This window comes from Varanus komodoensis, unplaced genomic scaffold (genome assembly GCF_004798865.1).
Source record: "Varanus komodoensis strain SLA01 unplaced genomic scaffold, ASM479886v1 scaffold74, whole genome shotgun sequence".
NCBI classification, from domain to species: domain Eukaryota; kingdom Metazoa; phylum Chordata; class Lepidosauria; order Squamata; family Varanidae; genus Varanus; species Varanus komodoensis.
In genome coordinates, this window is record NW_025336401.1 from 1761480 (window position 1) to 1831226 (window position 69747).

The 69747-nt window shown below is 55.8% G+C and overlaps 1 protein-coding gene across 1 annotated transcript; it reads left to right on the top strand.

Annotated features, from left to right (window-relative positions):
- Nucleotides 1-7121: 7121 nt before the first annotated feature.
- On the top strand, nt 7122-25483 carry SLC6A14 (solute carrier family 6 member 14). The gene is made up of 15 exons (XM_044452717.1): nt 7122-7169; nt 9222-9384; nt 11451-11582; nt 12156-12320; nt 12930-12935; nt 14256-14391; nt 16488-16620; nt 17823-17963; nt 18660-18888; nt 19626-19751; nt 20221-20339; nt 20796-20895; nt 22173-22282; nt 24713-24880; nt 25334-25483. Exons 1-15 carry the CDS (start codon nt 7122-7124, stop codon nt 25481-25483), a joined length of 1926 nt encoding a protein of 641 aa, XP_044308652.1.
- Nucleotides 25484-69747: the final 44264 nt, after the last annotated feature.

Here is a 69747-nt window from a genome sequence, read left to right on the forward strand (position 1 = left end):
CCAATGGGCATCTCTTGAGGTTCCACACGCCAGCCGGGACTCACAGACAACCCCTCTGGATTTGCTCCTTCTCCAGCTGGAGGGAGGCAACTGGTGGCTGCCGCAGGGTTCGGTCCTGGGCCCAGGGCTCCTCAGCTTCCTTATTAATGGTTTGGATGAGGAAGTGCAAGAAAGATCATCAGATCTGCAGACGATACAAAACTGGGTGGAATAGCGGACACCCTGGAGGACAGAATGAACATCCAGGGCCATCTTGACAAGCTTGGATGCTGGGCTGAAAGCACCAGAATGAGATTCGGGAGGGACAAGTGCCACGTCCTCCACCGAGGAAAGAGAACCCAAACGCATCGATACACGACGGGGAACCCGTGGCTCAACGGAACCAAAAGGCCCGTGGAGTGATTGTGACCCACAGGCTGAATTCAAGGTGAAGCTGGGCAACCGTCTGAGTGGGATGGGGTGACACGGTGCCCTGCGACAGCCGGCTTGGCCCCTCCCATCTCGGCTCTTCTGTGGTTCGGATTCTCTCTCTTCTCCAGCGCTGCAAACCCTGCATTCGTCTGCCTCTCACTCGGCCCTGAGAGCAGCAGTGAGAGAAGGGGCAGAGGCTGATGCCGCAGCCTTCTTGCCGGGGCAATCCAGGTGAAGGGGCAGACCTGCTGAGGGAGGGTGCCCACGGCCGGCACCTTGCCCAGGGCACCCCAGACACCACGGTAACCGTTCCCCCCAAATCTGGCGGAACAGACAGCCCTTCTGTAAGCAAACTACTGTGTGTTCGAGGGCTTTGTGTAGAATGATGGACCCACCAGTGCGGAGCTTGACCAGCAAAGGTCCATCATCCACGGCTGGGTTCATTTACCCCAAGAGGGAGCTGGAGGCCCCACTGCCATTTGATCGAATGACAAATGTGTAGGTTAAGGCTGTCAACCCTACAAGAAAGCCATCACGACACCCCAAAACCCCTGGGTGGGGTATCCATGGAGGGGTGGGGCAAGCGGAGAGCACCAGGGCTGTGGGGACAACCCTTGCTGGCCTGCTGCAGTCCCAGGTCTGGCCCCACGAGGGCTGGGAAACCCCCCCCCCCCGAGACCCCCAAGAGCCAGCAGGCGGCACTGAACACGTGGAATGTGAGGGACCAGGGCTCCCTCCTCGCACGGCTTGCCCCACACTCTTCAAGGGGTCCCTCTCAAACCCAAAGCCCCCCAAGAGAGGGCGAGTGCACATCACGAGGCAGCAGCCAGCGCAGGGAGGAACGAGGGAAGGCTGCCCGTCCTTCCCTCGGGGACGGCGAATATCTCCCCCTGCACCCCGGCCCCTCCAGTGCTCGCCTCTTCCCTCAAACTGCGCTCCTCGGAAGCCTCTTGGCCTCGCTCAGCTCGCCCCTTTGCTTCCCGTCGCCTTGAGCCTGCACATCAGAACAGGCCAAACGGCCAGCCGCAGCCCGGCAGCTTCCAAGCATCGCAGCGCCTACTTAAGGCCCAACAGGCAGGGAGGAGCATGGCCTCAGAGGCTGCGCTTGGCGTTGCGCCACGTTGCCAAGTAAACGCTAATTATCTAAGAGGTTAGGCCCAGGGTGACGCTCCCTCCTGCCCAACTCCACACTGCTGCTCTAGCCGAGCCGGGGCGGCTTGCTCCCCATGGGGGGTGCCCGCCACTGCTGCCAAGCTGCATCCAAAACCAGCTGGGACCTGGTCCTCACCTGGGCAAAGGGCTCCTGTGACTATCGGCAAATTACGGCTTTGGGCATCTCTGCGTGGATGCGCGTGTCTGTCACCCAGCGCCTAGGGGGAATGAAGGACGCAGGGCAGAGACATGGTCCTTCCTCTTGCTGCAGCAGCAAGTGTTTCTCTCCCCAGGAAAACCCACCTGACTCCTTCACTGTGTCACTCTTGCCACCTGTTGCATGAGTCAGCGTGGGCCCCAGTTTCCGGGGGGTCCGTTGGGCAAGCCCCCTCACTGGGCCCCTCCACTCCTGTCACCAGCTCCTCCTCCTTCTCCTCTTCAGGGCTGCCTCTTGCTGGACCAAGAGGCAGAAAGCTGGGGGACAAGGGGGTGCCTTTTCTGCTCCTCCTCCTCACCATCCCTGTTCCCTGAGCCAGAGAGAGAGGCAGGGGGAGAAGCTGCAGAAGGAGGGCACATGCCTGTGCCCCACTGGGATCTGGTCCCTCGCCAGGGGGGCCCGTCCAAGCTGACCCTTTTGTAGGCTCCTTTCCCAATGCCCATTTCACGAGACTTTGTTTTCTTTCTTGGTGTTAAAAAACCGTCCTTTTGATCTTTGCTATTGCCGCAGTTTCAGTGGCTGCTCTGCTTTCCAGTAAGCCTCTAAACTGTGAAAAACGATGCTTTGCTTTGGATGGGGAGATAAAGCCTCCAAAGTCCAAAGCAGTGAACCCCTGAACCCCAGGGGGCCCAGACGATGGGGGCAAGGCACAGGGGGGCCCTGTGGCCTCCTTGGGGCTGTTAGATTTGCCACCCTGGGGAACAGGACTCAGAAAGAGGCGGACTTTGGGTCAGGTCTCTGTGGCTTTTCTTGCAAGGTAGCCGAGCCATTCTGCTGCCGCAAAATCAACAAAGGAACTTGCGGGGCTAAAAGGCTAAACTTTTTATTGTGGCAGATACGCATTTTGCCACAAAGGCGCTTTTGTGTGCTCTCAACTTGCCAAGAGGTTTTATTTACTCTTTGCTTCTTTATTTATCACATTCCGGTAAGCAACTGTAAGTGGTAAGCGATTCCATGGAAAGGGTAGAAGTCATCTAAACACAGGTGAACGTATGCATGGACGTGGGGCAGCGGGGGCATGAGTGAGAGTAATCCCAGACCAATTTAGGCAAAGAAAAGACTACAACTTCCCGCAAGGTGCCGCCGGCTCTGGGAGCTGTGCACCCCCTTTTCTCTGTCAAAATACGCATAAGATTGGACCATTTCTGGCAGAGTTGAGGGTGCCCCAAATGTCTTTTTCCAGTGTTAAACTAGGCCAGCTTTCTCCAATTCCGCACCCTCCAAATGGATCAGAGTACCATGACCATCATCCCCTGACCGTGCTCGATTCCTGCATTTGCTGCTTTCGAACGGGCGTGACTGAGTAAGGTGATCTGGCAAAGATGGTGCTTCCGGCTGTGGTGCGGCTGCACGCCTGCAGAGAGTGCCAGGCTGGGGAAGGCTGACTGCCTGGGCCCCCTTTAAAGGCCCTGCGGCCTGGGGCCAGAATGACACAACACGCGGCAGCCGATGCCTCCCCTGGCCACGCAGAGCCCGGGAGCGGCGCTCGGGCCAGCAATTACCTTGCGTCACCCAGACTTACACTGACTTGGGCAGCACAAGGGCGTGGGCCTGAGGCCACTAATAGCCTCTGTCTCCTTTCCCCACACTGCGCGTGATTTCATTTAAAACCCGAAACACCTGCGCTTCTCCCCCAGGAAGCTTCCCACCCCAGTCGCAGAGAATGGCCAGCGGGGTTGCTGGCTCCCTCGGCAGGACTGCACCGCCCTCGGGTTCGAAGGGTGCTTTGGGGGGCGTTGTGAGGACTAGCTGCTTCTGCAGCCATTTTTAGGAACCATCCCCAACAGTCAAGTCGAAAAGGTGTGGCTCGTCCACGTGGCCCTGGAAGCGGACTTGGCGCGCTGAGAAATCCTCGGCCGTGGCCTTCTTGCCCTTTGGCCCTGTCTTCTGGCTGCAGAGCACCCCCGATGCCAAGGAGCGGCGGCCGGGAAGGGCGGCTACTCAGCCACCTGGGGACAGTCCCCAAAGCTCTCTGCGTGGGTCTCAGGGCAGGTTGCTGGTTCAGACATGCACTGCAATCCTGTGGCTACTGGGAAGGAACCGACGTGTTGCAACAACCATTCGTTTGGGTAGCCCGTCTCACCTTATTTCCGCCCCCTTTCTGGACCCATTCGATCCTGTCTGAATTTGCGGGAGCAGAGCTCTGCACAAGACCCCCCTCCAGGCGCTGTGCAAAGCCGGGGGGAAGCTGTGCTGACCGTGCACAGCACAATGCCGTTGCCATTGCCGTTGCGGGTGTTAACGTCATTGCTACGCCGCCTGCGGCCGAAGCACTCTGGGCAGTTCACATCATCTACGTCACCCTTCCAGGCTTTCACCAGGCTCCACTCGGCTTCCACGATCAGGCACTTCGGAGCGACCACACTCGAAACGCGGCATGAGGCTGTGGCCACCACATTTCAGAAGGAGCGCCGGACACTGGGAGAGGTGGCAGAGAAAGACCGGCAGGGTGGCCAAGGGCTGGCACAATTCCCCAAAGAGGACGGTCGCTATTCTCTGGGCTCTTTAGTTTATAAAACAGGTGAGCAAAGGGAAGAACATTCATACGGCTTGTTCAGAACAGGTTGCGTGGACCAGGGCCCTCCTTGCTACAGCCGTCCTGTTCACAGGCTGTGCTGGCTGCTGCAGACGGGTCTGAAACGGGTCTGAAGGATGGAGGGTCTGAAGGATGGAGAAGTTTCACTGCTCTTGTTATGCCAGAACCCAGAGGGGCCTTTCCATGAAGCTGAATGGGGCAAGAGTTGGGGCAGGCAGAAGAAGAGAGACACTGGGTCCCTCAGGGGCAGTGGTGAGCTGCACCTTGAGGGATCTTTGGATGGCCTCACAAGGGGACTGGAGAACTGTAGGTGGAAGCAGGCTCCTGGTGTCCACGAGGATCCTCCGCTGCAGAGGACACCGGTGTCTGAAGATCACATGCCAGGAAACATGAGTAGGAGGGAGCTGCTGTGCCCTGGCCCAGCTGGTGGGTTGGCCCTGGGTTCCTCGGGGAAGAGCTGGGCTTGGATGCTTCACACCAAGGCCTTCAGTCCCACCTGTGCCAGGTCAGGTCTGGCCGTGCTGGTGCTGGTCCCCTCTGAGAGCTGCACTGCAGAGGCTGGACTGGGGACCAGAAGGCAGAATGAAGATCCCGGGCAACCTCGGTAACTTGCATCCTGGGCTGAAAGCACCAGAATGAGATTTGGTAGGGACAAGTGCCAAGTCCTCCAGCGAGGAAAGAGAAAATTTATTATGTGCCATTGTATTTCATCGTATTTTATCGTGTTGTAAGCCACCCCGAGGTTTCGGCAAGGGGCGACATAGAAATGTTAATAATAATAATAATAATAATAATAATAATAATAATAATAATTGGTGCACGATGGGAAATGCGTGGCTCAGCAGAAATGAAAAAGAAAAAGACCTTGGCATGATTGTGGACGGACTAAATATGAGCCAATAATGGTATTACTTCCAAAGCACAAGAAGTAGTAGTTCCCCTATACTCCTCACTAGTCGGTCCTCACCTGGAATATTGTGTCCAGTTCTGGGCACCAAGATTGAAGAAAGATGCAGGTAAATTAGAAAGGGTCCAGAGGAGGGCAACAAAAATGATCCAGGGTTGGAAACTCTGCCCTGTGAGGGGAGACTGAGGGAACTGGCCATGTTCAGCCTTGGAAATCGAAGACTGAGGGGGGACATGGTCTCCCCCTATGAGTCCCTAAAGGCTGCCACAAAGAGGAAGGTCAAGATCGCATCTTGCTACTGCCAGAGTGTAGGACACAGAATAATCTGCTCAAGTTGTGACAGTCCAGATTCAGGCTTGAGATCAGGAAAGGTTCCCTCTCCGTCAGAGCAATCTGACCATGAGACCAGCTTGCTGGAGAAGTCATGGGTTCTCTCACTCAGGAGACGTTCAGGGCAAAACTGGATGTCATCTGAGTGGGAGGGTACCCGTCACTTGGAGTCCTGCAACAGGAGGGGGATGGACCCGATGGCCTTAACGGCCCTTCCAGCTCTACTCTTCTGTGATTCTATGATTCCTAAGCCCCATTTGCCTTTCCAGTGATGACGAATTGCTGTGAGGTGTCTTCTGTGAGAGGCAGTTTCTTGGGAGGAGTGACTCTCCAGATTGCGGAGCGAGAGCAGTGGGGCAATGCCGGGCTTTCCTTTCGAGGGCTCTTTGTGTTCCTTAGCAAATGCGTCAGCTGACTGTGAAACCAGCTGCTGGGCATGTCTGGGAAGGGCATGGCGGGTTTTTCTTAATAAGCACCACTGCCATTCACCCCCCCCCCACCTCCCCACAGCACCCGCATTTCCAAAAGCCTCTGTTAAACCAAGGCAAAACATCTTAGTTTCTGGAGGGATCGCAAGCATCTTATTAAAGCAATGCCATCAAATGCTGTTCAGTTTTTGCTCTAAAGGATTTTTGAACCAAGATCCCCCTTGGAACAGGGTGGGCTGTTCTAGAAGTTAAGGAAGCAGGCGTTCGCCTTTTAACAAATACAAATGAACTGGAGCTAAACTGTGCACTTTGCAAAACAGAAATATGTTATTGCCCACCCACTGCAATTAATGTGTGAATTCATCCAGGGAGGGGCTCTGAACCTCGTACAAGCACTTCTGATGCACACACACCTGGCCGATGCACGTTCAGGAGATACGGGCAGAAATAGTCAGGATGGCCCTTTGCGGATGGAAAGGTCCAGCAGGAGACAGGTGTGCAGAGACCAGGACGGTGCTTGGATGGGCGACCCAGCAGCATCCTTTGCTGGTCCTCTCAGCGAATCCCGTTTTCAGATGCTCCCGTTCTGACGTTTGATGGAGGAACGGTGTTCGCGCACAGACCTGTGAAGGGGCACTGTGGCTCCCAGCACTGAGCGTTACGTTTTAGACTGGGCACCACGAAGGGCAGCGATGCGTCCGCCTGCAGAGCCAGACGGGACAGCGGCAGGGCTCGCCTGCAGGGAGCCTGCCGTCGCGGGTGCGGGGCAGAGAGGGGCGCCAGCTGCCCGGGGGGGAGAAGGACTGCGGGGCCGGGGAGGCCCGGCCGGCGGGAGGGGCCCGGGCGGGCCGCGGGCGGAAGCGTGTTCGCCCACGATCTGGCCGGCCGGCCGGCCGGCGAGGGGGCTGCGCACGAGCGAGGTGGGCAGCGTGGGGGCGCGCGGCGGGGCAGCGGCTCCGGCGCGCCTCCTGCCCCCGCGGCTGCCCCTTCCGCTGCCCCGCCGGGCGCCGCCGGGGGAGGAGGCGGGGAGGCGCAGCCGGGCGGGGCGGGGCGGGGCGGGGGATTGGCCCGGCGCGCCCCATAAAGGCTGCCCGATGGCCGGGAGCCGGCAGTTGCGAGAGGCGAGTCGCGGCGGAGAGCATGGGCTGGCTGCGCCTGCCAGCCTTCCTGCAGTGCGGGGACAAGCAGGTGAGGCGGCCCGGGGGGCGGCGGGCGCCGCAGGAGCTCAGCCCGTCCCCTGCGCCTGGCCGGGGATGTGGGTGCTCGCACCGGAGGCGCAGTGTTTGCGCCCCCGGGCGACGATGGGCCAGGCGGTGCCCGAAAGGGCCCCTCCCAGGAAAGGGGGTCCCCCAGGTGGAAACCTCAGGGGCCCCCTCTTCTTGCCGCTGCCTGCTACGCGGACGCAGAAGGCAACTGGCCTGCGGTTGCGAGCTCCTGGCGACGGAGGCCTGCGTCGCCTCTGCCGGTTTCCTTCTCCACGGATCTTTGCTGCTCCTTGCCCAGTGCAGGCCCCTGCCCCAAGTAGCTTACACGTGGCACAGGGGAGGTAGCCAGGAAAGAGGTGCGAGCTGCAGCAAGTGGGCGTCCTTTCTCCCTGCTCTTGTAGGAAGGGAAAGGTGGCAGAGCCTCATCAACCTACTGGCCTCCAGATGTTTCGGACTCCAATCCCATCAGTCCCAACCTGTAGGCAGGAATGCTGGGAGCTGTAGTCCACAACATCTGGAAGAAACCACGTTGGAGAAAGCTGGGTGATGAGGCCCACAGACCCCTGAGCCAGGAGCCCCAGCTAATGAGGCAAAAGCAGGGGGCTTCCGCGAGGCCTGCCCGCACTGCCCCGTCCGAGGAATGCCACCCCTGGAAAGGTTCGCCCGGCACGTTTGGCACCAGAGAGGGGCTGTTCCTTCGCAGTGCAGTTTAAAAATGGCCTCTGGGCTTTTGGGACCGCACTCTCACCCTGGTCTTTGCGTGGGAGTCCAGCCTGGTAATGGGGCTGCTCTTTTCTGCCCACATTCCCTTGGTTTTACTCTGCCCTGTTTTTATTTCGTTTTAAAGTGTGTCTTTATGTTTGTAATGTATTGTACATCACCAAGAGAACATTGGGCATCGAGTGATTGAAAAACACGGCGAATACAATGAAAGTAGGAAATAACTTGCGAGTTTAGCCGAGGTACTCATAGGAAGGGCTGGCTGTGTTTGTGTTACTCAGGAGCCGGAGTTACGTACTCTGGGTAGTAATAATCCCAACACATGTGATGGAAACAAACATTGTACGGCTTCCCTCAGACAGTCCTCCAATAATTACTGTTGTGTTCGTCAAACCAGCCCTAACCTGGGAGGAGGTGAAACTTTGTACTCCCTTAATTAGGTTCCTGCTCCAGATCGGCAGATGATCTCCTTTGGTTGCTGCAGATTCCTTTCTGGTGACTAAGGGTGCCGCTCTGTGCATGTCGCTGGGCTCCTCTTATGTTTTGTGGGATGCCATTGCCACGGGGGGCTTTTGAGCAGCTCCTGACTCTCTGCCTCACCCACCTCGCAGGGCTCTTGGGAGGATAGAAGGCAGAGAAGGTACATGAGATGCACCTTGTGCACCTTGCAGAAGTAGGGAAAAGGTGAGGCAGAAATGATGGCGCAAAGGACTGAAAATAGGGCATGGACTTTATTCAGCCAGCCACGAGATGGACACCAAGCATGCAGGCTGTCCCGATCTGCAGACCTCTTGCTCAGGAAAGGTGTCATTAAAAGCAGGTTGGGTGGGAAGAAGGCGCTGAGGGGGAATGAGCAGACCATGCGGCTCCTCCATCCGGTGTTTTCCCCTCCGGAGTCCTCCTGGCTGAGAGCTCTGGAGCCCTCAGAAGGTGGCCTGGGCGCCGGCGGATGAGCCTGTTGCGCCAATGTGACTACGAGATTGTGCAAGGAGGGTGCACTCCTTCTCGGGCACACAAGTTTGGGAAGAAAAAAGGCCTGTCACTCCCAGCATGGCCCACTTCTTCTTCCGCCTAAGCGTGCACAGAATGGTACTGTAACGCGGCCAGCGATGCGCCGGGCGAAGAGCGTGTGACTGGCCCAAAGTCGGCACATGGACTACAGGGCTGAGCGAGGACAGAACCCACAAGTCCCGAGTCCTGGCCCAAGTCGCTGAGCGCGTCGCCACTTTGGGTCGCTACCGAATGTCCTTAGCCTTTGCTCGCTCAGCGGCACGGTGGACGGGCAAGTCACTCTCCGTCCTTTTCCTTCTCGAAGGAATTCACATTGTCTACTGAGAAAATAGCGGAGAGCGATGATGAGAACACCGAGCGGGGAAACTGGTCGAGCAAAACGGATTACCTGCTCTCGATGGTCGGCTATGCGGTCGGCCTGGGCAACGTGTGGCGATTCCCCTACCTGACCTATCAGAACGGCGGAGGTAGGAGCTCTCCTTTCGCTTGGCTTCCAGTTTCAGCAGCAAGGGGCTCTTCCCAGGAGAAGGGGGAGAACTTAGTGTGCAGCAGTGCAGTGTTAAACTTGCCAGTGTCATCACAGATGTGAGCAAAGGGCCGCTCATCTGGTCACCTGGGGCGAGTCGAAACTCCCTTTAGGTGACCCTCCAGTGAAGAGGTACAAAGGGTGTTTCTTCCCCTGCCTCACCTGTCCCTTATGACACCAAGGGTTAATCCAAGCAGGCTGCTATTAATCTGAGAGAGATCTGAACTTCTTGAGTTTCTTGGCATGCATTTGCCTTTTTGTTCTGTATGATTTCTTTTCTGTTTGATGGGAGGAAGCCGAAGAGAACTGCCTCCCTCTTTCAGCATCCATCTTGCTGGTCATCTGCAGCCCCAAGGCCGTTGCCTGCACGAGAGGGGAGCACGTTGCGGGACGTGGCACAGCAGTTCCCAGGATACCCCACGTCAGATTTCCTCCCATTGGGGTGCTTCTGAATGAGGCGTTCATCTTGCTGTCGCCTGCTCACTTGCAGAGTTTTGTGGCTCTGGGCTCCCACCGCAGATTCCCACAGGTTCTTCTGTCCTTTTCCCCAGCACAGGGAAGCAACTTAGAAGAAAGGAGTAACCGCGGCTCTTTGAGGGCTGGTGCCGAGAGCCTCTGCCCGGACACACAGCCCTCCTTGGGCCATTCCCTTTCCCCTCTGACGCCTTCCTTGCCCGTGAATCGCAGGGAGCGGCCTGCTGAGCAGAGCAATCCCCCCCCACCGCTGGGCCCTCCAGGGCCTTTGGCCCTGAGCTCCCAGCTTTCCTGTCCATTGGCCTGCTGGAAGTTGCCCCAAAGGACCCACTCGATCGGGTCGCAGGAGGACGGGGACGGTGCCGAGCACAAGATCGCGACAGGCTGCGCTGCTTCGCCCCCCTGGGCGAGACGAGGGCCACGCACGGTTGCACCCGGCTTGGGGGCCGAGGGCACTGGGGTTGCCCGGCGGACGTTTGCTCTGATGCAGTAGGGCAGGTCTGGCACCCCACGGGGACTTTTCGGCAGTGGCACCCTCTGCTTCCTTCAGGAGGGGTGTGCCCCTTCCTTGCTGCTCCATGGGGCCAGCCCTACCAGTAGGCAAAGTGATGCTGCTGACTTGGGCAGCAGTTGCGGGAAGCAGCAGGGGGCAGAGATCTGTGCACCTCAAACTCTGCCCTGCAGCCTGGGGCAACCCCAGTTGTGGTGCAAGGTGCTGCTGCTGCTTCTTATCGAGGAAAGATTAAGTTAGATTTGGTTGCTGGTCCAGTTCTGTGTTGCAGATGGGATCTTAATTATCACCCCAGGCAGGGCAATTTGTGGCTTGCGCTGCTGCTGGAGTTCGGGCCGTCATGAGTTCCCTCCCCGAGTCCCAGGGAACACACATTTCCGCTTTGCCACGTCAGAATCCTCCCTTTCTGGCTCTGCCTTGCTGCGGTCTCTTCTTTTACGCAGTATGTCGGTATGCAGTTTGCAGTGTGCTTTGGCCACCATTGTCCGCCCAGAGGACCGCGCCTGTGTGTGCGAAACGCTGCGCAGCAGAGGTGGGCCGGGTGGCCCAGCGTCCTCAGCCCCTTTTCCCACAGCAGAGCTGGCCATTAGTGGCCGTTGCATGATGCCTCTGGTAGTGCAGAAGGGCTGCAGGGGGGAAGCCTGGCGGGCCCGTCCCTCGGCGGCACCCTGCTCTCCACCGCTGGAACTGGCACTCGCCTGCAGCCCCATTCTGGGTCTGGGTTCACCTCCCCACCGGAGAACCACCTCTAAACCTGGAGCAACCAGGCACCAGCTAAAAGTAGGCCGCGCCTTCCGCTGTGCAGAACTGAAGTGCAGGGAAATGTCCAGAAGGCAGCCACGATCCAGGCGCCCCCTTCCCGGTTCGCGCCTGTGCTTTGGATGCTTTCCCGTGTGCCCCGGCGGCCACCGATCCCCCTGTTTTGTTTGCGCCGAGTGGACGGCCAACAGCCCCGCGGCCCGAGCTCCCGGCTTGGGAAGGGGCAGGAGCAGCTGCTCACGTCGGCTCTGCTCTCTTGGCAGGGGCCTTCCTGATACCGTACGCCATTATGCTCGCTCTGGCCGGACTGCCACTCTTCTTTCTGGAATGCTCCCTCGGGCAGTTTGCCAGCTTGGGACCCGTTTCCGTTTGGCGGATCCTGCCCCTTTTACAAGGTGAGCCTTGTTAGCCGCCCTCTTCTGGTTACACCTGGGGGTGGGTGAGCGTGCGCTGGAAAAACGAGCTTCCTGGGAAAGCGTGTCTCTGCCGCGCTCCCAAGGCCTCGGGAACCTGAGCCGAGCCTCTGGCGAGGTGGGCAGGGGCGCTGGAGAGGCCCCTGCACTGACCTCTGCCCAGCACCCTTGCTGGCGCCCATCCTGACATGCCGGCCAGGAAGGCCAGCCGCTGGGGGCTGGAGAAGGGGTGGGTCCGAGGCTTGGCCACCTGGGGAGCCCTGGAGGGCTGCAGTGGGGCCGCAGGGGGTTCACTGCGACCCCTGGGCCTTAGGGGTCCGATCAGGTAGCCGCCTTGTTCTAGAAGCTTGGCGCATCAACGGTTTGGGAGGAGTCTGGGGAAACCGTGTGGGCTACTGAGAGCAGGAAAGCACACGGGGTTTAAACAGGATGGGACCCCACTCCCCCCCACGCACCGTGCCCCGGGGGACTGGCCGGGTCTCAGGAAGCGGGCGCAGCGCCAGAAGGCACCTTCTGCTCCTCTGAGCGCCACCTTCTCTGCTTCCTTCCTCCCAGGTGTGGGAATCACCATGGTGATCATCTCGACGTTCGTGACCATTTATTACAACGTCATCATTGGCTACAGCCTCTACTACCTGTTCGCCTCCTTCCAAAGCGTCCTGCCCTGGTCCTGGTGCGACCCCGCCTGGGCCGACAGCAAGTGCAGCCAGGGGCCAATGGGTAAGGTGACCGCGCGCGGCACAGTCCCTCTGGCCCGGCCAGGGACCCTGCGCAGCGCTTCGTTTCGCCACAGGTGCCCGGAGCCTGGCCGCTCGACGGTGGCCTCGCTGCAGCCGCAGAAAGCGGGCGGGTGGATGGACGAGCGCACGGGGGAATGCGCACCCCAGGAACGGGGCAAAGCTCTTTCCTGCTGCAAAGATCCACATTGCAACGAGCTCTGGTCACACTCCAGGGGGACCCAGCGGCCGAGCCGGGGCGGGGCCTGCAAAGGAAGGGGGTGGAGCTGCGCGGGCAGAAGTGGGCTTGGCTACCCGTGACAGGCAGGGCGCAAACGGGTGTAGCCCATTGCCTGCTTCTCCCGCAGGGAAACGTGTGGCTTGCCTCCGTTCGTCTGCATCTTCCTCCGCCCTGGCAAGCCGGTGCAAATTGCACGTGGCTAAAGGAGCCGTCCTGGGGGACCGTGCGTGGGATTCCGCCAAGATCCTTTTGTGCACTGTTCGACCATTCAGCCGATGCGTCCGCGCATCGTGCGGAAACACCACACAAAAGGGAACTGGGCGCATGGCTACATCCTGTGCTCTTTGAAACCAGTGTTCTGTCGAGCCACAGCCACAGGTGTACATTGCTAAGACGCCACGCCGGAAGCAGCTTCGCAGCCTCGGGCACGATCACGCTGAGGTGGCTGCGTCAAAAAAGGGCCTTTTTCCTCAGTGCCCACATGAATACCAGTAATGTCGAAAATGGTGGGCACAGCAGGGCAGGGAAGGAGCTCGACCTGAAGGAAAGTGTGCTCCTTGACACAAACATTGGAAATAATGCCAGCGAAAGAACAGGAGAATCACAGGATCCTAGAAGAGTAGAGTTGGAAGGGGCCAGGAAGGCCATGGGGCCCCACCCCTGCTCTTGCAGGACACCACGTCACACCATCCCACTCAGAGGGCTGCCCGGTTTCACCTTGACTGTCCCCAGTGTGGGGGAGCCCCCCACCTCTCCAGGCAGCTGGTCTCACTCTCCCATTGCTCTGACCATGAGGAAGCTTTTCCTGATGTCCAGCCTGGATCTGGGTTGTTGCAACTTGACTTGATTGTTCCATGTCCTGCACTCTGCCATCAGCAAGAAGAGATCTTGACCCTCCTCTTTGTGACAGCCTTTGAGGTGCTTATAGAGGGATCTCATGTGTCCCCCCCTCCCCCCAGTCTTCTCTTCTCGAGGCCGAACATGTCCTGTTCTCCCAGTCTCTCCTCACAGGGCAGAGTTTCCAAACCTGGATCCTTTTTGTTGCCCTCCGCTGGATCCTTCTATTTTTCTGTGTCTTTCCTCAGTCTTGGTGCCCAGGACTGGACACGGGATTCCAGATGGAGTCTGACCAGTGCTGAGCAGAGGGAGCTGCCACTCTCGCGATTTGGAAGTGATGCTTCTGTTAATGCACCCCAAAATAGCATTTGCCTTTTTTGTGACTGCATCACGTTGTGGGCTCGTATCCAGCCTGTTGTCCAGTTCAACTCTGGGGGTGCCCAACCCTACGGTGGGGCTCCCCACAGCCACCTGCTGGTGGTCCTGCAAGCAGCACGCTGGCTCCTGCTCCATTTCGGGGGCCCTTCCCAGGTGCTTCAGGACATTCACAATCCCCAGATCCATGGAGAAATTAAGTCAAGGTGGTTTTGGGGATCATCTGCCTGCCTACATTTCCTCCCAGATCAGGAGACCATGAGAGGTGCAGGCCCTTTGCCTGCAGTGGCCTTCCCCAACCCGGTGCCCCCCAGGTGTGCTGGCCACCAGTTGGGACTGGCTGACACAGATGCACGCACGTCTGTGCACAGCTTTTCTGCCATCCTTACACTCATTTTGCCAGGAATAAATAAATGATCATGGGCTGAAATCACAGTGGTGGAAAAGAATTTAAAAAACAGAGAACAACTCCTCCTTTTCTTTCAGGGCACTGCAATGTAACTTTGACAAATGCGAGCACTATTTCTGTGAATTACACGTGGGTCCAGAGCGAGAACCTCACCTGCATCAGCGGCTCTTTGGTGCTTACGGACACCCAGGTGCCGAGCGAACAGTACTGGAAGTGAGTAGCTGGTCCATCGCGCGGCACGCGGCAAAGGCCTGGCCGCTTCGCGAGGGCCACAGCAGCTGCGCAGAGGTGGGCGCACGCCGTGTGTGGAGGGGCTCGGTCCAAGCCCTGTGATCTCCAGGGAGTCCCAGGAAAGGGGGCTCCCACCTGCAATCCCAAGGCGCCGCTGCCGGTCAGAGCTGCAAAACTGGGCGAGGCGGACCAAGGATCTGCCTGAAGACAATCAGCTTCCTAGCGCCCCGAGAACGGCGGTGGCCTGTGGCTGGAAGCGACGAGCGGCCGGCGTCTCCTCCAGCAGACCCCCAAGGGCGACGGCGGTGATGCGAGGGGCTGGGGAGTGGCGGCCTGCGGCCCCATCGGGAGGGAGGCCCCCTTGGGTTGGCGGGGCTCGCCCCGGGTGCGGGGCTGCAGTGCCAGCTCCTTGCGGGTTTTGAGGGCCTTTGCCATGGACCCTCCTCCCGCTCCTCACTCTCTCGTCTGCCTGCCAGGCAAGGAGCTGGGGAGCGGCGGGGGGGGGGGGGATGTAATGGGGGAGAGGAGGAGTGGCCCCCAGGGGCTCTGGCTGGTGGATGCCGCCAGGACGAGGCCCCCCCACCCGGGAAATCCACAACAGACTTACATTAGTTGGCCTGATGCAAGGACGTGGCCTGTGGATTCCAGCTCTTCCTGAGTTGTGTGAACCCTGCAGACCTGCAGGCTGTTCTTTAGCAAACTCCATCCCGGAGCAGACCCAATAAGTGCCTTCCCCGCATTGGCTCGGCTCATTTTTCCGGGATCTGCCTTTGGGATGGGGGCTTTGCAGATTTTCCAGCGTGCACATTTCACGACTCCAGATTAGCACAATCTCTTTGGCGCGATCGGGACAAAAACCACAGAACAAAAAGGCACCTGGCGAGCCACAAACGGGGAGGACGCTTCGAGGCATCCGTGCATCCCTGCCCTGGACTCGTGCCTGCACGTTCCCTGGCTCTGTTGCCTCACCCAGACAGCCTCGCTGGGCAGGTGCCTTTTAATACCTGAACGTCCATAATTTGCCATGGTGTGGATGGCCCCATTCCTCTGCCGCGCATGAGTCAGTGCCGGCTGTGGTGCCTTTGCCTGGTGATGCATGATGGGTGTGCGCCACTGAGCTCGCTGCTCGCCTGGTGTGCGCACGTGCCCAGACACGCCCGCCCGGGAGAGGGACCTGGATGCTCCTGAACTTCCAGGACTGGGGCCCGGGCCCACACGGCCAGGGATGGAGGGGACGTTTGGCAGAACCAGGAGCACCGTCCCAAAACCCGCAGGGAGGGGCTGTGCCTGGGGTGGGACGAGACCCTGGCCAGCTGGATAAGTGTCCACCTTCTTGACAGATGGAGGACAGAATGAGGCTTATGGGCAGGCAGTAGCCAGGTAGCACCCGCAAAGTGTAAGTTGCTCTGATTACGTCTCTCTGGATAGGTGTGTGTCCATATGTGCGTGCATTTGTATATGTACGTGTGTGCACACACAAGTCTGTGATATGGATGACACGTATCTGGATATTTGGTCTGCCCTTCTTAAAGCTTAGGTATAACTGCTTTTACTGGTTGCTGTAATTTTATATGTAGACGCAGGTGATACGCTTTTCAGATGTGTCTGCTACAAGTGATTTATTCACATGTGTATGAGAAAATTGTATTTCTGCCTCTCTTTTGTTGAAATTTGCAATAGAAAAATACTTTTTTTAAAGAAGCCTCATTGTTCATTCGGGTTAGGGTTCAGGTACAGAAACCCTGTAATCTGTTTCAGCAAAGCTCCCAGCACTCAAAACTGGCCCCGGTGGAAGAAATATCCCATGGTAGGAAAGACACAGGCCGAGTCCACGCAACGCGGGAAGCCACGGGGGCCTGCCTGTGGCTGGAGCCCGGCCAGGATGGTTCGCAGGCGGTGCCGCTGCTCCCGGGCGCGGGGACAGGCATGCCCCAGTGTAAAAGCCGCGGTGGTTTATCGTGTGTGCGCTGGGGGCCCGAGTCGTGTCCTCCTGATCACGTGTTGCAGAAGATTAAGAGTGCCGCTGGTTCTGCTGAGAGCAACACCTCTCCTGATGCTGCCTGATCTTCTTCTTCCAGCAAAAAGGTCCTCCAGCGATCGGGAGGGCTGAACGAGACCGGAGAGGTCGTGTGGTACTTGGCCCTCTGCCTTCTCCTCTCCTGGCTGATCGTCGCAGTCGCCTTGTTCAAAGGGATCAAGTCTTCAGGGAAGGTGAACTCAGGGAACCAGCGAGGGTCGGTCGCTGCACATCCTTTCCCTGAGACGCAGGAGAGCAGCTTGCACATGGCCAAGAAGGGGATGAAAGAGAGAGATCTCTTTGCACAAAGGCCAAATTGCACCGCTAAATTGGAAAGAGCAGCCGCTTTTTAAACTGGTGGTGGAAGGGGCTGCTGTTGATTGGCCCCTTCAAAGCCCCCCTGCACGTTTTGCCATTACGGCCTTTAAAGCAGACTCAGACTGGCATCCTAGCGAGGAGAGGCTGTCCTCAAACAAAGACCAGCTCTGGAAACAGAGGCCTGTCCTTTCTGAAGGAGGACCCTTGGCCACCCTCGGACCGCCAGTCCATCAGCCCATACTTCCCCCTCATCCAGCCACAACTGCCCCTTATTCCAGTGAGAGTTCATTTCCTTCCTCACCTGCGGAAGAGAAGGGCTTTTGGGAGAGCTTCCACGAGGAAAGAGAGGGAGCTCCAGGGCCCCAGAAGGCGGAGGGCCGCTGCAGGGGCACCTGTCACCGGATGCTGGTGAAGGACAGGCGGGCAGCCGCCTTCCCCATTCAGCCTCCTGGAAGCAAGGCAAAGTGACTCCCCTGAAACGGGCATTCAGCTCAATGGCGCTGGCCCATTTTGGTGTGCCATTCCAATAGTCCCGCACTGAGCTCCCAGAGCAACTCTGGGGCAGATATAAATCAGGAAGGGATGTGTCATCTGTGCGCATCTCCTGCAGGCAAAGCCAAGCAAGGTGCTGCCTTTGGTTGCTGAGGATTATTGTCCCGAGGAGTGCCCCCCCCCTCCACCCACCCACCGAGACCAGGAAGTCATAATGACAGCGGGCCAAAAGATCTGCTTCTCAGAGTTGGCAGCTCAGTGAGAATTCCGGGAGGGACCTGGGCTTTGTAGTACAGCGCTCGCTCTTTCTGTCCGCGTAGTCTTGGGTCGCATCTTTGGCATCTCCACCTGAAGGGTTCAGGAGGAAAGAGATGCGAAGGAATTTGGTCTGAGACCGGCAGTCAGAATAGGTTGCATGGGTGCGGTGGATGAAATAGCCGTGGAGAAAGGTTCTGGGAGGCCACCTGGAGAGAGTTCACACTGGACTGGGAGAGGCAGGGTGCTGCAGCCTCCAAGTCTGAGTCCGTTCGCTCCTTCCTGTTCCTCCCCCGTCCCTCCTCTCACACTGATGTGCTTTCTCCACCAGGTTGTCTACTTCACAGCCATCTTCCCCTATGTCGTCCTGATTATCTTGTTGATACGCGGAGCCACCCTGGAAGGCGCTCGAGAGGGCATTGAGTACTACATTGGGAGCCAGTCCAACTTCACCAAGCTTACAGAAGCAGAGGTGAGCGCCTCCCTGTTTCCATCAGTGAAAGGTGGGAGTGATCTTCCCCAACCCGGTTTGGATGGCCGCTCCCAGCACCCCCAGCCACAATGGGAGATGGACTCCTGCACCCGTGGTGGGCAGCAGCTCAGGCTGGCTCCGAGTGAGCAGCGCTTCCAGGGTGCTGTGTGCGTCGCAGACCCCCTGGGTGGAGGGAAGCTCTTGCCGCTGGGACTCAGTGGGTTGGCGCTGGATGCATCCTGGGGCCCGTGGCTGGCCCAGCCCAGTGAGCCCAGTGGCTAGGCCTGTCCAAGCCCCAGAGCCCCCCTCCATGGAATACTCCTGGCAGTTGTGCGGAGCATCTGGATTGGCCCAGCCTGACTTAAGGAAAGGGGCTGCCTGGCCTCCTGCCCGTTGACGAGCTCAGCAGAGCGACGCTTCCAGCAGGGGGGACTCCGGCGGTTCCTACTGGGGCAGGCAGTGAGTTGCGGCTGCCTCCATCCAGGCTCCAGTTCAGCGGGACACTACTGGCTTGTGCTGAGAGTTGCTGGCCAGCCTGTGCTGGGTGCTTTGACTGATGGAGAAAAGCAAGGCTTCCATCTTAGTTTCCTCCACCCAAAGTATTCATCTTTGTGCCGGTGTTAATGCTCACTCTCTCACACACCCGCCTCAAATGATCTAAGCCAGGACCTGAACTGCCTCTCTGTCTTTGCCCAGGTCTGGAAGGACGCGGCGACACAAATTTTCTTCTCCCTCTCTGTTGCGTGGGGTGGGTTGGTCGCCCTCTCCTCGTACAATAAATTCCACAACAATTGCTACTCCGACGCCATCTTTGTTTGCGTGACCAACTGCCTCACCAGCGTCTTTGCCGGCTTTGCCATCTTCTCCATCTTGGGACACATGGCCTTCAAGGCAAACAAGAAGGTCTCGGAGGTCGTTGATTCAGGTGGGTTGGACAAGCTTCCACGGACATGGCTTTGACCGATCGTGGGCCTACGCAGGCTGAAGAAGCGTGTTGCCCCTGAAGTGTGTTTGGAGTGGACCCAGTAGAGGATGGTGGGAGAAAGTAGACAAGGATGTGTGTTTTTCTCCCAACAAAGCTAAATGGTGTGAGATGCCGAGCAGATCAAAGGAAGGGCTTCTTCCCACTGTGCATAGTCTAGGGTTGGAGGCCATCTTGAACGACTTTAAAGAGGGACTGGGCAACCTCGTGAAGGAGAAGCCCTCCGTGGCTGCCTGTTCCCATTGTTTAGGGAGGGACTGACTGGGTGCTAGTGGGCTTTCAGAATGCAACTAATGGCCGCTGTGGGGACAGAACATTGGACTGGCCTGGACCTTGCTCTGATTCTGTGCAGCTCCTCAGAGAGTCTAATGTTCTCAAGAAGAAGCCTTCAGACACGTAATCTTCAAATGCCGGTCGTGAGGGCGGTTTATTGCCTCCATCCTCGCTTCCTTGAACTCCTTCGGAGAGTGGGGAAAACTGGACACGCTGGGCTGCGTGGCTCTTGCTCTGCTCCAGGAAGGCCCTTGCTGGGCACTCGGAGCTTGGTGGGCACCTACAGTGTGGGCTGTGGACGCGAGTGTCGAGGTGCAGCTGGCGCTGCCTCCGTGATGCCTTGGCCATCCCTGCCCAGCAGCCGAATGTCCATCTGCAATGCCGCCTTTGCTTCGGCTCCATTTCAGGTTTCGACTTGGCGTTTGTTGCCTATCCAGAGGCTCTTTCCAAGCTGCCCGTGGCTCCACTCTGGTCCTTTTTGTTCTTCTTCATGCTTCTGCTCTTGGGACTGGATTCACAATTTGCTACCATAGGTAAGTGGTGGGCAAAGCCGTCTTCACCTGAAGCTCCGAGTCGGCCGGTTGTGGCGCGTGCTCATAGCCGCACAACTGAGCTTGTCACGGAGGGGCAGGTGTGCAGTCCAATGGCTTGTTTAGTTGGGGCTGAAATGTACAAAAGATCAACTGGTTAAATGGACGCTGAAGTGGGTTCGCCTTCCCCCTTTCCCCACCGACCTTCCGCCAGAAGTTTCAGCCTGCCTGTCGAGGGGGCAGGGCCAAGGCCTCGCAGAGCCAGCGCTCTGCACTGAGGGCCTTTTCTGCTGCTAGAGGCGCCCCTGCCTTGAGAGCAAAACATTTAGCAGTTCGCTCACTCCAGTTTTGCATGCTCATTTCGGTCTGCTGCTGCCGGCTGCCTTGAGCTGCCCCCTTTGAAAGAACAGGCAGGACACACACGTTGGAAACGAAGTGCTGCGCCAGCTCCTCATGCCCCTTTGTCCTCCAGAGACCATCACGACCACCATCCAAGATATCTACCCCAAGGTGATGAAGAAAATGCGGGTCGTCGTGACACTGGTGCTGTGCATGGTGCTGTTCCTTCTGGGGCTTGTGTGCGTCACCCAGGTAGGTTTTTTAGGGCTGGGAGAACAGGGATCTTTGGGCTCCCCTAAATTCCCCCAAAACCATTCTGGCTCCAACCCACTTTTGCTCGCTTGAATGGGAAAAGTGCCGCCTTTGAATGGAGAAAATAGCCGTTCCCGCGCACATTTCGCCGAGTGCGTGCTTTCCCCGCCACTGACCAAGGCATGGAAAAGTGCCACGTGTGACGCCAGGGGCGCCCTTTTCGAGTTTGACTGATATGAAAACAGTCCTCCAGCAGTCGTGCTCCTGCTCGCATTCGCGTCCGGACCGGGGAAGGGGGAGGTCAGTGTGATTTGCGAGCGGAGAACCCCGTGCTTCCCCTCGGCCTGCAAGAAAGCGAGCCGTGCTGCAAGGCAGGCGATGCTGAGAGAGACCCCTGGAGGGACCCCGCGAGCGCTGGGAGGAATGACCTCACCCCTGTCCCCGCTCTTCCTGCAGGCTGGGATTTACTGGGTCAACCTGGTGGACCATTTCTGTGCTGGCTGGGGAATCCTTTTTGCTGCTGTCCTTGAGCTGGCCGGAGTCTGCTGGATTTACGGTAAATCTGTGCTCGGAGACACCCCCTCAACGCCTCCAGTGCCCCCACCTTCAGCACAGCAGTGACAACCAGCGTTTTAGGAATCCTTAAACTAAATCTAAATTCTTGCTGCCAATTGCTCAAATCAACTGTTTCTTGAGGTCCATAACCAGACAGAAAATGCCATGTGTGATATATATCGGGATTGGATCCAGACTCAGGCATACTTTGAGTAGACCCATTGGGATCAGCCGGACTTGGGGTTAAGTAACAGAAGTCCTATTGATTTCAGTGAGCTTGATTACATCTGGATCTGAGCCCAAATATTGATCACACCTGTTGTCTTTTGCATCTGGTCACGGACCATGAAAGCAGTTTTTATTCAATAATCCTCTGCTGTAGCTGAGTGTGGAGCTTCACTGTTTCAGGAAAAGGTCTTTGCAACCTTCTCACAGAAAGGGACAGCTATTGCTGTTTGGCTGCATGATTATGGGATTGCATTCCCATGCTGCCTGCAGCTGAGAAAACAGGATTCCCCTGTCTCCCAGCTCTGATGCAGGGAAGGAACGGCGGCCGCAGAGAAGGGGGAGCGGCTGGGAGCCAGGTCCCCGGCAAACACTGCCATCACCTTCGCTGCCAGGCCAAGGGGCCTCAGCCGGGCGGCAGAATCTGGCCCCCGAACGGAGCTGTGGGGCAGGAGGAGGCATGTGCAGGCAGAGATTACCTCTGCACCCCCCCACCCTGCCTAGGGTGCTTACCCCCTCCGTGTGCCAAGGCACCCCCACTGGGTGGCCCTGGAAATAAACTTGGCACCCATTGTTCTGATGTGCCAAGGGTGCGGCCCCGCCTGGTGTGTCTGGGAAATGGGCACCCCTCCTGTTGCGAACCTCGGCGGGTGAATGCAATTAGGGAACCCACCTGCAGCATGAGGGGGGGCTCCATGGCAAACCGTGGGCACCCCAGCGTCAACCTGGGGGGCGTCTACAATTTGCAAAGCGTCCAGCCGCAAGCACTGGGGCCGCTGCTTGAGATGTGGAAGAGCTGCTGCCGGCCAGAGCTGAGCACACTGGGCCAGAGGGTCCAAAGCAGCTGCTTGCCCCTTGTCTCCCACTCAATGTCCACGGTGCGTCTCCGCCCCCGGTCTGCTGCAGCACCGCCTCTGTGCCAGCGAAGCCTCAGGCCTTCGGAGCCGAAGCCGCTCTGTTCCCTACAGAGACTCTGCCCACAGCAGGGCGTCTGCATCTCCAGCCATGCACTGGCACGGAGCTAACTCTGCGGGATGTGGCTGCTTTGCACAGGGGGAAACCGGTTCATCCAAGACATAGAAATGATGATCGGGAAGAAAAGCTTCATCTTCTGGCTGTGGTGGAGAGCCTGCTGGTTTGTCATCACACCGTGCCTCCTGATTGTAAGTACGAGCAAGAGGTTTGAGTAGTTCCGAGGGAGAAGATTAGAAACACAGAAACAGCGCGAGGCAGAAGGGGCCTCCCGGGCCATCTAGTCTGACCCCCGGCTCCAGCCGGCTCCACTCACGACGTGCCCACCATGTGCACGTCCAGCCCATCCTTGAACCGATGGGGCCTCACCCACCTCCCGTGGAAGCCCATTCCACACCCTCAGGCTCCTGACTGTCAGGAAGTGCTTCCTGGTATCTAAATGGAACCTCAGTTCCCTGAGCTTGGCTCCGTTGGAGCGCGTCCTGCCTTCCTCTGCAGGGGAGAACAGGTCTCTACCCATCTCCATGTGACACCCCCTCACATACCTGCATGTCACCAACTGATCCCCTCTGAGTCTCCTCTTCTCCAGGCTGAAGAGGCCCAGTTCCCTCAGTCTCGCCTCATACGGCATCCCCTGCAAACCGGCCACCAACCTTGTGGCCCTGCGCTGCACTGACTCCAACCTGGCTATAGCCTTCCTGTAACGAGGGGCCCAAAACTGAGCACAATACTCCAGGTGCAGACGCACCAGAGTCGTATAGAGTGGCAGTAACACCTCTCTTGATCTGGAAGCCATGGGCCCAGGGGCTCCCCTTCAATAAAAAAGTCGGGGAGCCTGCTTCTGCACTTCATTTGTAGGCTTCCCACTTGGGCCTCTGATGGGATGCTGGGAGGGGCGGATTTGATGGAGGCACGTTTGGCTGGAGCTTGCCCATGTTTGTGAAGCAGAGGCCCGAGAACTTCTCTCTTGCCCTCTGTGCCATTAAAGGGGAAAACCCTGCTAGGGTAGGGGTAAAAAAATGGATAAAAACAGGGGTATAAAACACCTTAAAAAAGAAGAAAAAGACCAGTGAGGGAGTGAGCATCCTTCATGGCTACCATTCCAGAAGGAGGGTGCTTTGTGGGGCATCATGGAGGAGGGCCTGAGAGGGGGAGGGGGAGCACTTCGTGCTGCAACATTCTGTTGCGGGCCTCCCTGTTGGGGCGCTGCAGCACGAGAGCCCCACGCAGAGGCAGTCTACCTGGGAGGAGCGGGTGCGATTGCCCCAGAGTGCCCTGTGCGCTGCGCTCCTGGCGGCCTGCCTGTGGGTGGGGCGTGGCGTAGCGCCTTCCCCACCAGCTCTGTTTGCACACCCGTCCCTCCCTCCCTCCTCCATGTCCCCACGCCGCCGTTTCCGCACCCGTGCCTGAGCCGGTGGTGACATTCCTCCCCATCCGAGGACCCTGCAGCTCCTCGGAGCGGTTCTTGGCAGCCCTGCGGGAGACCGTGAGCATCAATGCTGGGCTGGGCCGGAATGCGCCACCGGGGAACAGAACATTCTGCCCTTGGCACCTTCTCCGTGTCGGCCAGGCCCGGGAGGTCCGGAGTGTCTTTCGCAACGTGCCAACAGCACAGGTAGCACTTGCAGATATGCCCTGCTGAATGCCAGGATCCCTGGCGCTCCTGCGGGCTCAGCTCACCGGCTGGCACGTTTGGAGGGTGCAAGGCCAGCCTCCTGCCCGGCCTGATCTAATAAGGAAACAGGGAAAGAGCACTCCAGGTCTCGCCATCTAGTTTCAGGAGAGCGCAGGCCTGAGGTGGCTGCTGGGTGTTCCCCACTCCGGGTGCAAAGCCCCCGGTTTCCTTCCCCGAGATGCGACGGCGTGCTCTGCAGGTGCGGGCCGCCTGTGCAATATTCACCTCCCGCAGTGCAGGCAGGCGGTCTGCTCCTTCCCCTCCAGGCCGGCCCCTGCGACACCCATGCCGGGCCCCAAGAGCACACGCCGCTGCAAAAGCTTCCCGCAGGGGCTGCGTTTGCCCTGCGATGCTTGGGAAGGCGCTGCCTCCTCTTCCTCTTCGAATTCCGCCTGCCTGTTCTGCTTCCAAGCAGTTTTCTTTGCCCTTCCCTTCTCTCTGAAAAGCGGGTGTGTTGTCACACGGCAGCTTGCATCGTGCCTTCCTGACGAAGAATTCCCACAGCCTCCCTTTACATGGCCGGCTTGCCTTTTTGTGGTGCTGTTTCCAAAGGAAGCCCGTGGAGGTGACCCAATCCCTGCCACGTCCATGGTCTTCCCGAAGCACATCCTGAGCTTTCGAAGCACATGACTTTGCAGCAAGCTTCCAATGTGCAGAAACACAGAAAGATCACAAGGGGTCTCCCAGGTCATCTAGTCTGACCCCCAGCTCCAGCCGGCTCCGCTCACGTAATAGCCAGAAATGGCAGGGTAGTCCAGAGGGTCAGGAGAGATTTCTGGGTGGGAGGAAGGCTCCAGCGATCTGGTGCAGCCGTTGGGAATTCTGGGCCAGAGCATGTCTGCCTCGGGTCCACTCAGCCCCGCTCTCAGCAGGCCAGGAGGGTTCTGCCCCGCCGGGATGTTGGCTCTCACGTCTTTCTTCCCCGTCTCTCTCCACCCGCAAACAGGCCATCTTGGTTTGGTCTCTGGTGACATTCGAGCCCCCGACATACGGCATGGTGAAGTACCCTGCCTGGGGCTCCGTGGTTGGCTGGTGCATGATCATGTTCTGCCTGGTCTGGATCCCCGTCGTTGCGGTCTACAAGATAGCCAAGGCCGAAGGGAGCCTGTGGCAGGTGAGTCTGCCGGAGCTGCGAGGGCTCAACCGGCCCAGCAAGACCCGAGCGGCCAGGGCTCAGCGGCGGAGCTCCGCTTTGCGGGTGGAAGCGCCCGGCTTTGCGCCACAGCCTCCCCAGATGGGGCTGGAAGGAGACCCACGGATCTGTGGGAAGCCCCTCTTGGCTGGGCCGGATAGAACCAGGGCTTGCCCCGGTCTAAGGAACCATCTGGAACTCCTCTCCCGTCGTACTTCCGAGAGAAGCACTGTGCTAGGCCGTCTAAGCCCCCAGACAGACCCCTTAAGCCCAGCTCGGAAGCGATCTCACTCGCCCCTGAGCCTGGAGGCCGCTCTCTCAGCCGACCCCTCCCCTCCCCTCCCCTCCCCTCCCGGGGCCCTCGTGGCCAGCAGCCCCTGGCAGGCGCCGCTCTGTGGCTGGCGCCTCACTGTGCGCTCGGTGTCCCCGTTGCAGAGGATCATCACCTGCTGCAGGCCGCAGCACAACTGGGGACCTGCGCTGGAGCGCCACCGTGGGGAACGGTACAGGCACATGGTGGACCCCGACAAGGAGCGCGACCTTGAGATCCCGACGGTGGACGGCTACACACGCCGGCTGGACTAGCAGGCACATCGGCCCGAGAGCTGCGCCTCGAGACCCGCAGAGACGAGAGCGGAGCCACTGTGCAAGCTGCGATTGTTATTCTGGGAACTTGTGTAATGGATTGCAGAGCGATGGCTGTCACGTCAACAGAGCTTGGAGCTGGTTCTTCGGCAGAAATTCATGGCGATCCAGCGACCCGCCTGGCTGCACGTGGCAAGGTGGGGGCCCCGCTCCTCTCCCCTCCCTTGGACGGTGCTAAAACCAGGCCTGTGCCGGGTAGGGCTGGCACAGGCTTCAGAACCTGGCCTTCCGGGCGAGCCCCAGGCGGGCTCCAGCACTGGCCCTCCCTTGGCCAGCCAAGGAGCTCCCACGGCGATGTGGAAGTCGCAGCCTGCCAGAGCGGCAACCTTCTTCGTGGAAAATGACGGGGCAGGCCGCCGTCCCTCCCTTGCAGGAGGGTTGTCGCAATGTGCGCTGCTTCGGCAACACAGTGACGCTCGCCCAGGATCGCGCCCGTGCCTGAAGCCATGATCCTGCGCAGGCATGCTGAGAAGGCAGCACCTCCGACCTCGCTGGGACGTCCTCTCAGTTGACATGTCTAGGAAAGCTTCAGCATCCAGCCATTTCTTTTGTTTAGCATAATTTATTATTTTTAATTATACCTTGGCATAATTTATTTAGTTCTGCTTTCATGGGGGTGGGAAGGTAATGAGGCAAAGCACCAAAACACCCCCAAACAGAAATCCTGGCCATCAGCCCATTGGGCTAGCGAGGCTTCAGGAGACGCTGTTCACACACCTGCAAGCATATCTTTACGGTCACAGGGACTAGCCACCTGGAAGATTTGCTCTTACATGGGAGCCTGTGCCCGGCTTGTAGCCCTGGCTGTCCTCAGAAGGTGGCAAGTGGCTGGCTGGCCAGCCAAGCAGCGGACGGTTGCCCGACTTCAGCTTCAGGGGCGCCCCGTGCTTGTGTGACCTGACCCTCCCGCGAGGCACCCCTTCCTTCCCCTGCAGGGCCCTTGCAAACAGTCTCCTCCCAGCTTCCTGCTGGAGGGCGCATGTGTGCTAGAAGCATTCCCTCTGGCTTGGCAGGGCAGGACCCATCATACCCTTTGGCCACACTGGCTGGGGATGATGGGACTTGCAGTCTGCCTCCTCTGCAGGCCACCAGGCTGGGGGGAGGTCTGCCCATTCCAGGATGTCCCATCATACGGGTGGCCACATCCTGGAAGCGGCCTCTCTCAAACGGACACTTGGGTTGCGGGACACCGGGAAGAGGGGCCCGCCAGCTGGGGCCTTTGCCCGGGAGCAGCCCGCTCAGCCGCACCCCGTGACCCTGCGGCTGGGCCTCCTCGCGCAGCCGATGGCCAGGACGGCACCACCCGGGCCTCTTGCGGAGGATCTTGGCTGTGGCAGGCATGCCGAGCCCTGCTTTGCCCACGTGCCTTTTCATACCGAGAATTTTCGTCTGCCTGTTTGTAAAATAAAAGCCCTGGCACCTTTGATCAATAAAATGACGTGTTTTTACTTGGAGGGTGTCGTGCTGAAAGCTTGGACTGGACTGAACCGAAGGGACCGCTTCCCACGCACTTGGTGATGCGGCTCCAGACCCATGGCTGTTTCGAGCCACAGCCTTCGGCGGCCAGTCCTTTCAGGTGCAACTTACATCCAGCAAGGATGTTGCACGACCAGCATCATTGGGCTTGCGTGGTTCCAGCCCTGTCGGGCAGCCTGCCTGCCGGTCCTGGCTCTGCTGGGCTCCTTTGTCCCCTGCCAAGCTAGCTGCACCCCAAGGCATAACCACCACGAGACGCCTAGCCGTGGGAAGAGGGCGGCTCAGTCACCTCCCTTCCCTGGCCGACTGTTCAGCCCAGGAAGCCCGGCTGGACAGGAGGGGAAGGGCAGCGCTCGGAGTGTCTTTGCTGACCCCTCGCTCTGCCTTCCCCCCAAGGCTCATTCGAGGTCTCCAGACCAGTCCACCAGCCCCTGCTCAATTAACCTATAGGCTAACCCGCCCCTCCATCGAGGCATCATACCCCAGGGCGACTCTCCGGCTGCTTGGGTGGCCTGCTGTGCCTCAGCCCACCAAGCCTGGGCTCCATCCAGGCCTCCGGACGGTCACAGGACTCTGGGAGTGGTCAACCCGAATCCTGGCCTGGGGCAGGACTAGAATCCCTCTCCACACTGACCGAAGGCCCACGTTGCCGGCTGCTTCCTCTGTCTACCCACCTGAAGCTGAACCCCACACAAGCCACCCCGAGGACGGCCGAAGGGAACCTTGGGGGCGTGCTCCCACTCATGCTGCCCATTTGAGGCTGCTTCTAGCCCCCTGCAGTGGTTAGGACCAAGGCTTTCCTAATCCTGAGCCTAGCCTGAGGCTTAACCCCAACGGAGAGGCAATCCTCCTCTCCCCCCAGTGGGATGCCAAAGGCAGCACTCGGGGCTGGCAGGTCGTGCCGCCTGGTTGCCCTGCCTGGGCTAGCTGCAGGGGACCCAGATCTGGGCCCAGCACTCGTAGTCCCAAACAAACGCCTGCAGCCAGCATCCTGCACAACGCACAAGACCCCGAGATGGGCGCACCGCAGGGGAGATGCTTCCCGGAACACGGGCGAGCTGCCTTCTCCAACTGGATGCTATTCAGATGTTTCAGGCTTGCACTCCCATCTGCCCCGGTTAGCACTGCGAATGCCCAAGAATGCGCACAGGTGGTGTGCAAAGCATATGGAGGCAGCCGCGTGGGTATGTCTGGCCGTGGGCTGCGCACTGGTGCTCTTGCCATTAGAGGGCAGCCTCCACCCAGCGCATGCCCAAGCCTTTGCTCTGCTGCAGCTCCTCCTAGCCAGCGCCAAAGAGAACCCTTCCCTTTGGACGGATACCGACAAATTCCCCCCAGATTCACCTCGGGGCTCCTCGCCGCAACTTCCACGCTAACCAGGCCTCTGCGGCCTCGGCAGTCTTCGCACAACCCTCCAGCTGGCTCTGTGCATAGAGCTGGAAGGCTGGGAGAAGGCTTGGGATGGCCCTTGTCCAAGGACAGAGCTGGGAGCAGAGATTTCTTTGCCGGGTCAAATTCGGGATCCAGCCAGAAGACAGCCAACGGCCACCAAGCAGCTCAGGGGTGGGTCAGCCGGGGCAAACTGCTTCTGAATCCGGAAAGGTCTTCCGCTAGTGCAGCTCACCTCTCTGCATCTGTCGCCAAGCCATTCAAAGCCCTCTGAACATGTCAACCCTCAGTCCAGTCTCCAAGGAGGGGGTCTTGGGAGGTCCCTCTCCACACCGGCAACCAGAGATGGGGCATAAGTGGCACGTGATGTGAACGTGCCGGAAGGCCGCATGGCAACAACCCATCAGAAAGGAGACACTTAGCACGGAGATGCTCGCACCTTACAACTGCACCCCACGCCCCCCAAGATGCGCCCCAGCATTGCCCACCCGCAAGACTCACACCCAGAGGAGGAGCGTTTCTGTTAAAGGAGAACTTTTGGCCATGTTTACATGAGCAAATGCATCACTTTCCAGGTACATAACTAATTTAGCATAGACCTGCCCCTGCTGGAAGTGATGCGAGGTACGTTAAACCAAAGGGGCGAATGGGACAATGGCCTCCCCCAAACCCCACCAGGCTGTCTGGGGCAGCCAGGCGGTTGCTCTCTGGGGTGCCTGCCTTCTCCACGGGGCGCAGGTTCAGACGTGCCGCACTGCAGTCATATCTGCCTGCTTTCCTCTTGTGAGGAATCCAAGGCGGCTTACACAATCCTTTCCCACTCTGTCTTACCCGCAAAGCAGGCCTGTGGGGTGGGTTCCACAGAGAGTGACTGGCCCAGAAGCACCCAGTGAGCCCCACGGCTGAGTGGGGCCTGGGACCCGGATTGGCCAGGTCCCCAGTCCAACAGGCTTCCCACGACCCGCTCCCTGGATCCACCACCGGCTTCTTCACTCCAGGTGCTCACCCCCACCCTGTGCTGGTACCCAGCTCATGCTCCACCACACTAACCTGTCTGGGAAATAATCAAGGGCAGCCCCCCAAAGCAGCCTGCTCCCCCTCCCCCCCATGTTGTTCAGCACAGGGAGCTGGACAGAGTCAAGAAAGCCGCTCAAGCAATTCCATTGTCTTCTCACAGCAGATGCAAACACACACTTCCCCAGTGGCGCAAGACCAACAGTAATAATAAAACACCCCACGTGAGCGGGGACACACCTCACACTAAGCACAATGTGCCCAGCAGCGGGTGTCCAGGGCAGCTCCTCTCCTCTCCTCTCCTCTCCTCTCCTCTCCTCTCCCGTCTATGCTTGCAAGCCCTTTGCAACTTGCTCTGGCATTTCCCCCTCCCCACCCTTCCGCAGAGATCGCAAACAGCACCTTTGCAAAGGCGCAACCTGCTTTGCTGCCCCCACCTTCCTACAGCAAGAGCACCAAAATATCGGCATGAAAAAGAAGATCCCGTCAGCGGCAGATTTCATGGCAAAGGAGGCTGCTGTTTGAGATGCAAAAGGCCGCCTTCTCCCTCTCTTTCGCTCGTGTTTGTTTGGGGATAAAACAAGAGAGTCTTTATGCACCACAGGCTGCGTTATCTTCTGAAGTGAGAAACTTGGCCTCTGCCTGTCTCTGTGTATTCTAGCCACCCAGGTTCAATGGGAGCTTAGCATCAACTTCAGTTGAATCTCTGATGTATCTGCCTGGAAACCTTGGGCCCTTTCAGTCAAGTTTGCTTTGACTTTGATTAAAATGCAGACTAATAGATGTCTACAAAGCTAACCTTTCACTTCAAAATGTTCAATTAGTTTGATTCCAAACAAGCGGCTCATATTAATGAAGAGTAGAAGCTTCTGTTAGCCTGGCAAGTCACTGATGTGTTTAGGGCTCTCCACCGGCGTGCATGCCAAGCAGAACGGGCACCCAGAGTGGAGAATTCTTACTCAGAACCCAGCTCGGGATATGGGTTACTCAAAACCCATATCCTGAGATCACTCTGGATCAGTCATGGGATTGGGGAGGGCGACACTCCGCATTTTCTCAGAGCTCAGCTTTTACATTTACCCTCGAAAGGGAAAGCTCAGTTGTGGGTGCGCCTTACTCTGGACACTGAAATGCAGTTCACACATTCAAGGTCTCAGTCACATGGTCATCCGTCGTGGAGGGATGGTCTTCCTTTGTGCCATGTGTGGGTTTTGCCCTTTATCACTGACCCTTTACTCTCCCTACATTCCATCACATCTTAGGCAAAGATTCTTGATCTGACTGAAAATTAAATTCCCGTGCATCTGGGCACCTTTAATCCCAGGTCTTTAACACGGAGAATTAGACGCACAGTGAAAAGTCAACTGAAAGTGTGGATCTTGGAACAAGATGCTCCTTGTGGCTTGGGAAATACCGGCCAAGAAGTTTGGATCTAGAAAGTTGGGTCAGGGTCGCACGGGAATGTTGGTCCGTGTGTGCGTGTATGTGTTTTCCCCAGTAGACGTGCCCAAAGGAATATGAAACACAATCACACTGTGCCCGCTGCTGAAACGATGACTGACGTCTGCCGGGGCGTGCAGGCAGAGGCGGGGGCTGCGGGTGCCGGCGCAGAACGGTGGTGCGGCTGGGAGGATTCTTCTTCGGAGGAGTTGGGGGTGGGGGCAGACGGGCTGCAGTGCCTCAGTTGTGCTCTCGACACAGTCCTCCCGTGTGCCTGGGGGGGTGATGGCGACGGCTCCTTGATTCGCAGTGACTTCTTTGGAACACCTTCTAAGCTCCTCTCCTTGCAGCCCAAAGGCCAGACTGAATGCGAAGGAATCCTCCAGGCCACTTCCCAGTGGCGAAGCGGGTGGAAGCCCAGCGTGCAAGGCACGCCGGCGCAGTGCTGCTCAGATCCCTTCCTGTCTGTTTTTGGTGATGTTTTCATTTCGGTATTTATTATATTTCTCTCTGGCCCCTTCCAGCAAGGATCCCCGGGTGGCTTCAGAGGACGTGGCATCCAAAGGGGCATTTCGACTGGTCCACGTGGCAAATTACAGCATCGCCGTCTCACTCGTCCTGCCTCTCTCCTCGGGGCCTCGCCTGCTTTTACAGCTTCAAAAGCAAATCACACCCGTATTGTACACAGTTAAAGTCCAGTGGACTAGAAGCCTTGGAAAATGATGAGGCCAACCCATCGGATGAGCTTCCCTCCACCGCCAGCGATGCCTTGGCGCCCCTTTCTTAGGCACGGAAGGCCTGCTTTGCACACCGTGTTGCCAGGGGCAAGCAATTCCTGGGTTGCTTCCTGACATGGGAATCGAGAAAATTCGAGTTGCTTATGGGTTAACCACAAAGCGTGGGCAACTGTTGGGTGAACGCTGGGTTGCTGGACCCATAAGCAACCCGTAAATGACCCATGGTTTCTAGGTTTGCACGTCACAAAACTGCCCAGGAATTGCAACAGACCGAACGGGGTCTTGACATTCCCTGGCTATGCCAGCTGAGAAATGCTGGGCATGTCAGACTTTTCTTAGGGCTGGGACTTTTTCCTGTCCAACCTGCATAGGACTACACTCCTTGTGCTTCTAGCCTCCTGGTCGGCACCGGGAGCTTTTGTGAGATGTGTCGCACCTTGCAGAGAGTGAAGGAACGGGAGCCCTTGCAGACCATTTCTGAACGGGGTATGCAATGTTTGGGCTTTCTTTGGGAGGGCAGCAGAAAATGAGACCTCCAGGCCAAAGAAGGTGAACAGGAATATTGAGGGAGTGGTGGCTGATTGCCCCTAGTCCAGCCTCCCCCAGATTGAACAACTTGCCTGACGTGCCGCCAAATTCTGGCTCTGTCACCCAGTGTGAGCCTCTTGCGCTCTTTGTGCAGACCGCTCGCCTTTCCCAATCAACATTGCATGTTACTGTTTGCGTATTCATTTACTTAGAATCTTTCCCTTCATTTCCCAAGACATCTTCTTTTAAAGAAAGTCACAAAACCGCTCTAGACAGGAGAAGCTTGCTGCACTGCGCCCCCGTGGTCCTGGGTTCATGGGCGCCCCAGGACAGTCCCGCTGCTCTGCATTCTGTTGCCCTGCTTCACCCACAAGTGGCACAGCCTTTGGCAAACAGAAAAGGCGTCGGGTGAAGGGGGTGGCTCTGCCTGGTGCAGTCAGCGTGACTCAGGAGAGCTCAGTGGGGGAAGGTTCATGCTTGCTCGGGCCATTGCACAGAACGTTGGCTCAGCTTCTGACCCAGAGCTGCATCCCTCCGTGAGTCACCCCTTGCGCCCGTGGGCTGTGCTCGGGCTGACACGCACGGTGGCAGCCGAGTTTCCTGCCCGGCTGGGAATCCTAGAGCAGTCGCAGGGCTGGCTGCACAGCACCATGCTGGCTAAGCTGCTCAGCCACCGGTCCCTTGCCGCTCTGTGGCGAGCGGGAGCTCCGTGGAGAAGCCACGGCCTGGCGCTGGGCCAGGCCAGGAGAGTGCCTTCCCTCAGGCCAAAGGGTCCTGTGAGCAGTGGGGCTGCTTCCCAAAGAGCCTGTTCAGGTGGGTAGGACCAGCTCTGCGCTCTGGGCTCAGGAGGGAGGCGGCCTCCAAGGGGCAGGCGGCTTGCTCATGGGAAAAGCCCAAGGCAGCCTTCCTCAACCTGCTAGCCTCCAGATAGTTGGGGCACCGGGTCCCATTAGCCTGGCCAGGGGGTCAGAGGGGTGGTCTGAAACATCTGAAAGGGGGGTGTCCCAGTGGCCTGTTTTGCAGAGGGCAGCCTCTGTTCTGGAGAGCTGTGCACCAGGGCGGGACATCCTGTGTTGCTCTGCAAATGCTTCTGCATGTGCACACCTGCAGATAAATGCCCAGGTGCAGGTGTGATGCAAATGCCTACCCTCTCCAGGTACTGGGCTCATGGGGGGGGGGTTTGCACTCATGTCCTGATGGTGGGATCCTGTGAGCGGCCAGCTGGCAATGCTGCGGACAGAAGGGTGGCCAGATGACCCCAGGCCCGAGCTAGGGGCCTCTCCCAACGCACTAACCTTCTTAACTTTAGAAGTGAAGGGAGCCACCTGCCCCTCCCTTAAGGTTCTCCCAGGGCTGCAGCCCTGGGGTGGGCGGGCAGGCAGGCGGGCATCTTCTTCCTAGCGATTCCCCTCCACAGAGCAGGTAGAGGCATGCGCAATTCCTCCAGCGATCTGGCGGGGCAGGTTAGTAACCGGCCAGAGTCACCGATGGGTTTTTGGGCTGAAGCCAAGACTTGAACCCCATCAGTTCCGGGATCTGATCCACTACCTTAACCGTCGCTGTGGTTGCTTCTAATGATTGCACTCCCCCCACCAATCTCTAAAGAATGGCAGTCCTGAAAGGCGCACACAGACCTTCAGCTTTTAATTACCTTTTGTTTTGTTGGCAAAGGCTAGTCTTCTGAAGCAGAGAGAAAGAAAGGGAGGATGAATGGACAGAACCCTTTTCTTCGAAATAATTTGTTTCTTGGAGCGAGTTCGGAAAGGCTCAAAGATGTTGTTAGAGCTCTCCGGCTTGGCAATTTATTCTTGAGGCTTTCTGTCCACAAAACGATAAATCATTTAGAGACTATTTCCACTGAAAAGGTTCTTCGGAGAGTGGTGCACTTTATTGATTTCAGTAAAGGGAATTACTACAGGGAGAGGAGGCATTTGCCATTTTCATCCGGGATTAGATTTTTGTTATTATTATTAGAAAAACAGTGGCTGAAGGTAGACTTCCTTTACCCAAAGTTTGCTTGAAAGACAAAGTCAGGCCACCTTGAAATGTGCCCGGCTCGCCGCCTGCTTTCCAAGAAGGATGTCTCATGTGGCCTTTAACAGGAGTGTGGAACACCGCCCCACAACTGGGGGGGGGGGCACCTTGCACTGGACACAACCTGGACCCCCTGCTCTTGACCTTGGGTTATATTTTAAAGGTCAAGAGGTTTTCCGGAGTGCAAGAAGACCTACAGAGCTTGACAAAAAGCTCCTGCTGTGGACGGGGCGCTTTAAGAAGGAAGAGGACATTCCGCCGTTTTTGTCGTAAGTTGGGCTCAGGGAATTGCCACTTCCTCACTGCAGTCTTTTTGAGAGGGGAAGGATGGAGCCAAGTGTGCATGTTGGTCTTCTGTGGACAACTGTGCCGCATGGAGCGCATAGTACACCAACAACAGCAAGAACTGTTCGTTCAGAGCACATATCTTGCCCGACGTTTCATGCCTAATGACTGGACAGGATCCAGCATGAATCACACTCAGAGCAGACCCATGCGAACAAGGGAACTGAAGTCATTGCTGCCTGGCTTCATTGAGTCCATGGGTCTCCTCTGAGTATAGAACCAGCCCAGCAACAGATGCATGAGAGAATCACAGTGCGAGCGCTCCTTCTGCTGCTGCTCCACTATCGGCAAAGGCCGACCCAAACGTCCTTTTCTCAGCTTTGCTCTGCAGAGCAACTGGGTGGGGGGACAGAGGAAAAGTGGGTGCTGAAAGGAGTATTGGAGTCAGTGGCCTGCCATTTTGTCCCAGAATCCTCCTTGGAACAACAAGAAGCTGATACAGACTCCACAGGGGACTCTGTGACGATGCAGAGCCATTCTGCACAGTATTCTTGGGGTTGGAAGAACGACAGGGCCAGTTGGCGGTTGCTGGGAATCAGTGGCAAAAAACAGCACTCCAAAATGGGGTAATGGTTTATCTTGTCTGACCTCAAAAATTTCAGGCCAGAGGTTATACCCCAGATAACTTTCAGAGGTCATTCAGAACCCTGAAGCTTGCAAAAGTATCTACTCCAAAGTAAGCCTCTTTGATTTCAATGGGACTTATTCTCAGGTAACCACACAGGACTGAGGCATTATGAAACTCCTCTGCCTCTAGTCAGAGAACAAAACCACAGTTTCCCTCTCTCACCCTCTCTCTCCGGAACGCCTACACAACCATTATTAAAATACATTTAAGTGACAAGCAACCTTCCTCTTGAGAAACTTCACCATGGTTCTGTGATATAGGAAGTGAAGTGTGGGGGCGTTGATCAGTATCTTTGCCCAAAAATAAACCAAACCAATTTGGAAACATTAATTTGTTCCCCGCCCGCCCTGCACAGCCCGCGCTTGCTTCAGAAAGGAGCTTCGTGAAGCAAAATGTTTGTGGAAACCAAAGTCCCTGACAAGAATGAGCAAGATCTTGACTGCAGTTTCATCCTGCGTCTTTGATCACAACGCCTGGTAGGAGCTAATCCTGGGCAGGAGAAGAAAGCCAACATGAATGCACTGCCTTCCCCTTCCCAATTCTCCTCAAGATCCCTCTCTGAAATGGCTGGAAATCAATATCCACCCAATAATCAATATTTGGAGCCAGTGGCCCATTTTTCATGTCCTGTCAGTTATAGTGTGGTTTCTGTGGGATGAAATGTGGGCCCAGGTGCCCTGCTTTCCACCTCCTTCTCCGGCCCGTAGGCGAGGGATTGGAAGCGTCCACTTGCTCTTCACATGAAGCAGAGTTTCCCACTGTGTCCACGCTTGGAGACCTAAAGCTGGAAACGGAGGTGGGCTTCCCCACCCATCATGCCCATGGCCAGGGAAGGCTGGTGAGGCGTCACGAGCAGAGCAAAGCAGCGTCCGACGGGCAGCGCGGTCTGGAACGTCGCTGCAGCGGTCACTGCGTGGCAGGAGGCGTGGGGCGGGGCGGGTCCACCGTCCCGTGGTGGAAGCTTGATGCCAACTGGCGTCGCGTCTCCAGAATTTTGCCTTTCCTAATGGCTCCGGTTCCTCCTTTACTGGGCACTGAGGACTAGAAGTGTCTTGTTTAAATGAGTATGGATGGCTTTTGATGGCCAGTGCCAGATGTTGGATGCACATGCATGAATGTAATTGGGCAGCTGGACCGTTGCCAGCATGGAGGAGAGACTGAGAGCCTGAAGCATCCTGAGAAAGCAATGGAAATTACGAGCTGTTTGCTTTCAGGAGAACGAGCTGACTTGCTTGCAAAACTAGCCCTGTCTGGATGCTTTCCCGAGCTTTGGGGAGAACGCCTGACGCTTTCGGTCCTTCCTCCCCACAAGGACGTGGGTCCTTTGGCGCAGGAACGGGGAACACGTGGCCCTCCACAGGTGGGCACAGCCGCCTCTTTCCCCACCTGGCTTGCTGCTCTTACGAGCCCAACTAATGGAGTCACCTGCAGGGGCTGCCCATTCAGCATCCCTGCCGCACTTCTCCAGAGGAAGGTGTTCGCACCACCTGTGCCCTACCTGGAAGCACGGCGAGCTGGGGACTGACTCTGGGGCCTTCTGCACACAGGCAGGGTCTTCACCGGGGCAACCTTTCGCTCTGACTCCTGTCAGACCTCTTATGGGGCCCAGCAGGTTGCTGGTGGAAGCTGAGGGCAGAGACCTGGGAGGGCCAATAAGCACCTCTACTGCAGCCCCCAGCCCTACATCCTCCTCCCATTTTTCTCTTTGTTTGCAGACTGCAGACCCTCAGGAAGGCTCGAAACCTGGTGCGGATCCAGATCTGTTATGTCATGATCGCGCTGACTGTGCTTGGATGCATAGCCATGGTCATCTCTGGAAAACGGGTAGGAGCTCGCCTGCGTTGCTTTCTCAGGCCCAGAAAAAACTCGGGAACCAGGGTAAGGACTGGGGTGGAGGCTGGACTTCCTGAGGAGGAGCGCCAGGGAACAGATTTGAGCAGCTATGGACTGAGAACAGCTCACCGGGTCTCAGGACATCCCAAACACCTGAGCAGAAGAGGGTGGAAAAAGAACTTTTTGCTTGGATGGGAGCTGCCTTATGGGAAAGCAAATCTCAGCCTGGCACTGGCCTGAGATCCTAGCAGCATCCTTCCTCTGAGTCAGACAGAACCGGAGTCCTTCTAACCCAAGTAGGCCAACCCTGACTAGCAGGTAGGAGTTCTCCAGCCCTCTCTGGAGAGGACGTGGCTCAGGCCCCGACCCTTCTGTATGCCAAGCAGGCCTCCTTCCCATGAGCCATGGCCCTTCCTCCTGAGCCCTCCCCCAAGGTCAGGCAGGCATGGCTCTAGCCTCTCACCTAACACAATGTCTTTCTCAAGGCTGCTGAAAGAAAAGACACACTGGAGAAGATAAATGTAGAGAAGAAAGCTCAGTGGAAACTCGAGAGAGAGACGGAGCAAGGGCTGGAACCAGCAGCTGCCAAAGCGGAATGACCGTGAAAGCGATGACTCCTGTGGGCCGGCAAGCCAGAGACTCGGAGACGGCTTATCCCCAAGACAGTCTCTCTGGGGGGTCCCAGTGAGGCCCAGAGAGCAGCAGCTCCCAAGGCTCCCGTCCTGCGTTGGAAAGTGTCCGCAAGCTGCTTGACCCCCGACATGCTGGTCGGCCCTGACTTGAGCTGGCCACAGGAGAATCACTGGAGCCAAGCGAGCACGTCTGGTTTTAGGATAACCAGCCTTGGCATCTGGGGACAAATTGGCAACCTCTGGAACATCACAGAACCAACCCCACACAATCATCTCTCTCTACCAAACTCTCCTCTCCTTCACACAAAATTGATTAATAACACTCGCTTTTCTACATATACTAAATTATGATGGTCTGTAACATGGATGTGAACATGCTTAATTTCTGTTGTACAAATCAGATGTGCCAGTGTAGTGCAGTTTTGTAGGATTTCTGTTATGGTTTGATGAGCATCACTTCTGAATTGCATCAGGAACGGAGACACAAACACAACCTGAAATCCTCATTTCCTCAGACCTCGTGCTCCACTTTTGTCAGTGCAAAATCTGCACATGAAAGTCGGTGTATTAAAGGGAAAGGACAAAAGAAATGTGCACGTTGAAAAATGCATGCAAAGAATGTGCATTGTTGGGGAAAAGCAAACAGGGATGCGCATGGAGGGGTGCGAATTTTGTTCTGAATGCATTTCTTTGCATTCTTTCTTGGGGAATGAAAGCTGGAGCATAAACCCAGCAATCCAGCCAGAAATTAACTCGATCAACTCACCCTCTTTCCATAGCAGGAGTGAAGAACGGCTGGCCCAGGGACTGATTCTGGTTCTCCTCAAGTCCCAGCCCAGCCCACCCAAGCCCAGTGGGGTGTCCTAGATGGCCACCCCCTTCCCCCAGCCACCAATGCTTTATGCAGTTCCCCGTGCGCCCACTGCAATGTTTCTCCCAAGACTCGCTGGCCTTTAGAGCTTCCAGCCGAAGGCGTGGCTCTTTTCCCGTCCCGCGGGCCGCTCCCCACTGCAGTGTGGCCCCCCGGGCTCGCAGCCTGGTTACCTGTGCGCAGGGACCCGTGGAGAAGAGAGATGGGGAAGCAGAAACGGGCAAGGAAGCGCAGGGCTGCGGCCGGAGACCTTGCAGGGCTGCGGCACCCATTGTACCAGAAGCTCGTTCCCTTTCATAACAGCTAAGCAATTTCGCCTCTTCTTTTCCTGGGGGAAGAGCCCCGTCTCTTTATTTCCAGCAGTGCAATAAACAAAAGCCAAGCTGCTTTCCTGCGGAGACAGGGAATACATTGCAAGCAAGGAGCAAGACAAGAAAGTGCAGCCAGGTGGAAGAGAGTTGTGTGCAGTGGCCTCTGGATTCTTCTGGAAGTGCTCTGAGTTTGTCCCCCATGTCAGGGCAGAGCTGAGCGGAGTCAACATGCCATTGATCTCAGTGCCTGCACTGAAAAATCTTCAGAGGACCAGTATTAAGACAGCCAGTGTGGCGTCGTGGTTAAGAGCGTGGGACTGGGACTCAGGCGATCCGGGTTCGAGTCCCTGCTCAGCCAGGGAGCCAGCTGGGTGACTTTGCGCCAGTCGCAGTCTCTCAGCCCACCCTACCTCACAGGGTTGTTGTTGTGGGGATAAGATGGAGGAGGAGAATGATGTAAGCTGCCTTGAGCCCTTTGTAGGAAAAAGGCAGGATATAAATTGGAAATAAATAAATAAATAAAAAATTTCTGACCATCGGCCACGGCCGTCAGCTTGGATGCAAGAGTGACCTTTGCACTCTTCCTTGTGTGTTTGTGGTGGTTCCAGACAACCGGGCTCGCCAGGTGAGCAAGCTTGGGCTCCTGGCTCTCAGGTGCTGCACCCAGAAGCCGAGGGAAGCAGGGCCCCGGGAAGCCAGTGCAGCAACATGCCTGCGCACTGGGGCATGAATAGGCCACGTGCCAGGTGCGCTCCGTTTTCACAGGCTTTTCTGCTGACAGGTCGACACGCAATTTCCCCACCATTATCTTATGTAATGCAGCAGTGCAGCTGCTCTTTCCCCCCGTAAGATGCAGCCGCATGGCTTTTCTTTTTTCCTTTTTTCTCTGCTCGTCGCCATCAGAAAGCATCCATAACCCTGATTTGTTGGCTTCTGGGAGCCGAAAATCAGAGCATGGTGTATGTTTGTTTACACTGCTGTAAAAGACCGCAAATGCAGCGTGGCACCTTTAGGCAAGGTTTGGGCACCATAAGCCCAGGCACCCTTCAGGTTTCCTCACCTGGCCGATCACTGGGGAGCTGGAATCAGAGGCAGAGGCTGAGGGGCCATGCAAAGGTGCGCCGGAAGAAGCACGTGGGTAGCTGGGGCCAGATCAGCAGATGTGCAGGGGTTAGAGAGCATCTGTTCCCTGTAAGATGCTAACAAGGGGGATCTGTTTAATGTCTCCGCCTGGCAGGGAAGGGAGAGATTCGTGTTCTAGTGCCTGCAATGGACTGGGGCCATGCACTGGCAAAGCCTTCGTGGCCAACGCAAGCCCATTGCTCCACTTTGCATAGCACAAGAGCAAGGCATGAGGGGCCGGGAGCTACGGTCTGATTTTATTTTATTCTGAACGTGAGTCGAGCCCTGCCGAATGCCGCCGCCCTGCCGCCGTCCTTGAACTGGCGCTCGCTTTTCTGCGAGACACGGAAATAGCAGGCCTCGGCCATGAAGTCAGGGAAGGGCCTGAGCAGCGTAGCCTACGGCCTGGCTTTTGTCCGATGCCTTCTGCTGCGAGAAGCATCATCGCCCGTTGTGGTTTGGTTCATGGTGTGAGTCATTCTGGGCTCCTCTCGGGAAGGCTGGGCCGCAGATTTCGAAATAAGCAGGGGAAAATCATCGCTCTGGAGCTGAGAGACCAGCCCTGATGCGTGCGCTCCCTTGGGTTTCCATGGAGAAGTCTTGTCTCACTTGCTAATGCTTCATTTTACAACCCTTGCAGTTGTCTTTGCAGCTTCCTGAGCTGGTTAAATATCTGTTATTAAGTATGTAAGCAAACGTACCCACAGGACTGCCAAAGAAAAGCTGAGATATCAGACTCTGATCTACATTTTGGTGGTGTCTCTTCAAAATAACTTCAGAGAAAGCAAGATCTCCTCATTCCACCTCTTTTATCCCAGCTTCCAAGAAAGCTCTCAGGAAATGTCATGCTGATCAAGTACAGATTTAAATATTTATCTGCCTTCTCCTCAGCTCTGCACTTGAGGAACCTTAATTGTGCTCTCTGATGATAGAAATGAGGAACAGCTTTGGGAAAGCTGGAAATCCGAACATTTGCATTCACCTAAAATAAGGTTTTCAAGCTCTTTGGCACAAAGGTGGGAGGGATCCCTTGCCCCTCATCCTGCTTATGGGCTCCGCCTGGGACTCCAGGGTCCGTCTTTCTTAAAGTGTGCACACTGAAATAAACAATTTTACTTTGGCTTTATACTTCCTTTCTTTTTAAAGGCCTGCTTGTCTCCCGGTAGGCCTTTGCTCTGTCTAAACTCGCATAGGTTTGATTTTTTAAAATCACATTGCAGTTTATCTTTTTAATTGTTGCAAAACACCCAGAGAGCTTTGCATAGAGGGCAGTACAGAACTGAAATAAATAAATGACTGAGAGTCAGAGGAAAGATGGAGGGAGCCCCTAATGGAGCGATGGTCTGATCCGGTGGGACTCTTCTCATGCTCTCCTGCTGCGGATCTAGGGAATTCTGCGGAAGCTGGCGGCTGCGGCTGCTAGCAAAGGAGCTCCTGCCACGACTGCAGTGGAGACTCTTTTCCCCGTTTGCTGAAGCGTGCTTGAGCCGTGGAAAGCGGCTGTCCCCACATCTTCAGGAAACCCTTCCAATGTCCATTTAGTCTGTCCTGACAATGGAGGCGACGGAGCCAGGAGGGCTTGGCATCCCCCTGGCCCTGTGGCAAAATGAACCACCAAAACTGCATCCACCCAAAGCTCTCCTGGGAGGTGGGCCCCTCGGTCCCCTCGGGCGCTGCTTGCCCACTCCAGTGCCACATCCAGGCCCCTGAGGGCGCTCGGGCAGATGCCCTCCATGGACCACCTCCTCCCATGTCGCCCTTCCCTCCATCAGTGACCCTGCTGTCCGTCCTCAGGCAGAAACCCGCCAGCAAGGAGGCCGCGGCATTTCCTCAGAATCCCAGGATGGTAGAGTTGCAGGGGTCCTGAAAGGCCATCGGGTCCAACCCCTGCTCAGTGGAGGACCCCAGGCTAAGCCCTCCCTCTCAGAAGGCCGTCCAGCTGCATCTTGAATGCCTCCACCAGAAATCGGAAATTGTTCCTGATATCTACCTGGAATCTGGCATTCTGTAACTTGAGTTAATTGTTCCATGTCCTGCACCCTGGGGTGATCAAGGAGAGATCTGATCCTTCCTCTTTGTGACAGCCTTTCAGGTACTTGTAAACTGCTGTAATACCTCCACTCTGTCTTCCCTTCTGGAGGCTAAACATGCCCTGTTCTTCCAATCTCCCCCCGCAGGGCTTTGTGTCCAGTTCCCGGATCATCCTCATCGCCCTCCTCCGAACCCGTCCCAGCTGGCCTGCATCTTCTTCAGCTGTGGTGCCCAGAGCCGACACAGGACCCCAGATGAGGCCCAACCAATGCTGGGTAGCCAGCGCTCTGCAGGATTTGGAAGCGAAGCTTCTATTAATGCCGCCCAGATTGCACTGGCCCGTCTTGCTGCTGCTGCTGCTCTTCCTCCTCCTCCTCCTCCCTTCCATTGCTGGGCCAGAGCACAAGGCCGGGGACCAGCCTGGGGAGCTGTCCCTCGGGTGCAAGGCCAGCACATTGTATGCCAGGCCCACATGCCATTGCTTTCTAGGGACATCAGCTTTGTGTCCAAGCGGCACTTTTTCGTTACACGCGGCATTCTGTTGTGCAGTTGAAGGAAACGGCACGTTCTCTCCTGGGTACTCGCACCGACTGCTCTGCCACGGGGCCTCCTGGGGGTTACGGAGCAGAGAGAGCAGGGAAGGCCTCCAGGCGGGGTGGGGGGGGAATAAGGTGCAGCACCGTGCTGCAGGCGTCCTGTCCGACTGGCTGCCCGCCGAAAGCAGGAGAGGAGGAGGAGGGGGAGGATGCCGCCCGAGAGGGGTTGAGGGCTCGACAGACCCTTTCCCAAGCCAGCGCGGCCTCATTCCCATAGCGGGTCCCCAAACTGGGAAGACACCGGCGCATGACTGCGGGCGTCAAGTGGGGCGACGTTTTTGTGGCTCGTAGTGCCTCTGATTCCCGGAGCGGTGTGTCTAAGCAGACATTATGCAGGGGAGTGATAATCGGTGTTCAGTCATTATCCGAGCTGTTTAATTTGATGTTGCTCTATAAATGAATTGGTGTTTATTTGCATGCATATTTTGGTGAGAGGGAGATTTTAAAAAAAAGACAGAATTCCTAGCAACAACATAATGATGTTATGATGACACTAATGGGGAGGGGGGATTACAGCTGCTATTCAGAGCTTAACTGCGCACTCATTTAAAAAACAAAAACTTCATAACCCTGTAAAGGAAAGACACAAAAGGTGCGGGAGCCGTCTAGTCACAGCTGCCGGTCCCGGAAAGGAGCCCTCGAGGGGCAGTCGTGGGACAGAGTTTCCTGCGAGGAACAATACACAGGGCACTTGCATCGCAGCGGCTGGGCTTGCACACCGGCGTGTTGCGACCGGCCTCCCACAGGGGAGGCAGAATGAAGTCTGCAGCAAAGTAAGGGCCCCGTCCTGCGCATGTTGAAACAGGGGGGAACCCAACCAGTCCTGCTGTTCCGTAGCTGGAATGGACTTTCCACTCTCTAAATAAGCAACGGATTCACCATAAATCAGGCAAAGCTTTCCCCAAGAGATGTGACTGTGCAGCGTGATGATTGCTTGCTTGCTGTGAACACAGCAGCTGCTGAATGCACGAGGGCATCGGCCGGTTGAGAAAAGATGGCAACCGCAGGCGCACAAGTCCTAGAGCCATAGAATCACAGAATAGTAGTGCTGGAAGGGGCCACGGAGGCCATCCAGTCCAACCCGCTGCTGTTGCAGGACACCAAGTCACACCATCCCACTCAGAGGGCTGTCCAGTTTATTTCTGAATGTCTCTGTGTGGGAGAGCCCACCACCTCTCTGGGCAGCTGGTTCCACTGTCCCATTGCTCTGACAGCGAGGAAGCGTTTCCTGATGTCCAGCCTGGATCTGGGTAGTCGCAGCTTGACTTGATCATTCCATGTCCTGCACTCTGGCACCAGCGAGAAGAGATGAGAGACCTTCCTCTTTGTGGCAGCCTTGGAGGGTCTTATGGAGGGATATGATGTCCCCTCGCTCAGTCTTCTCTTCTCCAGGCTGAACATGCCCAGTTCTCTCAGTCCCCTTTTACAGAAGGCAGTTCTCCGTTTCTGGGCTGCCAGAGAGCTGTCTTCATCTGACGCAACGAAGTGTTGTCTGCTGGCGGCTTCTGTCTGGATAGCGGCTGAACCCAGGCGACCGTCTTCCGCACTGCGTCGCTCTCTTTCCATTATACACTTCTAAGTGGCCATACGCAGATGTTGCCCACCACTGTTCTCCTTCGTGGGAGATCCCGAAGTGGCCACTTTGCACAAAGCGGGCGGGGGGGGGGGGAATGTATGCCTCCCCCTGCCCAGTGTGCCTTGAAAGCATGGGCTCGGTCTTCCAAAGCAGGTCGGGGTGTGACACGCACTCCGAAGCATTTCCTGTTTTGGTCAGCGGGTGGTTCGGCCAGCCTTCCTCTGACCAGAGCGCTCCCCAGACTCGACTCCCATCATCCTCAATCAGTAAGGCCATTAGACAGGAAAGGACGGATAAACTAAGCATCTGCAATAGAAATGTGAGGGTCCCTTTTCTCCTCTTCCCCCTAGTTCTGACAGGGTTAGTACTGATCAGTTCTGGCCAAGCTGCACCAAGGAAGCTCACTTCCAAAATCTGTCCTTCCTTTCAGATCTCGAAGAGGAACAATGTGATTTTGTGAGATGCGTCAAAGCCTTGCCATGAAGAGCTGTGGAAATACAGCCCGGTTTTTAAATAATCAGAGTGGAGAAAAGGAATAGAAAGGGTTATCTTACAGGTGCCTCCTCTCCGTGCATGTTTGCACCTGTCATCTTATAAATTTCCTTTCCATACAAAGACAATGCAATTTGCATTTTTCTTTGCTTCTAACCCCCCTCTTTCCTTTCCTTTCCTTTCCTTTCCTTTCCTTTCCTTTCCTTTCCTTTCCTTTCCTTTCCTTTCCCCTCCACCCCTCCTTCCTTCCTTCCTTCCTTCCTTCCTTCCTTCCTTCCTTCCTTCCTTCCTTCTCTCTGGTGTGTGAGAGGGAGGCTGGAGTCCTGCCCCTTTACCATCGGCAGGGCAAGTAAAAGGGGAGCGCCTCTGTGCACAGCAGGGGCTTCTCCTCCCAGCACCTGCCCTTGGAGCAGCACGAAGCTTTTCCATAACGAAGGCCAGTCAACAACCATCAAGCGCCCTTGAAGTTTTACTTGCAGGAAAGTGGGCCCTGCCTGCAGAGCAAGGAGAGTTTCCGGCTCAGCGTGGGGAAGATACTTGCTTTCAGGCGGCTCCCGGACAAGAGCGTTCCTGCTGGGATGGGCCGTTTGTGGTCGCATCTCTTCTGTAAGAGCTGCTTCTCATCCGGTATGCATTGCTCCCTAAATCCTTGGGAATTCAGTGCTGCAAACTGTTCTGTCAGTGAGGAAATACTCTGTCCAAAAAAATCCAAGAAAATTTCCAAAAGCAATAGAAGGAGATGGTGTGAATGAGGCGACATGACAACCGGTGATTCAGGGGCACACGCTGACACTTTCCTGGAGCAATCATATCAACAGTGAACAACGCTTTGTGTCTCAGGAAGGGCACAGTGGTAGGCCGTGATTAGCAGAACTCTGTACCTTAATAATGGAAGCTCTCGGCTGAGGTATGGCAGAAAAATAACATTAGTAGGTCCAATTTCTATGACTAGGCAGAATCCTCCTGTAATCCCATTCTGAGGCAGCTTTTCCCACACCTGAAAGATGAAAATCGGGCTGCCACTCTGAATTTTGGCAGGCCAGCTTGTGCATCGGTTTCTTCAACCTTTGCCCTCTTTAGTAACAAACTCAGGTGTGGAGCATGGTCAGGACAGGGGCCTACCTGGCACTGAAAAACAAGATGCAGGACTTGCTGAATGTGGGGCAACAACACAGGGCACAAAGCATAAAGAGGTGCTTTTAAAAACCGGGGGAGCACCTCTTCCTCCCGCTGCCACAACCCAGGGAGGATTTGCGCATCCAAGGTTATCCTGGCAGAGGAAGAGAAATGAAGCAGAACTTCGCCGGAAAGATGTGTGCGGGGAACCCTGGGCGGGCAGGCTCCTATCAGCAGGCGAGTCTGTATGGCATCCTTTTTATCTGGGCAGTGGGATACGGTGGTTGAGTGAGGATGGGAGTGAAGCCAGAGCAGGTAAAGTCCTGAGAAGGAAAGCTGAGGTGGCATTTCTGGAGGGCAGGGGATGTGCATTTTTGGGGGCTGGGGTGGGGATACTGGCAGGCGGCAAGAACAGCACGATCCCAACACACACAGAGGCACAAAAAACAAGAGCGGGCGGGAGCAGCCATTTCTCAGAGCCACACGATCCTGAGTATGACTCTAAAAGAAGAAGATGGAAGCCCGGGCTGGGTGGGGAGAACTGGCCGGCTGCTACCGGGGTGAAGGCGGCCGGACAGAACCTGCACTGCTCCTCCCGGAAGGCGCACGTGGACGGCAATATCACAGTCTCCTGCAATGTCATCCAGCAGAACCCCCTCATTACTGCAATAACCGATGCGGGGGGTCAAAGGGCCCCTGTGCAGACGCAGATGCTGCAAAGACCCAGTGCAACGAAAACGGGAAGGGGAAACAGAGCGGAAGCGGCTGCGGCAGGCGTCGTGCGGTTGTTGAAATCTGCTGGCACCATTTTCCTTCAACTGGGAAATCGGCGAAATGACCCACAGCAACCAAGAGGTGTCTGAGTGGCTTCGCTTTCATGGGATTGGGTGGAAGGGACGTTGCATCATCCGTTGGGTCAGATGCACAAGGAAACTTGGATAAAGAGGGCATCTGCTCCAGGGAGCTTCCATTCCGCCACGTCGGCCGCATTCTCGTGCTGCGAAGGGAGAGGCCCAGCCTCTCTGTGATGGAAAATGCAGCCCCAGCAAAAGGGAGACCCTGGGGCTCCCTCACCTCATGGAATCATAGCACCGGAAGGGGCCACCCCCTGCTGTTGCAGGACACCAAGTCGCACCATCCCACTCGGAGGGCTGCCCAGGTGCCTTTGGATGCCTCCAGCGAGGAGAGCCCACCACTTCCCCAGGCAGTAGGGTCCATTGTCGTACTGCTCTGACAGTCGGGAAATAACTTCCCGGTGTCTACTCCAAATCTGGTTTCTTTTAACTTAAGTCCATTTTTCTGTGTCCTGTCCTTCCTTTGCGACGGCCTTTCAGGTACTTGCAGAGTGCCATCATCTCTCCCCTCGGTCTTCTCTTCCTGAGATGAACATGCCCAGTTCTCCCAGTCTTTCCCCACAGGGCTTGGCCTCCAGTCCCTGCATCATCCTCGTTGCCTCTGCACCCTTTCTAGCTTCTCTGCATCTTTCTTAAACTCAGGTGGCCCAAACTGGACCCAGTACTCCAGGTGAGATCTGACTAGAGCTGAGTGCACTAGTATTTCCTGTGCTTTGGAGGTGATGCTTCTGTTAAGGCATCCCAAAATAGCGTTTGTCCTTCCTGCAGCAGCAGCAGCATATTGTTGGCTCGTCCTGAGCTTGTGACCTGCAGCGACCCCGAGATCCTCCTCCTTTGCCGTCTTGTTGAGCCAAGTGTCCCCCGTCTTGCGGTGGCGCATTGGGCGTCTTGTTCCTCAGTGGAGGGCTCGGCACTTGTCCCTGTTGAATTTCACTCTGCAGTTCTCTGCTCGGCGTTCCGACCTATCAGGATCGCCCTGTATCATGCCAGCGCCTTCCACATACTTGCTGTTCCACCCAGCTTCGTATTATCTGCAGACTTGATTATCTTTCCTTCCTTTCAGGAAGCTCATCCAAATAAGCCCCACCTCAGGGAACGGCCTTGACTCAGTCCAGTGGGGACTGCACCGAAGGTCCTACTTGATCGGGAATCAGAGCTGCCCCGACCCTGCAATCCATCCCTTGGGGTGATGGTCCTATGTGGAGCTGCAGCTTGGAGGTTCCTTTATCAAGACCACCTGCAGCTCTTGGATGGGCTGCAAGGCAGAGCACTGAGACATCCCAAAAGTGGGGGTCACTGCACATTTTCCCACTCCGCTCACTGAGTTCTCCAGATAATATAGAAACATAGAAACAGAGCGAGTCAGAAGGGGCATCCTGGGCCATCTAGTCTGACCCCCGGCTCCAGCTGGCTCCGTTCACGACATGCCCGCCATGTGCATGTCCAGCTTATCCTTGAACACCTTCACCAATGGGGCCTCAACGACCTCTCGTGGAAGCCCATTCCACACCCTCAGGGTCCTGACTGTCAGGAAGTGCTTCCTGGCATCCAAATGGAACCTCAGTTCCCTGAGCTTGGCTCCGTTGGAACATGTCCTGCCTTCCTCTGCAGGGGAGAACAGGTCTCTCCCCACATCCGTGTGACACCCCCTCACACACCTGCATGTCGCCAACAGACCCCCTCTGAGTCTGCTCTGCTCCAGGCTGAAGAGACCCCGTTCCCTCAGTCTCGCCTCATACGGCATCCCCTGCAAACCGGCCACCAACCTTGTGGCCCTAAGGTTCTCAAGGTACTATCCCATTGACAAAATGTCACAGAGGAACCAAACCAAGTTGTCTCTGATTTGTAGCCTTCCTGTGTTTTCTCTCTGCTTCTTCCACCATTTCTAACTGGAAAAAAATAGAAGGGAAGCTGGAATTCCTTTTTGATGCCCTAGATGGGCTCTCCGTCTGGATGCAGCCAATTTGTGTACTCAGAACAGGAGTAGGGAAAGGTACCAGCAAAACTTCAGGTACCAACAAAAAGGTACCTGAAATTTCAGGGGAAAAGGTCAGACCACACGGGCTTCACCCATCCCCGAGAACACCCTGTTTTGTTTTCATGGGAAAAGCTTGCCAGCTGCAATACTTGCTAACGGGCAGTGCAAGCTGCCCCCAGAAGCAAGCTCATACGTGGCAGGAGTGCCAATTTCTGCACAAAATGTCACCAGTGCAGAAATTCAGTGCTCTCTGCCTGACACTGCAAGCCACGGAAAAGGGAGGCTGGAGAGCCGCGAAGGGATGCCTGCAATGCCTGCCCGTGCACCCGGAGGTCGTCCTGCAATGGTGTTAGGGCTTCTCTGCTCTTATTGAGGGCAATGAGCAGGGCATAGCACGGCACAGGGAATGCCGAAGCTGCATTCTCCAAACTGGCACCCTCCGCGTGACTACAGTTCCCATCTCCCCCAACTATTCAGCTTGGGGACTGCCGGAGCTGTAGTCCGAGTCATCTGGAGGGTGCTTGGTTGGGGCAGGCTCTGCAAGTGCAACTACGTCCTGCCACACCGGGCCGCATCTTGGAGCCTGTTTATCTCTAGGGGGCGTTTCCTCCACTCTGGGGCCCCACAAAGCAAGGAAGGGTTCTCCTCCAGTCAGAATCTAGACACTTTCGGCCAAATAAAACGGAGAGCAAAATGGAATCACTGGCGGTTGACAGCGGGACGTAAGAGGGGGGAAAGCCAGATGGAATTTTTAAAATATACTTAGCGTTTACTTGACGCTCGCATGAGAGGAATAATAAGTCTCTGTGTGGGTATATTGCTGCAATTTAAAATTGCAATGCACAACAAGCCCTTTCCATTTTTCCGCTGTACTAGCGGCTTGATGTATTGCATTTCTTGTATTCATGTATTGTATTCCGGAATTTGCAATGGAAGTAATGTCCGTCGTTTGCAAAGTTAGATTTAGAACTTACCCCCAGAATTATAAGTGGATTGACAGCATCATCGCAGGCAAAGGAACTTTGGCCTTTGAACCCCACTTTTGGAGAGCAAAGATAGCTTGAAAGGGGAAAAGAAAACCCTGAAAGAAGGCTTAATTCTTAAAGACCCATCCCATTTTGCTAAACAGGTTCAGCAGGTTTTGGCCTTGCACCTGTCACACCTGTTTGAGCAGTGGCAACAGCTGTGAGACAAAAGAAAGATGTGTGTGACGGGCTGCTTCCTTCAAACCCCTTTCAGCCCCTTGAAATCCAGGGCAAGGGGGTGACTTGGGTCGGAGCAGCTTATCTGTTGGCTAGGCGCTCGCTTTTCAGCATCATGGGAGCTGTCCGTGGTGCTGCACTCCGCCCACCAAGCAGATTCGCTGCAATGCAGAGAAGAGAACCACTGCAATGCATGAGGGGCTCGGCTGACATGGGGGGGTCCCCATCCCATCCCCACAAACCCCGCGTACAAGTGCAACCTCCCTCCGCTCCGAAAGGAGGAGGGAGGAGGAAACGGATTCCAAATGCAGGCCTGGACGGCTCCGCACAATTAAGCCCACAGCTGCTCGGGGCCCCCCACGTGCAGATGACTCTGGAGTGGGACTTGACTCAGCGTGTGCAAATGTGTTTTTAATGGAAGCAATTTGGCTTGATTCCTCAACTGGAGCTTTGCCTGTGTGCGCAGTGAGACGCTTGGGCTTGGGTATTCCACACCTGGGTATCCCACTTTTGCTCCGAGGGGCCCCAAGTGGGACGCTGGGGCAACCGCCGAGGTCCCGGCTGGGCCTCTGTGCCACAGGCCCTTCCCCTCCCTTCTTCCAGCACTCCTCCTCCTCCTCTTCCTCCTGGATCTCCCCAGGGCGTGTGGGGCAGCCACCCCTCCCTGCCAATACGGTCATTTGTATGGGGCAGAGAGCCAGGCGCTGGGGGGACTGGTACTCCCTCCCCGCCTCTGTGCCTTCATCCTCCTCTCCCTCAGGCAAGGCTTGAGCAGAGCCAGAGGAGAAGGGATGCAAACTGGGCGGGAGGGGCCAGATAGCCCCCCCCCCCCCCCCCCCCCCAGCAAGCAATCCCAGCCTTCTCCTGCCTCCCTGCCGCGGTCCCAAGGAAAGCACGTTGCAGCTCCCAAGCACCACAGGACAATCACGCCCGGATGCCGGGAGACATTGGAGGCGCCAAGGGGCAAGCCCTGAGCCAGCCGAGAGTGCGGAGGGCAAGGCCAGGTTGAGGCAAGTTCTGGGCGGCTTTTAGGGGTCCTGAATTCCAAGCCTGCTGCTGGAGGAGAAAGTTGTGAATATCCCGGAGTGTCAGGCAGACAAACAGCTGAGTCCCAGATCAAGGCGAAGGCAAAGGCAAAAATGAAAGCCTGAATCATTCTGTCCCACTGGCTGAAACAGGCTTCTGAAATGAGCAAGGCACATCTTTTGGTTTCCAAGTTTTATCGTTTTCTACTCACTGAACAAAAAATTATTCCAAAGGCTTTGAACATACTGATTTCTCTCTACAAATGCTATGTATTTCAGCCCAAATTAGAGTTCCGATTCTGTAGCCATTGATAGAACAAGTCCCATGTTTGGTAGTAAACTGTATCTTCTTTTTCCTTAAGAGATCAAGTCAGTCTATCCATTTCTGCACAGGCCAATATCTTGGTCAAGATCAAATCAACAAGGCATATCCTTTGGAGGCCATTCCACCATCTGGGTGCCATGAACAACAAGGCCCCGTCCCTGGAGGGTGTCAAGGGGACTTGCTTGTCTTGTTCAAACAGCAGACTGGGGGGTAGATATGCGTCTACATGCCAAGGCTCTTACCAGATCATGTTGCATTTTCTGGTCTGTTTGCTCCAGTTACTGAAGCCTTGCCAACGTGTTTGAAGATGATGTATCCTTGGGCAACTTAGTGCCAGAAGGCAAGCTGGCCTCTCTCACCTGCCTCTTCGTTCTCCTGTGGGCATCATAAGCTTCAAGCAAATGTATTCCTTTTCTGGAGGACATTTAGCATCCTTTGCCCTGCTGGGGTTGCCTAGCAGAGCATCAGCAACAGCTTTCCATGCCATCCAAGTGATGTGGCTGCAGTTGGAGTGAGTGTCCGGGGAAGATCACCACTGAAAAATGGATGGGACGGGATGGACCAGCGGGAGAAACAGGAGGCAAAGGGGAGGAAGCACATTGGAGCACTGCCTTGGATAATGCTGGGGGTTCCAGGTCAGATGCCCCCTCCGGCTGAGCCCCACTGGTCTAATTTCCACAGTCCCCACAGAAGCCAGTCTTGTGGGGAGGGGCTGCTTGCTGGCCGCTTCACACATGGCCCTATTGTCAGGCGGCGAGTGCCCAATAACCCACAAGTCCTGCGGTCTGAGCTCCATTCTTTCCAACCCAAATAAAGGCAACGGCCGAGATGGAGGGCACCTTTCTTTGCAAGGTTTCTATGGGGGCCGGAGGGCTTGCCACACCCCTTGCGACTTCCAGTCGGGCACTCCAAGTACAGTACGCCACAGCTGCCGAGGCACTCCAGACCTCAAGGGGGGCTGGTGAGCAGCCTGGATTACTTCTTCAGAAGCTGTGAAGGCCAAAGAGCCAGTGTGGTGTAGTGGTTAAGAGCATGGAACTGGGACTCAGACAACCTGGGTCCCAGCCCCCCCTCGGCCATGGAGCCAACTGGGTGACTTTGGGCCAGTCACAGACTCTCAGCCCAACCTACCTCGCAGGGTTGTTGTTGTGGGGATAAGATGGAGGAGGAGAATGATGTAAGCTGCCTTGAGCCCTTTGAGGAAAAAGGCAGGATATAAATCCATAAATAAAAATAAAATAAAATAAAAATAAAGATAGACTACAGTCAAACACAGAGCAATCTTCCCAGGTTTTAAAATCCCATGACCGACTCTCTGGAATTTCCCTTGCTCTGCGACTCCATGACTCTGGGACATGGTGGCTGGATCCGTAAGGAGTTTGGACAGGGTGGTCATCCATGAATTGCCAGCAAAAGAAGAAATGTGTCACCAAAAAAGAGGACAGCAGCCATGCAATGGGTAGCCTTTTTCTGAGCAATTTGTCCCCAGTGCTTCTCCGAACCAATGTGGAATGTGCTCCCCAGAGAGGGCCACTTGGCACTGACTTTATATGCTTTTCGGTGCCAGGTAAAAACCTTTTTATTTGCCCAACATTTTAAAGCTTAAATAATTTTAATCTGGTTTTATTAATATTATCCTCCATTGCATTTTATCTTGTTATTATAGTAGTTGAGTGTACTTATTGTTTATTTAGATTATATTGTAAGCCACCCTGAGACAATTGGATTGTGTCGGATGGGATAAAATTATTCAAATGAGTAAATAAATGTCCTGGATTGGTTTTTGGGGGGTGGGGTTGGAATGGTATTCTTGCCTCTGGCCCTCTTGACGCCCTGGAACTGATCAAAGCCTGGGGGATGATGGGAGCGGCAGCCAGAGCACCAAGAGGTTGCCAAGTCAGGGCTTACTGGACTGGAGCTGCCGTCAACGCCGGTGGCAAGCAGAGCACGTCTCGGCCTCAGTTGCCACCTCCCCTCCCGGGGCGGCGAGTGTGACCGTCCCAGGCACGAGGCGGGCCAGTGCCGCACCCACGGAAATGCCCCCTCCGCCTCCCGCTGAGGACCCAGCCAGGTGTCCGCTGGGGCAGAGCCCCCTTCCCTCCCGTGGCTCCCTGCCTCCCCGGCGGCTGGATCAGCCGTGGGGGAGAGAGGCTGGGGCATGGCACAGCAGGGCCAGCAAGCCCACGTCAGGACATCTTGGCGGCAGCTGAGGGCGAGAGACACCGGTGCACCGCACCAAGGACCCGCCGCGCCGGCGTCGGTGGGAGCTCCCCGGCGGCCTCCTGGCACCTGGGCGTGAGCGAGCTCCGTTCCACTTACAGCTGAAATCTCTCCCAGGAGGGCCGCTCTGGAAAAGGGGCGCGGGATGTTGCTCAAACTCAGTGGCCTCCTTCTTGCTATGCGCTGTCATTTCTCACGTGCACCCAAATAAGTCCCAAATTCTTGCTGCTCTTGTTTTGCGCCAATATGAGAGGCATAAATTCTGGGTGGCAGCTTTTACTGAGATTTCTCAGGCTGTAAAAGCAGAAGTGCTAGGGACTCGGAACTCTTGAATCTACTCTTTGAAAAGAATATAAATATGCAACATTGGGAGCTAATTTCACTTCTTTTATTTGCTGCAAGAAAATGATGGTGTCACCGTGGAAGGATTTCAAATTTACAGATTTGAATGACTGGTATAATTCAGTATGGAAGGCAGCAATAATGGAAAAATGCTCATACAAATCACGGGTTAGAAACATAGAAGCATAGAAACAGAGCAAGTCAGAAGGGACCTCCCAGGCCATCTAGTCTGACCCCCGGCTCCAGCCGGCTCCATTCACGACATGCCCACCATATGAACGTCCAGCCTATCCTTGAACACCCGCACCGAAGGGGCCTCAATGACCTCCTGTGGAAGCCCATTCCACACCCTTGGGTCCCGACTGTCAGGAAGTGCTTCCTGGCATCCAAACGAAACCTTGGCTCCCTGGGCTTGGTTCCGTTGGAGCGCATCCCGCCTTCCTCTGCAGGGGAGAACAAGTCTCTACCCACCTCCGTGTGACATCCCCTCACATACCTGCATGTCACCAACTGATCCCCTCTGAGTCTCCTCTTCTCCAGGCTGAAAAGACCCAGTTCCCTCAGTCTCCCCTGATTTGGCTTTCCTTGCAATCTGGCCACCAACCTTGTGGCCCTGCGCTGCACTGACTCCAACCTGGCTATATCCTTCCTGTAACGAGGGGCCCAAAACTGAGCACAATACTCCAGTTGACGGTGCACCAGAGTCATATAGAGCGGTAGTAATACCTCTCTCGATCTAGAAGCCACACTTCTGGCTATGCAACCACGGGTGGCGTTCGCCCTCTTGGCCACCGCATCACACAGCTGGCTCATGTTCAGCCTGCAGTCAACCAGCACCCTGAGGTCCCTTTCACAAGTGCTGCTCTCCAGCCACTTGTCCCCAGACCTGTACATGAGAGCCCAGCAAATGTTTGGTTCTTCTGAGGCTGTTTGGGCTGCATGCTGGTTACACAGAAACGGTTAGAATGGCCACCATGATTTCTAGCTCGCTGGCACCGTCTTCCCATATTCGATTCCCTTAGTATATTGGATAAACAGCAACCGAACAGAGCTGGCCCATGGCCGCAGCCAGCACAGGGTCCCTCTGGAGCAAGCATTGCCCCACGCCCCACTTGGCTTGCACCCGTCCTCTTGCAGCCACAGGCCGTGGTCGTGGGAACCCGCTGCAGGGTCTTGCTCACCGCTCTTGCTCACTGCTGGCAGCTGTTTTCTCCGGCCCGCTACCCCGAAGCGCCCATCCCACAGAGGGAAGCAGCCGGCACCTCACAGCACAGATGGGCACGCTCGCTGCAGCTGAGGGCAAGTCTTGCTGGGGGAAGAGGTTGTGCGCTCTGGGGAAGATGGGCCTATTGGTTCAGCTGGCAAGGACCCGGCTTGCTGGAGGCAAAACCTGCCCTCCCCTCACCCTGCTTCTGAGCTCTGCTGAGACTGGAAGCCATTCCGCTTTGATTTGGATAGGATGGGAATTGGAATGAGATCATCTGCTGCGGTTAAGGAGCACTTGCTATAGCAGGCTCAGTGAGCAAGCTGGAGCATCCATGCCACAGAGGGAAGCAGCCGGCGCTCGGCAGCACCGAGACCAATGACTTCTCCTTCTAGTCTGGTGCAAGTTGCGCTTTTGCTACAATATCCAAACAAGCTCTCCTTGTTTGCAGTTTTCAGGCGCTGACCTTTTCTGTTCCAGATTCGCACAGGTTCTTGCCATAACATCCCGGCTGCTAATTACAATCTCTCCCCTTCCCGCCCTCACTGGTGCCCTTCAGACATGTCATCGCAGAAACCCATGACTGCTAATTAGGAGATAGTCAGGAGCTCCACCTCATCTTTGCTGGCTCAGGGATGCGGAGGCAGAGTGAGTTACAAAATAAGATGGAGCAAGAGCGCTTTGCAGCTTGAAACGAGAGAACGCTTAGAATTAGCTAGCCTAGAAATGTGGCTTCTAACAATTTCTTTTTTAAAATTTACCCAACAACTTTAAGCAATAAGAGATCTGGGACTGTGCAACTTTCCTGTGAAAAAAAGACCGGCACAGGCTGGGCCACCTTCTGTCCCGATCCCCATGGCGCTGAGCAGCTGCTGGGAGGGAATGCAATGAAAGCGTGTCCGTCCGGGCGCAACAGCGGCCCGATCCCCCGAAAGCAAGAGGGATGGTGCTGCGGCTTGGCTGTCTTCTCCCTGGCAGATTCCCTCTGGTACCCTTTTCTGCACAGATGAAAATGGGCAGGTCTGGCGTGGGGACCAGCAAGAGAGGAAGGCCTTGTCCTCCTTCACACACGAGTCTAAATCTCAATCTCGTTCCGAAATGCAGCAACTGTGCATCCAGGCCGGAAAGAAGTCCTTTCCTTCAGTCCCCGCCTCACAGAAGATGAGGGCAGGAAGACGCCTTGTACCAAGACAGGCAGACTCCTCCTTGCCTTTCAGACTGGAAGACTTAAGAAACGGCCTCATCTGCCGTGGGGCCTCCGGCTCTGCTGGCCAGCGTGGTGGGCTGGGGTCGGCAGCAGCTGCTCTCCAGGGCTCAGGCCCAGGCCTTTCCACCCTGTCAGGAGATGGCCAGGGATCACATGGGAGGGCGGTGGAACTCACCGCCATGCGACGAGCAATGCCTGCCGGCTCAGGACCAAGCTGGGGCCGAATTCAGTGGCGTGGAGGCGATCGCCACACGTGCTCCCTCACTCCGGATGGCGGCAGCCGTGAGGCATCGCAGGCTGTGGGCTTTGGCTTCTAAAACACCCACAGCAGTGGCCTTTTTCGTCTGGCCTCGGAAGTCGGGAGAAGGGAAATCAGTGGATTTGTGAAAGGCCATTGTCTTTTCAGCGGAGTGAAGGCATAATTTTTCTGCATAGCAGCAAGGTGGAACTTCCGCTGCTGAGCACATCTGAACCCGAGAAGACCCAGGGGCCACCGGGGACCCAGGGCAGGACAGGAGAGCGGTGGCACCCCTCGCTCATGTTCCTGGCTCAGGAGCGCCACTGTGCGAGGGCTCGAGGTGGCTTTTGCTGCCTGTCGCGAGCAGCACGGCCCCCTGCTCTCACCGGGGGAGCTACAACCTCGTGGGACGAGAGCCACTCCGCTTCAGCCCGGGATCTCACTGCTGGGGCCGCTAGCAAACTTCCGCTCGGGCACCTGCCTGGTGAATTGGTCGCGGCTTCTCCCGCACAACTCTGATTTCTTCCTGAAAACTCTCTGCCTCTCGCTTTTCCATATCTTGGCTGATTATTCCTTTGTTCTCCATAGCTGGCATCATCTTTGGCTAATTCCCTTTTCTCTAACTCTCTGCAAATCCTTAATGAACTCCTGTTGTGTGCTGGCTAAAGTTGCCTTATGCGGCCTTCGGTATTCTGCAACTGATTTTCATAAGTCCTTCTGCCTTGACATGATTAATGTTCCGTTAAAGTTGCATTTTGGTGATAAACCTGGCTCCCCCTCCCCCACATTTAACACTGAGCATATATTTTGAACAGACTAACCTTGATCTGCTAGGCATTAATATGAATGAGCAAGATTAGCATAAGAAAATTTGCAGTTTCCACAAGCTGAGAAACTTGAGCTCTGCCGCGGTGATGCCAATAGTTGGCCTCGACTTGCTCATCCCCTGAAATCATTTCTAAGCCTTAATCAAAGCGGCTGAAAGTCTGAATTATCAAAAAGGCTGGAAAAGGCCCCCCAGATTCAAAGAGGCAGCCCGCCTCGGGGAGGCGCCATCCAAAGCAACCTCAACTGGCCCGTTCATGGGTGGGAGGAACGATTCACAGACCCTCTTTCCCGGCTTGGCCTCCTCCCTTCACAGGGTTTCTTGGAACTGAAGTCAGTTTCTATTCTGGAATGGAGCTGCACCAAACTCTTCATCCGTCCGTTGTCTGCATGCATTTAATTGTATTTACTCTTACTGGGAGGGAGTGACGGGGTGTCCTGCAACAGAGGCGGCTGGACCCCATGGCCTTCACGGCCCCTTCCAGCGCTGCAGTTCTATGATTCTGCATGACGCTTGCTCTTGTTTCGGCCCCCCATGGCCACGCTTCTGCTTCTCTTTCCGCCCACCTTGCTTTCTCTCCATTGCTCTTCATGCCACCCTACTTTCTGCTTTATACTGTTTCCCTTTCCCGTATAAAAATAGTATTTCCAATGGACAAAATAAAATGATGGCCATTTCCTTGTGGCAAACTGCCCATTTCCCCCTGGGGTCCCACCCCACCTGGACCACGGAGCCTGCATGGGTCTGGGGGCTGGCTGCTCTCTCCCATCCGAGCCAACAGACGTGGCACCAGAAAGATGCCAAGAAGCAGACAACCCGGAACTAGCAGGCCTTATTTGGATCGCAGGACTATGGTTCAGCGATCATTTTCAGGGGAAAACACCACTGGCGGTCGACCGACAGGGCCCCAAGCCATCCTGGTGGCACCTCGGCACGTGCCCCGCCAGCCTTCAAAGGGCACCCACAGGGTCCCTCAAAGGCTCCCCCCCGGCACATTTGCCAGTGGGACGCGGCAGGTCTGAAGCCAGCGGGCTCTGCATCCGCGCCGGACGTGAGCGGCCAAGGAGTCGCCCAGGGTGCCGAACCTCAGCCGTCTCTCCAGCCGGCCTCCTCCTGCGCAAGCCACCGCCTCTCCTCTGTCGTCTTGCGCGGCCCGTGCTGCCTCGGGCACAGTTGCGCTCTTCTCAGCGGCAGGGGGAAAGAATGTGTTCCGATTCTTTCTTTTTTGCTGTTTAAAGCATTTACTGCATTCGTACATTTTTATGCTGGTTTGGTGTTGTACTGTAGTTCCAAATGTATAAATACACACAACACTGGCTTTCCCCAGGTTACAGATGAGTTCCATCCCTGGGAAAACAGAAGTTTGTCCTTAAGTCAAACTTGTATATAGGTCAGAACATGTATACTTAGCCCTGTGCATTTGTGGGGGGTGGGTGCAGGACCCCCATAACAGCAGAAAAAACACAAATATCTATACTCATGCAAACTCCAAACACACCAGTGCCTCCTCTTTGCCAGAGACATTTCCTTCTACTGATGGGCAGGGCAGGAAAGCCGGCTCTGGAGGCCTCCCTCTCTACCCATTCATTTCCTCTCTCTCTCTGTGGTGATGCTTTGGAGGCCCCCCTCTCTCTCCTTTCACTTCCTCTCTCTCTATGGTGATGGCAATTTTCACAGTAATGTTTTTAAATGAACAGGCTTTGTGGCAGTCAGTTTGTACGAATAGATTGTTCATTAACTCAAACATTCGTAAATCGGGGACTGCCCATACACCCTGCTGCAGCATGCCGTCTTTAATGGTTTTAATTGTTGTAAACTGGCAGTATAGAAGGGAGATGGATGAAAAGATGGATGGATGAATAGATAGATAGATCGATCGCCAAATAATTGCCGGACTTCCTGAGGCGAATTTGGGCTGCAGTTCATCCAAAATGCCTCTGTGTCTGTGAAGCCATCTGTCTCCAAAAGAAAGGGAGTGGAAGAGGGCCCAGCTGAATCACATTGGTTATTGGGTTTTAAGGACTCTTCGCGCTATATAGGAGAAACATTTCATGTCACAGTGAAAACCCTCCGCATCACAGTGTGGAGGCAAGTCTTGCTGTGAATCAATAAGCGGCAATTTCACAACTGTGTCATCTCGGCTTTCCCAGAGACTTTTATGAGAATGAATAGACTTCAGTGCCCACCAGGGCTGGAAGATTAAGCAACTCAGAAATCCCATCGGCAGTCTCCAAGCCGCTTGACAGAAGGGAGATGAGGATATGGAGGAATTTTCAGCAGGACTCCCGAAGACCAAGGCGACTGGAACCTATCAGGACCAATCTTCTCTCCTGGTGAGCTGTGGGGGAAGGGGGAGCTGGCTGGGGATTGCAAACCCAGCAGGGAGAAAACCGGCCTCCTTCCCGGGTGAGGCGATCATCCCGCAGAAGAGGCCGCCTGCTCTGAGCCTACGGCTCAAACTGTCGTCTTCCGAGTAATCACTGGCAAAGCGGAAGCATTCAGCAAGGCGACTGACGTTCCCTTGACTGAGCCAGGAGCCTCCTGGTTGATCCAGCCTCCCCGAACCTGCTGCTCTCCAGATGCAATGCACTGCAGTTCACATCATTCAGACGAAGCACGGCCAATGAAGGTCGGGAAGCTCCTTAAGAAAGACACCTTTTGCAATCCCGTGTCTGTCTGATCTGTTATTCCCGACTTCTCCAGTCTCATGCCCTCTGGAAGTTTTATATTCCAATCACCCCCAATGGGAGATCCATGGTCAATGGGATCTCTTCAGTTTGATTTGATTAGGTGTCTTTTTAGACTGCTTCTAAGGGTGGATTATAAGGTGCTATATGAGGTTTGCAAAAATACAGAGAGGATACCATGGCATCAATATTGTATTGATATCACCAATAAAATCCATTAAAAAAGGGATTGCTGATAAAACCGATAAAAACTGGCATTGCCAATAACTCCCAGACACTAAAGCAGGCCAGAGAGATCAGGCTGGGCAGCTGAGGGCCGGGAACCTGTTTCAGGCAGTCAAACTGCCGTTGGAGCATTTCAACCACGGAGCAATGGCTGTGTGCAGATTGCCCTGGTGTCGGTTTGTGGCGGTCACTGAATCCCCTCTCCGTGGTTCCTGCAGATTTATTTCCAGGTATGACTGCTGCTTGGGGTACCCCATGAGGGAAACTGTGCTCTGAGAATTGCCAACATACATGGGAAGGCACATTTTGGGGGAGGGGCATGGATTCATCTGGTTGAGATGCTTCCACCCAAGCCTGAGAGGCAGCTCTGAACATCCATCCGTCCTTCTCTCTCCCCGCCACCCTCCCACATGAGAGAGGGACGGGTCCCGTGCCTTTACAGATGCTGTCCCTAAATCCCTCTCTGAGCTATTTGCTTGGGAAGAGAGAATTAAACTATCCATTTTCTCCCTTGAAAATGTGCAATGCTCATAAATATGCACAAGGAATTACAAGAAGGAAATGCAGCCATCTCCATTTCGTCAAATATGCAAAGTCCGCCCTAATCATCATTCTGAGCACATTATTAATGTGCATGATTAAACCCAGATTGCGCTTAAATCAGAAGCCATCACAAGCCTTTCTGTCTAGCCTGACCCCTCACACATCGCCGAAATAGCATAACTACACCCCCGAAAAGGAGACCGAGAGTCCGCCGGGTTGTGTGGCAATGGCACATGCAGACGCACATGGGCAGCCTTCCAGAACATCACTGAGGGGGTGCAAGGCACTTCTCCCCAGTGGGGAAGACTCACTCTCCGGGGGCAACTTTGCACGAGCCTTTTCTTCGGCTTTAAAGCTGTTGGACTGGGAAGGACTCATTTCAATAGAGAAGTTTTCTCTGCCGGCTTCCCAGAATAGAAGGTGCCTCTCTTCTAAGTAGGACCTGGCCATGCCCTTTCCAGCTGGGGCAGCCACAAAGAGAGCCCTTTCGTGTAGGTGGCCTCTAAAAGCAAACCCGGAAGTACACACCTTCTACTCGGTCTCAGAAGGAAATGGGATTGATTGAGTGCCGCACTGCAAGGCTCATGTTCCACCCCATCCGTCGGGCTGGAGCATGCAAGGGGCTCTGCACACCTGGCGGGGGCTTCCTCGGGTCAGGTCCAGGACTGGTACCTGCCGCACTTTGGCAGAGGTGTTGCCCAGCCAAGGAGTCCCCGGGATGCCTGTGGGAGGACGAGCAGGAGGGAGCGGGCAAACCACCCAGGGTGAGCCTGCCTGTTCGCCAAGCACATGGTAGGCTGCGTACAGAGCACCCACCAACGTGGCCCATTGCCAGGCTGCGCTGTCGTGCTGTGCAAACGTGTCCAGGGCCCACCACCAAGGTCTGGCGCTACTGAGGAGGGGCGGGCAAGTTGCAGTCCTCCAGAGCTGTTGACCTGGAATTCCCATCAGCCCCAGCCAACGTTGACGGAGGCACTGGTGCAGGATTGTGGTATTTTGGTCCTGCCCTTTTGCCCACGGTCACGCCCATCCCAGGGTGTGTCTGACATGGACTTCAGCCATCAGCCAAAAGAGGTTCTGCACTCTGGAGCACTCAAATGCTCAAATACTTTGGCCACCTAATGAGAAGGAAGGACTCCCTGGAGAAGACCCTGATGCTGGGAATGATGGAAGGCAAACAGAGAAGGGGACGGCAGAGGATGAGGTGGCTGGATGGGGTCACTGGGGCAGTCGGCGGGAGCTTAAGTGGACTCCAGGGGATGGTGGAGGCCAGGAGAGCCTGGAGGAATGTTGTCCATGGGGTCGCGATGGGTCGGGCACAGCAGAAAATGGCAGTGATTGGTACTGGCTGGCATTCAAGACATCTGTTCCTTGATTCCTAGTGTAGCAATGGGTCAGATTGTAAATTAGGATTTCTGCCTCCAGAATTGGGATTCATCCTGAGCAGTAAGGAGGAATTATTCAGCTCAGCCCCTAACCCCATCCCTGGATAAGAGAGCAAATCCATAACCCTTAGCTTGGATTCCTGTGCCTGCTATGTCATCATTCATTAACTCGAAGAACTGCAAATCCATAAGGGGATGTGTCCATCCCTCGGCATTTGGCACAAGGCATCTCAACGCAGCCGAGACCAGCCCCTCCATCCAAAGAGGCCTCAAGGGAAGGGGAGATTCAGTTGCCACTCTGGAAAGGACGCCTTTGATTGATACGACAAACTACTTTGCTGGGATCGCATGACCATTTTCAGTGAAATTCAGGTCCTAGCCAGAGTCAATGAAAAAAACAGGGCAAAGAGAACCATAACCCTTGATCAACCCTTGAAAGAGGAACCTGCAGTCCTGCTTCAGAGCCTCTCAGTGAAGCCCCTCAGGGCAAGAGAAACGTGGCCACTGCCATTCTGAAAAGCAGGAGACAGGCGTTCCGTGGGGTCATCATTTTCGTCTGCCACCTAATTGCCTGTGGTGCACCCTGCAAGGTCGTAATTGGATTTCTCTGTTCGGTCAAGCTAATCAGGTCATCAGTGTCTGGATTCCCTCTTTATTCTTGGCAAGGAAGTGGAGACGTGGGCCACTTTTCCACCTGCTTCTTGCAAACCAACATCTGCATGGCCGCTGTAGGGCTTCACGGGGGTTTCCCCCCATCCAAACCCCTGGCGGGCTGCAGACGAAGTATTTCCGGGGGCAGAAATGGGGAGACATCAGCATGGATGCTCTCTGGTTCTTTCACATTTAAGGCACAGCCGTCTCGAGGGTCCAGCCTGCAAGGCAAAGGGATTCACCGGCGTGCGAGCCCATTTCATTCCAGTCATAATTCCCAACGGCTGCCTGTTATGCCACCGACGCCACAGGCCTCATCTTCTGCTGCGTGGATGCCACCTCCGGAACAGGCAGTCTGACCAGACCTGCCACTGCGTTCAAGGGAGATGAACCTAATTATCAGTCCTCCGCAGAGTCAGAGCTTCCCTCCATTTCGAATTCAGCATCTCACCAGCTTTGCAGCCAGAGGAAATACAATCAAAATTTTATGTGAGCTGGAGAGGAATCTTGCCCTGGATGTGTGTGCCGTGACTGACAAGGAGCGACGGGGAAAGAGAAGGCTGCTTCCCAGCCCAAAAGACCTCCGCCAGTCTGGAGACTGTCTCCACTTGAGCTTTTAACTCGCCCGGTGCTAAAATGGAGGTCCCAGGAGGGCTGCCTGGTGCGTTCCCACAGCTTGACCCACCTGGATGTAAGGAAACGTTTCCTCCAAGTGAGCTAACAAGCCATGTCAGAGCAAGTGCCCGGCTGCTGCCTTCACCCTGACATGGTGGCGTTGCATGTCATGCATTTTTGATCTTTATTGTTAATATAACATTATGTTTATGCCCTGCTTTCTTCCTCTTGCAAAGAATTCGTGCTGCATGTAAGGTTCTCCTCCTCTCCTTTTTATCCTCACAACAACAACCCTGGGAGGTAGGCTGGGCTGACAGTCAAGGACTGGTCCAAAGTTGACAGTGAATTTCAAGGCTGAGTGCAGACGAGAAGCTGGATCTCCCTAGTCCTAGTCTCACACTCTAACCACTGTGCTACACTGTCTCTGGGTGGCAAAATTCACAGCTTCTCTTTCCCACAAGAAGTGGCCTGTTCCAGCCACAGAAAGGGCTGACTATGTACCTTGGCTCAAAGCTCGGTTAACATCGATGGAAAGGAATATGATCCATGGATATGTTTCGCCTTGTGTTTTTCTTTTCCTTTTTCCTTTCATGGCTTCTCTTGCTCTCTGCGCATGCACACATTTTTCCAGCTGCTGCTGCTGTGTTACTGCTTTATTTGCCAAAACTACCCCGAAGCAGCAGCAGTGGCTGGAAGCTGGAGGCACTGGGGCAATTGAGGAAGGGAGTGAGAAGGGGTCTTCTGGCCCCCAGCACTGGGGAAGAGCTGCACAGCAGGGACACCCGTTCGCAAGCTGCAAGCCCCCCGGCCTGCCCACGAGACCCGCCGCCAAGCAAGGTGCAAGGTGGCCAAAAGGCAAAAGTCAAACACCCAAAGAGAAACACCCCAAAGCGTGCAACTGGTGCAGGAGACCCTGGCGCGAATGGGCGTCCATGAAGACCCCCGTTCCACATCGGCTTCTGCGCATGGGCAGAGCTGAAGGACTTCCCTTTCCACTCGGTCTGTGCTTTCGGGGGTGGGGGTTGTGATGCGTCCGCCCTGCGTGTCACGGCACTTGGCTTGAGGAGGGTGGGAAGTGGTCCAGAGGATGCCACCCGCATCTGGCTCCCCACCACCACGAAGGAGCAGTCAAGGAAGAAAAGGCGCCCCTCCGACCACCCGTGGAGCAGAGCAGCCCTGGGAAGGCCGCAAGGCGCTGCCCTGCTGGCTCAGCCCGCTCTGCTCTCTGGCGAAGCAGCGCCTCCCCTCCAATGAGCTGAATGTGACTTGACGGGACGCGAGAGAGCAGACCCGAAATGACCCGGCGCAATGGTGACTCAAGCACGCCACGGAGACGGGGGAAGCTGCCTCCCAAGCAGGCCGCACGCGACCGGACGGATCTCCCCTGGGGGACAACAGGGGGGCCACCCCACCCCCAAATCCAGCTTGCCCCCCTTTTCCTACCCTCAGTGGTAGGTAGCTCTTTGTGGGAGTTTTGACTGAACTTCCTGAGCTGAAGTCGGACCACAAGTTGGTAAAAGCGGAAGGAGCTTTGAATTTTGCATTGTTGCTCGGGGGGGGGGGGGCGGGTTCGACCTGGAGCCGACATTTGGACCTTTTGCCTCTTTTTTCTCCCACCAGACATGAGCGAGAAATGAGGCAGCAAGATATTTCTGTCAGCGCCTGGCCTCCACATGAGCCCCAGGGCAGGGATATCTTTGGGAGCATCTTTATGCAGTATCATTATTTCCATGACTTTAGTTCAAGCCTCTCCATTCTTGCAAATTACCTAGTACAAAAGTGCGAACCAGGGCAGAACATGGCTGCTAATTTTCCCATTTAGTCCATTTTAAAACTTTAATCTCTCCACTCTTTTTCTTGGAATTAATTATTCAAGATCTTTTATTCTAGTGGTGTTTGCTTGGGTTTATTGTGCTTTCACATGCCGAGCATCTTGCATGGAGGAGCATGCACACGCCTCCGTGCGGCTTTTCAACGGGTTCTTTAACTGGAAGACGGGTTGGGGGAGAGGAAGGGTTGCTAACATGGCCTGACCCCAGGAGCAGCCCCATCAGTTCAGCAGAGTGCCTCTCACGCCCTGCTTTCAAAACCCCCCAGCATCTCTTACTGGTTTGCACCTTCCGCACCTTCCGCTTTGCTGCTTCGGCCACCAGGTGAGCAGAGGAAGCAACGGCTCCTGGGCTGCTCTTAAGCCTTCCAGCGAGCTTCAGAGAAATGCCGAGACAGAGGAAATGAGGTTCGGATGGATGCGCACGCAGGAGCAGGGGAAGGCGGCTTCCTCAGGCCGGCTCTGCGGGGCCAGGAGCCGTGGTGAGGAAGGAGGGGTTGCGCGGACCCTCCCCGTGTCCACAGGACTCTGGGGCAGCCACGAGCCCTAGGCCAGGGGCCCTCAGACTGTTTCACCAGGGGGCCCGTCGAAAGTTGCCAGTGCGGGGCGCGGGCGAGGGGGGGCAAGGCGGGCAGCAGCAGGCACGTGCGCGGGCGCACACGCGGTGGGTCCGAATGGGCATGGCGGGCCGCTTCCGGCCCCCAGGCCACAGTTTGAAGACCCCTGCCCTGAATACTTGTTAGGTCGCATCGCTGTGAGGCTCTGGGGGCTCGCCCAGTTCTCACTGCAGACTCCTTGGCTCCTTCGCTTCTGCACGTCTGGGGACTTCTTGCCCGCCCTCTTTTTCCCCACTGGCAGCTTTCGGGAGATTCTCCCACTTTTCAGGATTGAAGGAACCCGCTGTAAAATCCACGGCGCGTCAGCCTGTGCCTGGGCTTTTGGCTTGGGATGAAACTTCTGAGCTGCTGTGAGGTCCCGCAAGCGAGGGGCGTGTGCCTCGGGCTCCGGATATGTGTCTTTCCCAGCCCACCTGGAGAAGGCTCAGCATCCTGCCATCAAGGACACGACCTCACGGATGCTGAGGCAGACGAAAAGCCCTGCGATGTGCAGGAAGTTGCGGGGCTTTTCCCGATCGGAACATGTGTGGCGTTCTGTGGGAGCCCTTCCTGCACCCAGAGCCTCCTTCTCAGAGTTATTTGCTGACAGGTCGAAAGATTAGATTACAATGGACTGAACTCTAAAGTCTTGCATTAGGTGCACAGCACTGCCATTATGACAGGCAGTAGTGATTTAAAATAATCACAACGGGTAACTAAACCTGCTTCCAAATGTCCCAAATTCAAATGTTCGGACTTTGGTTGCACCGCATGCCTAGGCAGAATCCTTACCTCTTGAGAACCCGGGGTGAGCACCTACCTACAACACAGACGGTGCCCCAAGATGGGTCTCCTTCGCTCGGCCAGCAGGCCAGTGCAGAGCAAATGCAAGGCCATACAGAGGACCCTCTTCACGTGCTCTGCTCTGGGGGAGCCGCTCACTTGCCCACCGGAACTATCAGTTAGGCTATCGATCACAAATGACAGAGTCTTCCTTGTGGTGGCTCCTCGCTTTGGAACACCCTCCTCCCAGTGGCTGTCTCTCTTTCCCATTGCTCACTTGTTTAAGCCTTTCTTTTAAAGCTTGCTGTTGGCCGACCAGCAAGCAGCTTGTAGGCACATATACTGGAAAGGCAGGCAGAGTTTCTGCACCAACTGGCTCCCCCTTCAGGGGCTGCCCCCATCATGCCGAGGCCACACAACTCCTGGAGCAGAACGCAGGGCCCTGGCCTGCACCAAAGAGGCCCTGGCCTGCTCCACTTCCTCTCTAAATGCAGCCTGATGGTCCTCCCATCTCAGTTCTCTCACTGCTTCGGCTGCCCTGCAAACCGTCCAGCCAAAATATACCAACGAACAAATGCGCTTGGAGTTGGCACTGGAAGCAGAAAATTAGCTCGTAGCACCTTTGGGAAAATGGGAGGGCAGGGCTGCTGTTCCGCCCTAAGCACAAAGCTCCTGGAGCCAAGAGTTCACCGGATCACATCTCTCCACAGAGCCAGTTAATTGAGTTTCCATGCTACCTGCATAGAAGAGCACTTTTTAGATCGAAACCGAGTCACAGAGAGGGAAAACTCCAGAATGATGCAGGCAACCGTTCCCACCAACTTGCTTGAAATATCAGCACACGGAAACTGCACTCAAGTGTACATTAGACTTAAACTTGGGGGCAAACTCACTGGATATTGAGGAAGGTGTCCATGCTCAGAAGGTCGGCCAAGTGCCCGCTGCCTTCTTAGCAAGGCTGTGAAGATCGTCCATTTGGAGAACCAACCTCAGCATTGATTCTGGACTCTGAGTTCAGCCCTACGTCAAGCCACGCTGGAAGGGTGGCCCAGCAAGTTGCATGTTCCAAGAGGAGCGGAGCACCCCAATTCCAGCCCCAGAACTGCGCCAGCCGGTTCTTATTGCGATGGTCTTCATGAGTTGGGCTGTGCTTTTGTATTATTGATGTTTTGCTAATGTTTTTAGGATTATTGATGTTAGACTGCTGTTGTTTTAATTATTGTAAGCTGCACAGGGAGCACAATCACGGACTATGGTTGTGACACATAAATTGAAATAAAAAATAATAAATAACGTGCAGCAAATTCTGCTCTCCCCTTCCGAGCTGGAGTTGAGGGGCAGAAATGTGACTCTTTTAAAAGCAGTGGAAGAATGCTCAGATTTTCAGGACACCCAGTTCTGTGGGGGGGATGACTCAACAGGATCATCAGACCCATGGCAGCTTTGGGGGATATTTTCAGTTCTGGCACAGAGCAAATCCAGATGTGGGGGTGTGATAAATCCCCAATGATTCATTAATTGCAGTTTACCTCTGAGTAGCCACGTTCCAGTGTCACAATTGCGGCACAATTCCTTGTTTTCCCTCAGCCAGAGGTGGCCCAGCGCTGTGCTGGATTCGGCCCCTCCAGGGTCGTGCCACTTGGCCCAGTCTTACTCTCTGCACCAATTTCCAGCAATGCTCCATCTGCCTCCCTCTGATGTACAAACAGAAGATCGCGCTCCCTTCCGGCGAGGGTCGCTGCTGGGGGGAAGGGAGTCTGTGTTTGCGGCCTGAGCCATTCTTTGATCTCTCCAGGGGAGAAATTTTATTAGCATTATCATTTGTTGTAATGAGTTCATTTCCATTCCCATCACTAAACCAATTTCGGAGACTAATAAGGCACGTTCCTTTCTGTTGCATTTGGAGATAATTGATTTGACTTATTTGTGTCTCGGCCTCCTCCGCGCCCTCTGTCCCTGCACCGCAAGACTCCGGCCTCCTGCCAAACGGAAAGGGCTTCTGCTCCAAGAACCTGTTGCGGCACCCCTTCCGTCAGCTGCCCTGCGGCGTCTTCCCGCAACGTCATCTGGCCCGTTTTGCATGCAGGTGGCCCCAGGTTCAAGCCCTCTGGGACGCTGATGCCAGCGGGGTGGACGGTCCGCCTGCCAGCACGATCCCTACTCTGTCTCCAGCGCTCGGGTGGACAGGAGGCCTGGAGAGGGACCCTGGCCACCCTGTCCCCGGCCACTGAGCCGACGCGGTTGCTGGGCCAAGCACCCACGGGGCACAGCGGAGAGAGAGGAGCCATTCCCATCTCACCCACTCAGGTCTCAGCAACGCAGGCCAGCTCCACGTGGAGGAAGTCTTATTATGGGTTGGGCTGACATTCGGCAGTGACACCGCCAGACCCGAAGGCAAGCGAGCAATGCTGCCAGGAATCATCCTGTTGAAGGGAGAACCAGAAGAAGGGACAACGATAAGGTATCTAGGCCCCTCTTCTCCTCTGCTGGCTTGCTCACCCCCAACCCATGGCCACAGTAATGGGGGCACCCCCTTGCCCCCCAAAGTCACCCCGAGACATAATTAAAATGCATGTAATAAAACAAAGCATGAAAACAAGGCAACTGCGACCCCCTTGGCTCAGTCGTTGCAAGTGCTGTGGGGCTGTCCTCTCCCCACAACTGCAGCAGCCCTCTGATAGTGGCCCCCTACCGGTTGCATCCCCCAGCAAGCACTCGACCCCGTGAGCCCCACAACAGGTTGCCTCGGGCGCAACGCAAGCCATTGTTTTCCAAGACTTTGGTTGCAAAATGGCCTTCTGCCCCACCTCAGCCGTGCATTTTCATCGTGAGGCAGGCTCAGAAGAACGTGACACATGCCGAATAGTGGAACTCGAGCACTGAAAGATGAGGAGCACTCCTGATGCCATGTTTAAAAATAACTTGCCAGCTTTCTTCCTCAGTGCTTACGGTTGTGCCACACAGAGTGCTGGAAGGAAAGGGCTGGGGGCACCAATTCCAGCGTTCACTGCAGAGACGTAAGCCTTCGTTTTGCAAGCGCGAGTGGCTGAAATGCAATTATTGCAATGTAATATTGGAGATCAAAAGGAAGACGAGGCAGAAGAATCGAGCATGTGATTTCGTCATTGTTTATTCTGACTGAACATGAATGGGCTTTTGCGCTCAGAGCTTCGCCGTGACAGGCAGAGGGAGTGAGACTCGCTTTTTTACAGAAAGCCCGGTTTGAAAGGCACCGGCCTCCCTGCCTCACACCCTTCCACCGCTGCTTCTTAAAATTAAAATCTAATCAGAGAGGAAGT

What these genes read in the sequence shown, in the direction of transcription:
- SLC6A14 (XM_044452717.1), top strand. Translation starts at nt 7,122, where the DNA reads ATGGGCTGGCTGCGCCTGCCAGCCTTCCTGCAGTGCGGGGACAAGCAG. An exon ending in CCGAGCGAACAGTACTGGAA is followed by an intron (nt 14,392 to 16,487) that starts GTGAGTAGCTGG and finishes TTCTTCTTCCAG; the next exon opens with CAAAAAGGTCCTCCAGCGAT. An exon ending in CTCGGAGGTCGTTGATTCAG is followed by an intron (nt 18,889 to 19,625) that starts GTGGGTTGGACA and finishes GCTCCATTTCAG; the next exon opens with GTTTCGACTTGGCGTTTGTT.